At 48.0% G+C, this 71,064-nt stretch overlaps 2 protein-coding genes across 3 annotated transcripts; one reads left to right on the forward strand and one right to left on the reverse strand.

The window, feature by feature from the left end:
- Positions 1-267: 267 nt before the first annotated feature.
- ZNF341 (zinc finger protein 341) lies at positions 268-43,369 on the reverse strand. Of its 2 annotated transcripts, XM_060031045.1 has the most exons (15): positions 43,333-43,369; positions 37,677-37,787; positions 35,735-35,931; positions 32,767-32,916; positions 28,222-28,473; positions 24,324-24,519; positions 22,644-22,734; positions 20,816-21,009; positions 19,892-20,082; positions 15,100-15,308; positions 8,534-8,630; positions 6,790-6,922; positions 3,893-4,004; positions 3,568-3,638; positions 268-1,784 (listed from the first exon to the last, which is right to left on the reverse strand). In XM_060031045.1, exons 1-15 carry the CDS (start codon positions 43,361-43,363, stop codon positions 1,255-1,257), a joined length of 2,565 nt encoding a protein of 854 aa, XP_059887028.1. In that variant the 5' UTR covers positions 43,364-43,369; the 3' UTR covers positions 268-1,254. The 2 variants fall into 2 exon arrangements, with proteins under 2 accessions (XP_059887028.1, XP_059887029.1); XM_060031046.1 differs by lacking the exons at positions 35,735-35,931; positions 43,333-43,369 and having other exon boundaries at positions 269-1,784; positions 37,677-37,760.
- Positions 43,370-56,421: 13,052 nt separating this feature from the next.
- PXMP4 (peroxisomal membrane protein 4) lies at positions 56,422-69,410 on the forward strand. Its single transcript, XM_060031047.1, has 4 exons — positions 56,422-56,642; positions 60,556-60,618; positions 64,644-64,842; positions 68,392-69,410. The coding sequence occupies exons 1-4, from the start codon at positions 56,530-56,532 to the stop codon at positions 68,653-68,655; spliced, it is 639 nt and encodes a 212-aa protein (XP_059887030.1). The 5' UTR covers positions 56,422-56,529; the 3' UTR covers positions 68,656-69,410.
- Positions 69,411-71,064: the final 1,654 nt, after the last annotated feature.

A 71,064-nucleotide genomic window follows, 5' to 3' on the forward strand; every position in this document is an offset into this window, starting at 1 on the left:
CCTTCAGGGAAACTCAGTGATCAAATTGAGTCCGACAGTCCTCCCACATCCTGCCCTGTTCCATCTCAGCCTCAGAGTCCTCTCCTGTAACTGAGGCAATGTGGCCCAGCAGGGTGGTGGTGAAGACAAATAAGAAAGCACAGGTGAAGGCCCCTTCCCTCCCTCCTTGTCTCCCAGGCAGCCTAGTTTGCTTCCCCCCTGGACTAGCTGGAGATGCGGAAGGGAATGCTGGATGTGGGGGCACCTATGGCCATCCAGAAGGCTGCTCAAAATGGTCCTCTGACTCTGGTTAGAGTTTCTGATTCCCAAGGGTTTTACGGCAAGGCCCAGGACCCTGCATTTTCAAAAGTGAGTTATAAACCCCTTCCTCCAGGGGCTTCCATGGGACATATTCTGAAATAACTGTTCTGGATGCACCAAACCTCCCTATGGCAATCGGGGCAGCGTAGCTGTGTGAGGAGCCAAGTGACTCCTCAGCCCGCGCAAGCTTTGGTGGGGGGAATGCTGCCACCTAGGGGCTAAGAAGGAAACTGCCAAAGCTAGGGCCTGAGCCATGTTGATAAAAACATTTATTGAGCACTTTTTGAGTGCCGGGCACTATGCCAAACTCTATGCCAAACTCTTTGTACATTTCATCATACTGTATCCCAATGACAGCCCTATGAGGTAGTACTGTCATAAGCCCCATTGTACAGATGAGGAATGTGGGGCTCAAAGAGGTGAAGTGACTTACCCAAGGTCACACAGCAAGTAAGTGTCAGCGCTTGGATCTGAATCCAGATCTGGCTCACAGCTGAACTCTAACCACAACACTCGAGTGCCTCCTATATGCCTACATCAGAGTCGTCTGGGGATGCTGGGAGAACTGCATGTGAAAAGGTTTAACAGGTAAGGGCTCCAACCATATCAGGTCCCTGAAGAGCAGCTTAACTAGAGACTGCCCCTAGGCAGCCTGGAGGAGGGGTGGGTGGGACTCCCCTGTCTTCTCTCTCAGGCAGCCTGACCACCAGCCTGGACCAGCCAGACCCTGGGCCATTCAGGCTCAGCTGCCTCAGATCCCAGAATGCTGCAGGGCTTCCCAGCAGGACAGGGGGCCCAGCGAGGCGACCTTGGGCCAGGGTTTACAGAGCATGTTCCAAAAGGATTTTGACCAATGGCTCACTTCCACTGGGAAGGATCTCTAGTCTGCTCCTAGAGGCCCCGGACCCAAAGGTGAGCATCAGGCAGGATGCGGGAGCAAACACAATGGGTCCATCACTCCGAGGCCTGGATGTAGACAGGCACAGCAAGCATGGCACACGGGCCCTCGGCCCCTGCCTGCAGCTCCGCCAGGGCCAGGTTGGAGCCCAGGCCCTCGGCATGCCCGGGCACCACCAGCTCAGGTTCACCCCCCACTGTCCCACCCACTACGATGGACAGCACGGCATCTGGCTCCGAGAAGGGTGGCTTGCCTGGGGCGGCCTCGGGCACTGGCCCAGGCCCTGTGTCCTTCAGCTCCTCCAGCCCCAGTGGGTCAGGCAGGGGGGTCACCACCTTGCGGCCACCAGTGCTGCCGCTGCGGGGGGCTGCCCTCCTCCGGGGGGGCCGCCGGGCTTGCAGGTCCTTGTCCTTTTGGGGGCCGAGGCGGCAGCGGTGGTCCTTGAGGTACTTGTGGCGGGAAAAGCCCTTGGCGCAGCCGGCACAGCGGAACTTGTAGTTGCCTGTGTGGGCGCGCTGGTGCTCGGCGAGGTGGGCACGGCGACTGAAGGACTTGCTGCACAGGGCGCACTTGTGGAGCTTCATGCCTGGGGAGCGAGGGGAAGGCAGTGAGAGGCACCCAGACCCTTCACCCTGCAATGCTGCCCTGGCACTTGGAACAAAGCCCAGTTCCTCAGCTTGCCCTGCGAGCATGGGTGTGATCTGGGCCCTGCTCCCTCCACTCTCATCTCCCACCTTCTCCCAGCCACTTACCCTGTGCCAGCCTCCTGCCTCTGGGCCTTTGCTTGTGCTGTTTCCCCTCTGCCTGGAACAGCAAGCTCAGCCCCTAACCTTGACTAACTTTACCAGGTCACCATCATCTCTCTCCTCTCTGGTCTGCCTGCCTCACCCTGGCCGCCTCAGACCATTCCCCACAGGGCAGCTAGAGAGGTCTTGGTAAAACCTCTCCATGACACTCCCTGCTCCAAACCCTCCAGTGATTCCCCAAATTTCCCACAGAGCCGCCTGCAGCTGGCCACCCCCTTCACCTCTCAGACACATCCCCTTCCTCTCCCCTCTCTTGTTCTCTGAGCTCCAGGCCTCCCGCCCGCCTTTCCTTGTCTCAAACACCCGCCAGTCTCTTCCCTGCCTGAAGGCTTCACACTTGCTGCTCCCTCACTCTGGAAGCCATTTCCGGCTCTTCTCCTCCCTCAGACTCAGCTTTCGTGTCACCTCCTCCGGGAAGCCCACCCTGATACCCACTTCTCTTCTTTCTCTGCCCGCTCACTCTACTTATTTCCATCTTTGCCCTCAGCATATTTTACTGTAACATACTTACTTGTTTGCTGTTCATTTTCGATCTCTGCCACTAAATGCTAAGCTTCCCCAGGAGGGCAGGGTGGGCTTCTGCCTGATTCCCCCATGGCACCCCCAGTGCCTGACACATGGTATTCTCGCTATAGTCACTCACTGGATGAATCACTAGTGCCTCCATATCCACCATGAAGTCAACTCCGTCCCACACACAGATTGTGCCATGGCCTCCTCAGCCTCCCTGGGATGACAGCTCAGAGAGGGGGCAGTGACTTGCCCGAGGCCACCCAGCAGGACAGTGGTAGTGCCAAGAATCAAGCCCAGGCCCTCTGTCTCCAAGTCCTCAATCTACTCTTAGTTTTCACACATTCTTTAGCCACTAGATCCTGTTTATAAACCAGTGGTTGTTAATCGGGGTGACTTTATTCCCCAAGGATCTTTTGGCTTGTCCCCGGAGACGTATTTGGTTGTCATAACCATGGGGTAGAGGCCAGGGATGCTGCTGAACATCGTACAGTGCACAGGGCAGCCGCCCACAACAAAGAATTATCCAGCCCAAAATATCAACAGTGCCGATATTGAGAAACCTTGTTCTATAGACCAAGTGGTATGTGGAAAGCCAGCCAAGCTGCTCTGGGGAAGCAGCAGCCCCAGGAGAAGCTCTGCGGAGCCACCGGGAAACTGAGTGGTGTGGAGACCCCCTACTCCACACCCCAGCTTCCTCGCTCTGCCGAGTGGGCCAAGGAACCTCCCTGGCCTTATCCTGGACCCGCTCAGAACTGGATCTCCCTCCACACCTGACCCCACCTCTGTCACACTGGGTGCCTCTCTGGTATAGTCATCTCCTCCTGAGTCAGCTTCCTCCTCAGCCTGGGGGACTGTGGCTGACTCACCTCCGTACACCCTGAGGACCCAAACACAGGCCAGGCTCATGGCTCACAGGAGCAAAAGTCTATTGGCTGGAAGGTACCAGGCAGGGAAAATAAGCCTCACAGGATGTGTCTGCTCTTTCTGGGGCTCCTGCCCAGGGGGCTTGAGCTGAACCAGACCCTCCTGGCACGTTCAGGAGCCACTTACCGGAGTGGGAAAGGATATGAGCCTTCAGCTTGTCTGGCCGGTTGAACTCCTTACTGCAGCCCGTGTGTGTCCTAGGATCCAAAACGCTGGTCAGAGGAGCTCACTAAGCACAGGACTCTCTTGCTGGCCCCCCTGCTAGCCCTGGGCAGGATGGACTCGCTCATCCACCCTAAGGGCTGGGCAGGGAAGCAGCATGGGGGGTGAAGCAGCCAGGCAGGACCCAGGGCAGGACAAAAGGAGAGAGGGCCTGCAGCCCTCGGCCCTGACCCCCTTCTATCCCACAGCTGGGTAAACCTGCCCCCTCCCACCCACCGTCTCTACTCACGAGAAGGGGCATTTGTATTTCTTGAATGGCTCATGGATCAACATGTGTCTCTTCAGTTTGTCCTTGCGGTTGAACGCGGACTCACACACTGAGCACTTGTAGGGCTTCTCACCTGCAGGAGGAAACACAGATGGGGGACCAAGGGTGCCGTGAGAGGGAGTCTGAATATGGGCGCAGGGGTCTCCATTAGAGGACAGCAACTCCTCTAGGGAGGTGGCCTGGGGGAATATTGCCTCTCCCTTTCCTCGGACTTTGCTTTGCCAAGGAGAAGAGGAGCCTGTTTCAGTTAGGATGGGCAGGAAGGGCCTCTCTGACGAGGCAACACCTGAGGTGGTGAGGGAGCGAGCCATGCAGGAATGTGGAAGTGAGGGTCCCAGGCAGGAGGAGAGGTGGGGCACTGCATGTGTCTGAGGAACAATGGGGAGGCCCATGTGGCCGGGTTGGAGCAGGGGAGGGAGAATGAGGCAGAAGAGGAGGTGGGCAAGGCAGCCAGGCCCAAAAGGGAGGGCTTGGGAGGCCAAGGTGTTTACTCTGAGCCAGATGAGAAGCCACCAGAGGGGCTGAGCAGAGGAGGGACAGGATCTGACTCGAGAGTCTCACAGGCTCCCTCTGGCTGGCTGGGTGTAGAGAACAGATTGAGGGCGTGAGGGTGGAGGCAGGAAGGAGGCTGGTACAAGAAATGGGAAGTGGCCAGGTACGGGTGATGTTCAGAAAGCAGAATCGGCAGCCCTTGCTAACGGACTGGCTGTGCGGCGTGAGAGAATCTAAGGCGTGGGCTGGGTGGATGGCCGTGACATTTACTGAAATGGGGTCCACCAAAGGGGAGGGGGGAATTACACCTTATCTGGTTGAATCCTTGCAACAAACCATAAGGTAAGTCCTAGACGAGAAAACTTAGGTTCCCGGTCTACACATAGTGTTTGGGGAAAGTAAGATTCCAGCCCAGCAGTGTGACCCAGAGTCCACCTGAGTTGCCCCAGATCGTCTGCTGCAGAACCCATGCGTGGGGCTGGGGCTGAGGGGTGGCATGGAGAGCAGCTCTCACCTAACAGGGGTCAGGGGTCAGAAACTGCCCTTTGGAAAAGGGCTATTACTGGGTTGCTTTACTTCCTGCCATTATTTCCTCTCTGTTCTCCTCTCTGGGATGAATAAAGTACTTTTGAAAAATGCCGACCCAATGATTGAGGAAATTCTGGTCCTTACAATGGAATGTTCTGCAGTCATTAAAAAGATTAAGGTCGATCTGTGTTTCCTGATCTGGAAAGATCTCCTGGCGATATTGCTAGGGGGAAAAGAAAAGTGTAGGACAAGCTTAATACAGTCTCATTTTTGTTAGAAAAAAATACAATCCCCATACTCCAAAAAAGCCCTGGCCATATGGGTTTGTATCGACACAGAATATGCAGGGAGAAAGGTAGGGGAGGGTACACACCAAACTGTCAGTAGCAATTAAGATCTGAAGGGGGAATTTAACATTTTACTTTAGGTACTTCCATACTGCTTCCATTCTTACAAAAAGTATGTATTACTTTTGAATAATAATAATTACTTTTAAAACCATAAAGAAAGCAATTTGGTAATATCTATCAAAATTGCCAATGAAGTTAGTTTTGTTTTCTTCTTTTATCATAAATATGAAATATATGTAACAGAAAATTTACCATTTTAACCATCTTTAAGTGTACACTTCAGGGGCATTAACTACATTCTTACTGTCGTGCTACCATCACCACTATCCATCCCCAGAACTTTTTCATCATCCCAAACTAAAACTCGGTACTGCATATACATTTTAACCTAGCATTTTTTCCACTGCTAGGAATGTACACTACAGATGTATTCCCAAAAGCTTGTCAAGAGACCCACACAGCATTGTGTATACAAACTAACAGCTGAAAAAATAATTTAAGTGTCCATCCACAGGGGACTGGTTAAATCAAAGATGGTAAATGCAGGAGAATACTATGCAGCTGAGAAAAAGAAGGAGCCATTAGGAACATCTTCAAGGTACCTTGATAAGTGAAGAAAATGGCACATAATAGAGTTATAACATGTGCCTGTTTGTGTAAAAGTAAGCACATGTTTTGTATACATGTAAAATGAAACTAGAATGTCCCAGATGAGACCACTAACAGTGGTCACCTTTGGGGAGGGGAATTAGGATCACTCTGCAAACTGCAAACTCCAAGTCACAAACTGATGGTGGTTATTTTAACAACTAAAACTGTACAGATAGAAAATATTGTTTTGTGAAACTTCTGTTGCAGTATATTCTGTGTGTAAGTATGTGTTTCCCGGGTTGCATATAAAATGTATTTTTTACCATAGGCCATAGTAAAAAAAAAAAAAAAAAAAAAAAAAAAGGATTGTCCATCTGAGGAGAGATGCTTTTGTATTATCAAGGATTTTTTCCTCAGGTTTTCTCAATCTTTAGACTGTTTTCAGTATAAAGCAGAACAGAATTTTTTAACTAATAAAAAACATTTTAAAGCTTAAAAGAAAATAAAGTGTCAATGTATCTCAGCTGGGGAACTAAGGAGAGAGGGTTCTATCCAGGTTTGGGAGGGAATTTTGCATCGAGCACAACGCCCCCACCCCCAGGGGCTCAGAATGACCTCAGGGGCAGAGCCAAGAGTCCCCCCACCCGCCTCCCGAGGCTCATCTCCACTCTAGTGTTGGTGGGAACCCCTTGTTCACTTGAGGGAGCAGGCAGGGGCCAGGAAGGGGATGGGAAGCGGGGATGAAGAGAGGGAGGGGATGGGCAGGAGGGGGCTCAAGAAGAAGGCTGAAGGAGATGGGGAGGAAGGCCAGAGGGGGATGGGAAGGGGAACAGAGAGGGTGCCTGGGGGGAGGGGAAGGGGGACTGAGCAGGAGTTGGTGGGGGACAGGGTACCCACCTGAGTGGATGTGAGCATGCAGTTTGAGGTAGTGCTCCCGGCGGAAGAACTTCTTGCACACCTGGCACTTGAACCTGCCCCCGCTGCCATGGGTGGGCAGGTGACGCCGCAGGTAGCGTTCACAAGGAAACACCTGGCAGAACAGAGGAGTCAGCGTCAGGTCTGACTCACCAGCCCTCGTCACGTTATGAGCTCAAGGGGTCCCTCGTTACCAGCCCTTACAGAAACATCTTCCTTTCTGCCCACTGGGGGTCAAGGCCCACAGTGTCAAGTTCAGCCATTAGAACCTCACGGCTCCCACTACTCACCCATAAGCCCAGTCAAGACACGCGTGCCCTGAGCTTCTGCCCAGGCTGTTGTTTCTACCCAGGGAGCCTTTCTCTTAGCCTGACAAACTCCTACTCATCCTTTAAGACCCAACTCAGGTCACTGCTTCTGTGAAGCCCTCCCTGACTCCTCAATGCCACACCAGGCAAAGCAAATTCCACCCTTGAATGTCCACCCATATTTTTAAAGTCAGCATCTAACTTATTGAAACACAGCCCTTTGCTTGTACGGGATCTCCAAGAGGGCAGAGAGGGGCTTTCATTCCTCAGCACAGGGCCTGAATCAAATGACTGACAAGCAAAGGAATGAATGAAAAATGAACAAATAACTGAAGAAATAAATGGAAAGGTAATAAAAAGCCAGAAAACACAGAAGCCAAAATCTCTTTCCTCCCCAGGCATAGGAAAAGCATTCGTTCGTTTTTTCATTCATCTGATACAGAGAAGTGGTCAAGGACACAGACCCATCAACTTACTAGCCCCATTATTTCCCAGCTGGATGACCTTTCTGTGCCTCGGTTTCCCTGTCTATAAAATGGAGACAGTAATAATTTGCCCACCTCCTAGGGTTAAATGAGTCCGTTCGGACAAAATGCTCAGAATAGCATCTGGCACATGGTTCTTGCTAATTCACGATACCTTTTATTCAGACCACAAATTCCAACCCCCTAAATTAGGCTATATAATTAGAAACATCTACAATGAGGCCGAAGTGAAACCAGGGCTGTCTGTCCTGGAAAATCTGCCTCATAAGGTTGTAAGAAAATGAGTAGAACAAAGAAACCAGTTAAACACACCAGGGGGATGCAATCTGCAAAATCCAGACTTCAGGAAACTCCACAGGACCGATGGCCCAGTTTCTTCAACAAATACATTAAAAGAAAAAAGAAAGGAGCATCGATGGGGGGAATCTGTAGATTAACAGAAACTTTGGTCGTATCAACCAATCACAATATATCGACCTGATTCAAACAAACTTTACAAAAATTATGTTTTTGGGAAAAGTGGAAAATGGAACACTGCCTGGATATTTGATGATATGAAGGGCCAGGCTTTAGTGAGGGCTTCCAGATCCACTGAAAAGAAGAACCAGTAATAATAAGGATGATAAGACATCAGGAAGCTGGAGGCCGCTGTTCAGATGCTGGGCCTGGGCCCAGGAGAGGCCTCACTCCACGTCAGCCCGGCCTGGCCCGCCTGGCCCAGCAGTAGCACTGGGATGGCCACGGGTGGTGTCCAACGGGTGAGACGGGCCAGGCAGAGCTCTCGCTCTTCAAAGGCAAAGTCGTCTGCGGAGACAACCCCAAGCTTGGCCTGCACGTGTGTTGAGGCAGGAGGGGAGAAGGAGACGGTGGGGTCTTCACTCCATCACCTCTCGCCCCTATTTTCGCCCAGCCAGCAAGGGCAGGGTTCCCCACCTTTTGGCAGTGCGGGCAGGGGAAGTTGTGAGTGGCGGTCTGCAGGTGGTGCTCCAGTGCCTCCGGGGTGGAGTACTTGTTGACGCATTTGACACACCTACATGGGGAGGAGCAGAGAAGTGAGAGAGCTGTGTTCGGGGATGGATGCCCCAGCAGGCGTGGGAACCGGCCACTCCCTGCCCCCAACACCAGGAGGCAAAATCCCACATCTGATTCATTCTCGAGCTTGCCACCACCTCCATCCTAAACCAAACCATCTTGCTCGAACGTGTGCAGTAGCCGCCTCCCTGCCCTAATTCATTCTCCACAGGGGAGCCAGCAGGAGCCTTTAAAAATCAAAATCACAGTTTACCCTTCCCCCTCTCCATATCCTCAAGTCCATTCTCTAGTAGGTCTGTGTCTTTATTCACATCTTGCCCCTAGGTTCTTCATGACCTTTTTTTTTTTTTCTTAGATTCCATATATATGTGTTAGCATACAGTATTTGTTTTTCTCTTTCTGACTTACTTCACTCTGTATGACAGATTCTAGGTCCATCCACGTCACTACAAATAACGCAATATTGTTTCTTTTTATGGCTGAGTAATAGTCCATTGTATATATGTGCCACAAAGTGAGAGTGGCATGGACATATATACACTACCAAACGTAAGGTAGATAGCTAGTGGGAAGCAGCCGCATAGCACAGGGAGATCAGCCTGGTGCTTTGTGACCACCTAGAGGGGTGGGATAGGGAGGGTGGCAGGGAGGCAGACGCAAGAGGGAAGAGATATAGCAACATATGTATATGTATAACTGATTCACTTTGTTATAAAGCAGAAACTAGCACACCATTGTAAAGCAATTATACTCCAATAAAGATGTTAATAAAAATAAAAAAATAAAATTATGTGTTTACGACAAAACCTTTTTTTTAAATAAATTTACTTATTTTATTAAAAAAAAAATCAAAATCAGACTATGTCACACCCTTGCTTAAAAATCCCTACCTTGGCTTACAAGGCCCTACTGGCCTGACTCACTCCCAGCTCTCACCTTTCCCCATTGCCCATCTCACACCCTCTGTTCCAGGCCCCCCGGTCTCCTGAATGCACCCAGAGCACACCAAACTCGACCCCACCTCAGGTTCTTTGTACTTGCTGTTCTTATGACCTGGAACACTCTTCCCCCCAGTCCTCCCCTTGGCAGCACCTGCTCAGCCTTCACATCTCAGCTCAAATGTCACCTCCTCAGAGAGTCCCTCCCCGACCACCCCGTCTCAAGGTGCCCCCCAGAGCCCAGCCCCAGCCACTTCCTACTATGCTCTCCAGTTGTATTTTCTTCTTAGCAATTATTATCTGGAATCATTTATTTGCTTACTTCTCTGTCTCCTCCACCAGCAAGTGGGCTCTGGAGGCCAGGACCACATCTGTCTTGTTTGGCTTTTTCATAACCTGCTCTGAGCACCAGGGACAATCTCTTACATGAAACAGTCAGACAAGGACCCACTGTAGAGCACAAGGAACTCTACTCAGTACTCTGTAATGGCCTATATGGGAAAAGAATCTAAAAAGGAGTGGATAGATGTATAACTGATTCACTTTGCTGTACACCTGAAACTAACACAACATTGTAAATCAACTATACTCCAATAAAAATTAAAAAAAAAAAAAAGTCAGACAGACAAGGATCCAGGTCTGGCTCCTTCCCATCTCTGACCCTCAGTTTCCTTATCCATAAAATGAGGTAGGAATTCCAAGTGGACCTGCCTCTCAGTTTTTCTTAAGATCATAACAAGAGTCAAAGGACACACTGGTGCCAAACAGCTCATAAACTGCAAAGCACATAGACATGGTCTTTACTCTAAACATCACTCGCTAACATGTCCACAAAAGAGCAGTTTCAGGCCTCAAGCCGCTCTAAGGAAAAGGTCCCACCGTCCCCCCACCACAGAACATTCACCAGCAAATGGGCCCGTTTACAATGCAGTACCACTGAGGAATGCCAGAGGCAGGTGGGCAATTCATGTTAAAAACAGAACCATGGACCCTGCCATCTGTACACCAGGGCACATGGGAAACCCGCAGTCAGGCTGCACCTGTGGTGGGCCCCGGGGACGCCCCTTCAGGCCACACCCTGAAAACCACAAGCTAAATGCCTCCAGATGGCAAGAAAGAAGGAGCAGGAGAGGTGAGAGCAGAGCTACGAGGAGGGCAGAGACCTGGTGAGCTAGTGGGAGGAAGAAGACAGGAATCGCACAGGCTCTGGCAGCAAGGATGCAGTTTCGCAGCACCATTAAATGAAAACTCCCTGCCAGAAACGCCACCCTAACTATGTCACCCAAAGTAACATCCCCAGCACCAGGCCAAACCAGAGTCATGTGTCTCCTGATACAGCACGCTGAGAAAGACACAGCGTCGCTTTGTGATACTCCTGCCAAAAGTGCCAATCCTGGCTCCACCCTGAGGTCAAATCAGACAAACCCAAACTGAGGGCATTTTACAAAATTACTGGCTTATACTCTTCCAAAATATTAAGGTCATGAAAGACAAAGACAGAATGAGAACTGTTCCAGCTTAAAGGGGACTAAAGAGACACAACAACCAAATACAATCTGGGATCCTGGATTGGATCCTGAGCCAGAAAAAACATGTTTTTTTCTTTGTCTGTAAAGGATGTTATTGGAACAATTAGAAATTTTTGAATAGGGTACATTAGGTAACAGAACTGTATTGATTTAACTTCCTGATCTTGATAACTACACTGTGCTTATGTAAGAGGTTATCCTCATTTTTAGAAAATACACACTAAAGAGAAAGGGTAAAGGAGCATCATGTCTGCAAATTATTCCCAAAAAGCTCAGAATGTGATAAAGTAAGTGTGTAAGGATTGTAATATCGGGGAAATCTGGATGAAGGGTGTATGTGGGAATTCTCTGTACTATTCCTTTAACTTTTCTAGAAGTCTAAAATTATGTCAAAATAAGTTTAAAAAGAACACTTCCTGAAACAGATTGCCTATGGGATGAGGGAGCGGGTCAGGGTGGATAGGGAATTCCTTTTCACTCTATGCCCTCCTGTAGTTTTTCAATATTGCATTGTAGGCACATAGCAATTATTTTTTTCAAGTAGGTAATTAATCTTTTTTAAACCCCTCTGTGATCTTTGACCTGCAAAATCACTTCTAGGAACTTATTTACAAATGAGCAAAGATATATGTCCAAAGTTGTTCCTGTAGTGTTGTTTATAATAATGACAAACTGGAAATAACCCAATTAACCTGCAATAAGGAATGAGTTAAATAAATTACAGCCCATCCACATACAATGGAATACTAAGTAGCTGTTTAAAAAACTGAGGCAGGTCTGTTTGTGCTGAGGTGCAAAGATATAAACATTGCAGTTTTAAGTGGTAACGCCAAGTACACGGAATGATCCTATTAAATTTTAGACTGTTTGTCGGAAGTTGTGCAACAGGAAGATGGTGTGATGAATTTTCACCCGATTCAATAACTGTGTTTGGGATAACCTAACTCAAATACAGACTGTGATATTTACAGCTATAAATATGCTTATTACAGATATATACCAAAGGACATGTACCAAGAGGTTAACAGGGTTTTGTTTTTTGTCTTCTTGTGGGTTTTTCTAAAAATCCATTTCTGTGCATTGAACATGGATGACTTTTGTAACTAGAAAAAAAAATACATCTTATTTTTAAAAGGAAAAAGTAAACATACAGCATATATATAGTGACATGTATGAAATTCACTTGAGGGAGTTGGGGAGGCTCCACAGGCAGGCCAAGGCAATGTGGCCCAAAGCAGGCAGAGCAGCCGGACTGACAGGACCTGCCCGCGTGAAAATGGAATGAAACCACCACACCCACTTAAATGCCACCATGAGAGAGAAATAAACTCTCACCTTGTTAAAGCCACTGTTATTTTGGGTCCCTGTTACAAGCAACCAAACCTAGATTTAAATTATATAATTAATAAACATTGCAGCAATAATATTTATTGAGTACCTATTATGTTCCAGGCACCATGTCTAACTGCTTCGTACTCATCTTACTTGATCCTTGTAAATAAACCAATAGGGTAGGCACTATCGTATCGCCATTTCACATGTGAGGAGACTGAAGTTCAGAGTGGCTGAATATCTTGTTGAGGTCATCCATCAGGTTTGCAGCTGAGCTCAGATTTGAGCACAGGGAGGTGGCTCCAGAGCTCTTATCATTACCCACTACAGCATTCCACCCTTGGGCCATCCAGGTGGTGTCCTGCCTCCCCGCACCTTACTCTGGGGCCAGAAGCTCCAATGGCTACAAAGGGCCTCTGACACTCTAAGCTTGGCAAGAGAACCTGGGAGAAGTGATCTACTGCAGGCACAGGGCCATCATGGGGCTCAATTCTCAGCCTGTGAACTCCAAAACCAGAGCTATGAGGCTTCCACAGTCCAAGACAAGAGTCTGAATCCCAGCTCTGTACTGACGTTGTTACTCTGGTGGGCAGGTCACTTCTCCTCTCTGAGCCTCAATGTCCTCATCTTCAAAATGGGGAGAACACCACAGCTATGGACTGAACGGTGTCCCTCCAAAATCTGCATGTTGAAGTCCTGACCCTCAATGTAATGGTATTTGCAGATGGAGCCTTTGGGTAGTGATTAGGTTTAGATGAGATCATGAGTGTGGGATCCTCCAGGTAAGGTTAGTGCCCTTATAAGAAAAGACCAGACAGAAAGGATGCCCTCTCTCTCTCATGTGTCTATAATATTTTGTTATAGCCACCTCAGCTGACTGATACAACCTACCTCCCAGGATTGCGGGGATCAATGTCCCTAAGTCAGGCCAAGGCACCTAGTAGTTGCTCCCTTCCTTTTACTTGGCATCTCACTCTAGAGAGACACACAGCTACAGGGACTTACAGAATATCCACAGATTGGAATGGCAAAAGCAAAAGAAAATGCCCTCTGAGAACAAATGAGAATTACTCATCATTATCCAGAAATCTCTACCCCTTAGCTGGTCAGAGCTTCACCTGGTTTTCCTGCCTCTTTGGCCCCATTTCCTAATCTCCCTCAGGGTCAGTTGCCCTACATCCCATTTCTCAAGCCCCAGTCCCCCTGCCAACTTCTCAAAGCTCTTGTGACTTCTAAAAGGTCCTCATGCCCTGGCCCCACTTTCTCTCCCAGGCCCCATCTAAACATCTCCTCCCCCTTCCATTCTACAGAACAGTCATTCTAAACCACATGCTATTTTATTTTATATCGCTACACCTGCTGTTCCTCCTGCTAGGAATGCACTTCCCACTACCCACTGTCTACCTGGCAAACTCCTACCCATCCTTCAAAACCCAGTTCAGATATCATTGTTCCTGGGACACCTTTGCTGCCCTACCTCCCACTTTGCGTAATATGTCTATGATAGCATTTTATCACAGTATATCCTAAGAATATATACACTCCTGTCTCCCTAAGCAGCCCATGCATTCTAAACTCAAGGTCTGTATTTACTTATTTTTGAACCCCAGAAGCCTCACCCAGGAGTTAGAGGGGGGCCCCATTAACAGAGGTCATCAGCTAAGTCTGTGCAGATACAAGTTTGTACAGAGAAGCAAAAGCCATTCTAACATGAAAATATTCACTAGTGGACTAGAAGAAGTCCCTAGACAAACACTCCAATTTTTTTTTCACTATCCCACGCACTATGTGCTGGGTTTTGTGAGGCAGCGGCTCCCAAGAGACATAAGGGAAATGCGCGGCGAAATGAATGCAGAGCAAAAATGAGGGGTTCCACCAAGTCATGAAAGTGATGCTGGATGACACCATCGGCATATGAGAGTCTAGAAGAGGGACCAGAAAGCAATCGAGGAAGAGAAACTCTACAAGGATGATCACAGGATCGATGGCTCCAAAGAGAATGATCTGAAGATCTAAGGACTAAAAGCATGAGGCAAAACGGAGGGAGCCCTTCATCATTTCTGCCAAAGGGACCTTCTTTATGACTGAAACAGAAAACTACAACAATGTAAAGGGTTGTCAGAAAACTACCCCCAATGAAATCTACATTTGATTCATTCCTTGTCCATTCTAAGAATCAGCATATAGCTTCAACTTTAACCTAAATTTTACAGATTATAAAACAAATGAATCTTATTTTTATGATTTTTGCTTTCAGATTTTGCTTTCAGACTTGTTCATTTTTTCATTTAAGAATCAGCGTACCATTCCAACTGTAACCTAAATTGTGTAGACTATCAGACGGAATACTATTTTCATAATATTTTACTTTAGGAAAAAAACAAATCTTTTTTCCATTATGAACAAGGAAAGAACATTGGCTTCCCTTTTTTAAGATTTTTTTTCTTTTTTTTTTAGGATAACTGTCTGCCAAGTTGAAGAATGATATAAGGCGGGCCAGCATCTCTTGCCCCCTTCAGTGCCAAGACACAGAACCCTCTCTGCCAGGCTGGACCCTGGAGCCTCAGATTCCCCTTTGAGATGTCCCACTGGTCCTGAGCAGTCAGAACCACCAAAGGACCAGACCCCTGGGCTCCCTGCAGGGAGAGGGAAAAGGGAGGGCACGTACTTGTAGACGGCACTGTCCTTCTTGGGGCTGTGCTGGGGCAGGAGGCTGTGTGAGTACTGATGCACACCCAGGTCGTACAGCGAGGGGAAGTCCTTGCCACAGAGGTGGCAACGGTAGCTCAGCTCCTCCTGGTGGCTCTTGATGTGCTCCAGAAAAGTGTCGAGCTTTGGGAATGTCTGCGCGCAGCTTTTGACCACACACTTGTACACCTTGAGGGAAGAGGCAGGGTCAGTGAGGAAAGGCAGGAGAGCTGCTCCACTGCCGCCCCCTGCCCTGTGGCATCCACCTCGAACACTGCTTGTGGAAGACCCAACCGCTGTTTCCCTGCTCCCCTGCTGCTGCAGCCTTGGTCTTATTTTGATTAGAGGGTCCCCTCCTCTCAGCCAGTCACAATGGCCCCATTACCCTCCCTGCAGGCTCTGTGTGGTCGGGGTATGCTTAAGAAAAAATATCCAAAACCTGGAATGATAACATCTTGAAAAGATGTGAAAAGATGACATGACGTCCTTCCAATGTCATGCTAGAATAGTGGCTCTCCAACTTGAGCCTGCATCACGATAACAGATTATGCTACTCCCAGCGAATCGATTCAGCAGGTCTGGGTGGCCTGAATATGTGCATTCCTACCAAGTGCCCAGGTGATGCTGAAGCTGCTGGGCCAGGGACCTCAGTTTGAGAACTGCTGTCTGGCAGGCAGTTAGGTAAAGGCAGTTAAGCCACTGAGGGTCATCTCACCCTCTGGGTGATGTGACTTGTTTTGACTGTTTACTACTGATTAGGACCCAGACTCTAAAGTTAAATGTCAACTTGTAGAAAACTGATCCAATGTAAATGATTTTTCTCATGTAGAAAAGATAACTCCAAAGGTTTCGGTGCCCTGAAGACATTAACCAGATTTGTATCTAACTTAGTAATCTTATTTCAGGATTCCTTTTTTTCACTGACATAGTTATATAAGGGTATAGATATCAGTGTTTCATATCCTCTTTTGACTGGCTTTGTCATCCTCCCAGTTCCCTCATTAATGAGTTAAGTAAAATTCTGACTCATGTTCAGTATGTTATTTGTATGAGAATGATGTTTCTTAACATTTTGAAAATTATACTTTGACAAGTAGTACACACTCCTCATAGGGCTGCATGACACACTCAGATACAATTCCACATGCCCTTTCTTCCTAACAAAGTGAACCCTGATTTGTTCAGAGTGGCAAGATGCCAAATCAAGTTAAAACATTTGATCCCCTGGCTCCCTTACATCGAGTGTCAGCCATGTGACTCCTTTCTTGCCAATGATAAGTAGGCAGTAGTCTTTGGGGAAGGAATCACTCCCAGAACAAAAAGGCAAAAGCTTCCTAGGAGAAGTCCCCTCTGTTTTTTGCATTTGTCCTGACTGGAATATAGATGTGATGACTGGAGGTATAGCAGCCATCCTGCTACCTTGAGGATGAAAGCCACATGCTAAAGATGGCAGAGCAGAAAGCCAAGAGAACCCTGCTATATAAGCCCAATTCTACCTACTTATGGACCTCTTGTGATGTGAGAGGAAAAAAACCCTAACCAGTAAGCCAGTTATCTATTATTTGCAGCATGACAATGCACTCCTAAATGACAGAGCATATGCACTGGCTCTGACCAATGAGAGGTCTACAGAAGGCTTCTGGGAAAGGTTTCCTTGCTCCTAAAGAAGACACAGAAAATACAACCCCTTTATGCTCACGGATAATACTGTGTTTGATCTTCTGCCTAGGAAGAGTGACTACCATCACAGGACCACAGGCAAACCACCAGCAGGGGACAAGGCCACACCCTGAGATAGTGGAGACAAGAGCTAGAAAGACACAGGGTCCTTGATGTTGGGTTGAGTCAACTGACTGTCTCAGGCCCAGAGCTGCCCTATCTTGGGTTTCCTTGTTATGTGAGACAACAAACTTCCTAACTGTTTAAGCTAGTTTGAGTCAAAGTTTTCTGTGATTTTCCCCCAAAGATATCCTAACTTAACTCCATCAATCTCCCTGCTAAGAATCTATCATAAGGGGACTTCCCTGGTGATGCAGTGGTTAAGAATCCTCCTGCCAATGCAGGGGACACGGGTTCGATCCCTGGTCTGGGAAGATCCCACATGCCACAGAGCAACTAAGCCTGTGCGCCACAACTACTGAGCCTGCGCACCACAACTACTGAAGCCCGCGCTCCCTAGAGCCCATGCTCCGCAACAAGAGAAGCCACCGCAGTGAGAAGCCCACGCACCGCAACGAAGAGTAACCCCTGCTCGCTGCAACTAGAGAAAGCCCATGCTCAGCAGCGAAGACCCAACGCAGCCAAAAGAAAAAAAAAAAAAAAAGAATCTATCATAAGGAAGAAGTCAGAGATGTGGACAAAGATTTGATTACAACAATGTTCACAACAGTTTTGTTTATAATAGCAAAACTCAGGAAGTAACCTAAATGTTCAACAATAGGGAATTTTAAAAAATGTAGCCATTGGGAATTCCCTGGTGGTCCAGTGGTTGGGACTCCACTGCTTCCACTGCAGCGGGTACAGGTTCGATCCTTGGTCAGGGAACTAAGATCCCTCGTGCCACATGGCATGGCCAAAAAAAAAAAAATGTAGCTGTTAAAAATTATGTTTTGTTTTGTTTTTTTAAATAGTGACATGGAGATTTCCCTGGTGGTCCAGTGGTTAAGAATCTGCCTTCCAATGCAGGGGACACGGGTTTGATCCCTGGTCAGGGAACTAACATCCCACACGTGGCGGGGCAACTAAGCCCGCGCACTACAACTACTGAGCATACAAGCCACAGCTAGAGAGCCTGTGTGCTGCAACTACAGAGCCCACGCACTCTGGAGCCCAAGCGCCACAACTAGAGAGAGAAAACCCGCACACCACAGAGAAAAGCCCGCTAGAGAGAAGCCACGCGCCGCCACTAAGACCTGACACAGCCAAAAATTAATTAAATAAATATTTTTTAAAAATAGTGACACGAGTAAATGCTCAGAATATAAAATTAGATTCAAAAACAAAAAGCACAAGAAAATTTACACCGAGTGAAAAAAGTCAGTCTCAGAAGGCCACATACTTGACGATTCCACATATACAACATTCTCAAAATGCCGAACTTATAAGGACGGAGAACAGATTAATTTTAGTGGTTTCCAGAGGCCAGGGATGTTGATGAGGAGCGTGGGTGTGACTACAAAAACCCAGCACAAGGGAGTCTCTGTGGTGATGGAATCCTTCTGTATCGTGATTGCAGTGGTGACTACTCAAATCTACACAGGTGATAAAATGACATAGAACTATACATACACTTTATATCAAAGTCAGTTTCCTATTTGTGTGATACTGTGCTCTGGTTATGTAAGAAGTAACCATTGAGGGGAACTGACTGAAGGGTATGAGGGACCTCTCTATACCATCTTTGCAACTTCCTGAGAACCTACAATTCTTTAAAAAGTCTTTTAAAAAGCTATCTCAGAAAAAAAGCATACTTCAAAATTATATATGTGTACAGATCCCAATTATAATTTAAAAAAAAAAGAAAATCTACAAAACATACTGCATTTTGGGCTGCATTCATGGGAGGACACATTGCAAGGTGGTTAATGACATGGGGTTTGGAGTCAAATCAACCTGGCTTTAAAGCCTGACTCCGTCACTTACTGGCAGTGTGACTTAGGATGGGTCACTTCACCTCTCTGTGCTTCAGTTTCTTCACCTGGATATACTGAAAATGCCTATCTCTAAGGTTGTTATGAGAAGTAAATAAAGTATTGAATGTAAGGCACTTAGCAGAATACCCAGCATATAATAAATAGTAAATATTAACCTAAACATTCTTCAGACTTTTCTGAATTTTCTAATCTTACATTGGGTATATGATACTTTTATAAGGAGAAAAATAACTAATAAAGATTATTTAAAAAAAATAAAGACTGGAATAGAGTTACCATATAACCCAGCAATTCCACTCCTAGGTTTATACCCAAGAGAATTGAAAACATATGTTCATACAAAAACTTGTACACAAATGTCCACAAAAGTATTAGTCATAAAAGCCAAAAAGTAGAAACAACCTAAATGTCTATCAACTGATAAAAGGATATTCAAAATGTGCTATGTCCATACAACAGAATATTATTCGGCAATAAAAAGGAATGAAGTACTGATACATGTTACAACACAAACGAAAACACTATCTCAAAAGACCACGTACTATATGATTCCATTATTAAATGTCCAGAACAGGTAAATCCATAGAGTCAGAAAACGGATCAGTGGTTGCCTGGGGCTGGGAGTAGGGGGGTGTGACTACTAGCAGGTATAAAGTTTCCAGGGTGATAAAAATGTTCTAGAATTAGTGTGGTGATGGCTGCGTAACATTATGAATAGATTAAAAACTATTAAAGTGTACACTTTAAAAGGGTGAATTTTATGGTGTATGAATTATGCCTCAATGGAAAAAAAAAAAGGCTGTAGTCTTAAATCCCCATAGGTAGGTTTTTAGACCCTAGATCTTCTCAGAGGAGTAAGGATGCTTCCTGTGTCTGGTCCCTTCATTATACGACCCTTGAGAGGTGGGCTTCCTCCCCTGGGCAAGCACCATAACCGCCCAGTAAGCTGGCCCCACCCAGGCAGAACGGACGAGGAAGCTTGGTCCATCATGGTCACATGGCAGCTCAGAGCAGCCGAGGCCCACTCCTGTCCCTTTCTAGGCAGCACCAGTCAAGGCTCACGACTAGAGTCGGTGTTGCCCGCCCACCCCAAACCCCTGCTCCCCGCCACCCACTTACCTGCTCATTCTTATGCTGGGTCATGTGGGACTTGAGCTGGAAGTAGGTACTGAACTTGCTGGGGCAGAACTGGCACAGGTAGGAGCTATCGATGAGGACCACCTGCTTGGCCTCCAGCTTGTCCCCCTCCTCCTCGCCTGCTGTGGGCAAGGCCTGGGGCTGCGGGGCACTCGACAGGGTCTGGCCCAACCCTACGGAGAAAGCCAGGGAGGGAAGTCACTGAGAAAGGCAGAGGGAGAGCCAGGACAGAGCCACGCCCCTCGGGAAGGACTCCCAGGGCACCTCCTGCGGGCTCCCCTGCATTCACCCCGCCACCTACCACGAGCTCGGGGTTGGATGCTGTACCCGAGGCCCTGCACTCACACTCAGCTAGTGCACACGGACACAGCCATTCCAGGGGCCAACGTACTGAATACTTACATTCCAGAAGAGCTATGCCTCAAGTCTCCCCTCGCAGGCCTTCCCCTTGGACACTCTAGACCTCTCCGTGGTTGTTAACAACACTGACTGCCACCCCCAGCTGTACTCACAATGCCTCCCAGCTCCTTGTTCCAATTACAAGCATTTGTTTAGTTGTCCTTCCCTCACTCTCCCTGAGGACGGGGGCCTCTGACCTCATGTCCGTAGGCCCAGTGGCCTGGCACACAGTAGGCCTCCCTCCAAATGTTTGCTCAATGGTAGCCCCTCTGGTGCCAGGCACTGTAGGAGTTTTGAAAGAAATGGTTTCTTCTCTAGAGCTCACAAGAACTCAGAGGGCACACACAGAATGGCTAAACAACACAGTAGGGTAGTTCCCACTGGCAGGTCACGTAAAAGTGGGCATATGTTGCTTGCACATTAGCTGCCTGTGGCTGGCGCTGCTCACCCCCAGGGCTGCATAGGGAGGCTCCAGCCAGACACAGCCCAATGGCCACTTCTACCCACCTGTGCTATCCTCATCCTCCTGCCTGCTGGGGTTCAGGGCCATGACCTGTACAGTCACAGAGTTGCGAGAAACGGTGCCACCGCTGCGTCCTGGAGGCCACACCTTGTGGGTCTGCATGTGTTTCTTGACATTAGACTTCTGGGCAAAGGCACGGCCACATGCAATGCACTGGAAGGGCTTCTCACCAGTGTGGCTGCAGACACAAGGCTTGTCAGCACCCGCGTGTCGGAACGGGACTGTGGCCTCAGCCCGGGAGCTCACAGCCACCAGGAAGGCCCAGGCAGAGCGTCCAGGTGCTGCTGGCCACCATCCTGACACCATGAGGACAAGCCCTCTTGCTGAGGCAGGCAGACGAGAGACAGACAGACCCTGGGCTCTTGGTGACATTACTGAGCTGCTGAATCAACCAGCCCTGGAGCTGACCTTCTCTGTGGCCATCTCACATTGTGAGATAAAACATTTCCTAATTGTTTAAATAGGGATTTCTGGTTTTTGAAGGAGAAGACATCCTAGCTGTCACAGCACAGCACTTGTACCATTATTTAACATTTTCCTTCAAATCAATGTACTTTTTAAAAACTTAATAATTTAAAATGAAGTTTCCTGTTGTTATTATATATGGAAAACCACTTATAAATACAAAGTAACAAAAAAATGCAATTATTTATAAAACAATATTATTAAGATCTATAGGTGCACCATCCAGTAAGATAGACACAAACCACACGGCACTATTTAAACTTATTAAAATAAAATAAAGTTAAAAACTCAGTTTCTCAGTCATACTAGCTACATTTCAAGTACTCAGTAGCCATATGCTTACTGGCTACCCTATGGACAGTGGTTATTGGGGCCTTTCCTTCTTTGTAGAAAGTTCTATTGACACACACTAGTGTAGACCAGTGGTTTTCAAGAGAGATTGACTTTGCTCTCCCGGGGACATTTGGCAATGTTTGGAGACATTTTTGGTTGTCACAGCTGAGGAGTGAGGGGTGCTACTGGCATCTAATGGCTAGAGGTCAGGGATGCTGCTAAACATTCTACCAAGCCCCAGGCAGCCCCCAGAGAAAAGCATGATGGGATCTAAAACATCTCAGTAGGCTGGTAGACCCTGGTCTAGAGAGAAGCTGCTGCATGCCGTGGTTGGAATCTCAGGCTCTCTCTCTCTCTCTCTGTTATAAAAGATGAACAAGTACGTGAGACGCATTAAAGACAGACTACACCAAACTGAGGCTTTCTCCTTTGCCTGAAAGAAATTGAAAAAATAATTTTCTCACTATGTCTTTCAAGTCTTTTCAACACCAATATCCATAAACCACCTAAAATCATCTCATGTCCCAATGTGCCACTCTGTGGGAAACACTGAACAAGTCCACCCCTCCACTTCACAATGGAAGACCTGAGGCCCAGAGGGGCTCCTTGCAGGTTCTTGGGACAAGGGGTGTCAAGGTTAGTGAGCAGAGAGCTTGTAGAGGCATATTCACACAGCATGGCTGTCCTCGAGGTCAGCCCTTTCTGCAGAAGTGAGACTGAGGCACGCCTCCCACCCACAAAGCCCCTGTCCATTCAAGTAAATTCCTCCCCCACCTCAGCCCACTTGGACCTTCCCCATCACAGCAGGAAGGCCCCACAGATCCTTCCCACTGCTCCTGAGAAAGAAAAGGGAAAAATCATCCTGAGCTGGACTGAAGGTCTGAGAACCATGACAGACCAGATGGGGTCTTGGTCACCACCCAGACCAAGGGGCTGAGAAAGGAGCATCGCTTCCATGTGAATCCCTCAGCCTACCTCCCCCCAGGAAACGCCTGCCACACCGTGCCTGGGTACCTTCGGATGTGCTGCTGCAGGTCGAAGTTTTTGGTGAATGACTTGTCACAATACGAGCACTTGAGTTTCTGAGCCTTTGGCTTCCCTGCAGCTGACAAAAAAAAAAAGACAAAGAGGGAAGAAGGGGATGGTGAGCCTGAGGACAGAACTGAAGGTGCCAAGGGCAGCTTCCAGCCACTCTACCCCCTGGACTTGGGGCCAGACAGCTCAGACCCTGGGAGGTCTACACCCATGGACAGGCAGGGGAAGAAGCACAGGTGAGTCTCTCACAGTGCCTGGGGGAGAAAAGCCCAGGACACGCTCTGGCTGGGAGAGTAGCGCAAACCCCTCAAAGGCTCCCTTCTGCCCTAGGATAAAATTCAACCTCTCTGCTGTGGCCTATGGGGCTCTGCATCCTCTACTTCCTTCCAACCTCATCATTCTTACCATCCAGCTGCAGCGGACTCCTTGCTAACCTTGAAAGACTTTAAACATGGTCCCACCTCAGGGCCTTTGCACCTGCTGTTCCCCCTTCCCTAAAATGCTTGTCCCTCAGATAGTCACAAGACTGTTTCCTTCTCATCCCAGACATATAGGCAGCATCATTTTCCAGCCTCTCCCCAGTACTCTCATAGTACTCTGTTAATCTCCTTCCTAGGGTGACCCATAAATATTTATTTATTCCCTGTCTCTCCCATTAAACTGTGAATAATTAAGGGTAAGGAAATCATGACCCAAGATGCTAGATTTCCAGTTTGTTTGTTTTAATATTTATTTATTTACTTGGCTGCACCAGGTCTTAGGTGTGGCATGCGGGATCTTCTTTGTGGCATTTGGGATCTTTAGGTGCAGAATGCGAACTCGTAGTTTTGACATGTGGGATCTAGTTCCCTGAGCAGGGGTGGAACCCAGTCCCCCTGCATTGGGAGTGTGGAGTCTTAGCCACGGGACCACCAGGCAAGTCCCTAGATTTCCAGTTTTTGACACCAAGCCTAGCACACAGATGCTCAACACGTTTGTGAAAGGAAGGAAGGTTGACTGAAACCCCCTGAAAAATTCTGAATTCCTCTGCCTTTCCCCACTACCACCACTTTTTGACATTGCCCCTAACCCCATGCTTACCATCTCCAAAGGGGTGGCAGACATCACTGCTTGTCTGCCTATTAACCACTCACCCCTTCTTCTTTCTTCATAAATCCCCTACATAATGGGAACATCAATGTTCCTAGCAAAAGAGACATTTCCCAGCTTCCTTTGCAACTAGATATGGTCAAGTGACTAAGTGTTGACCAATGAGATGTAAGCAAAAGCATCATGCAGAACGTCTGGGAGTGGGAGATGCCTCTTTTATCCTTCTTACTTCCTGGAATATGAAATTGATGACTGGATCTCCAGCAGCCATTTTACATGATGAGGCACCCTGAGAACAAAACCCCTGTTCTAGGGATGGCAGAGCAGAAAGATAGAAGAAATGTGGGTACATGGTAATTATATAGGCACACGATCTCCAGATTGCCTGCCTCTGGACTTAGTTCGCACAGAACAACAAAATTGTATCATTTTGAAGTCACTCTTATTTTGGATTTTCCATTACATGCAACCAAACTTAATCCTAACTATCACAAAAGGGAAGACTGGAACTAAGCAGCCTGTGGATAGGCCCACGCTGAGGAAAGATGCCATGGCAGGCTGTGGGCCCACCTTCTGGGAGTCCACTGGAACCTTTGGTCCGTCGGGTCTTCAGCGATGGTGGGGAGTCAAAGGTGGCCACTGCGCCCCTGGTGGCGCTGGTCATGGGGGCAGCAGGGTTTGGTCCTTTCGGTTTGAATCCTTGTTTGCCGGGGCTGTACACCTGGGGGGTGGGGTATACTGGAGCCTCCACACACTGGTTTGGCACCTATAAGTATAGAACAGTCAGGGAGAGTGCCCTGGGAAGGGAGGGGAAGACCTGCCCCAGCCAGTGGGACCCTCACTGTGTCCCTGGCTTATCTTAGCCACCCCCAATCTACATCACCATCCTAACTCTTCCACCTTGCTCAGTCACCCCAGTCACTCCCAAGACCCCTTAGAACTTCATGATGCCAGCAGGCTACAAGGAGCTTTGGAACCAGGCTGCCTGGGTTCAAATCCTGACTCTGCCACTTAACATTTAACTGACCTTGGGCAAGTCTTTTAAACTTCTGTCTCAGCTTCCACATCTGTAAAATGGGGCTAATCATAGCACCCCTCTCACGGGGTTATGAGGATTAAATGAGTTAACAAGTAAACAGCTTAAAACAGTGCCTGGCATATAGTAAGCACCCAATCAACATTAGCTGTTGTGATTGCCATTATTATTAGTAGTAGTAGTTTGCTTGCACAGGAGAACTAGGAAGTCAGAAGGGTCTATGCCCTCACCAGCAACTCCACTTCTTAACCGACTCCACCTGATGCCACACCAGCACACATCCCTCGGCCAAGAATTGACACTGAAGCCACAAGAAAATTACCAAATGAATTCTGAGCCACCCAAACTCAGTGACCACTAAGCTTACATCATGACACTGGGGTGTGAAGAATTCATTTACTCACTCATCTATTCAGCATTCATTGGTCTTCCTGGGCTAGCCTATCCAAAATTCCATTTCCTATCCTTCTCTGCTTTATTCTTCTCCTTAGACATATCATTATCTAATAAATTGTACATTTTACTTACTTATCTTGTCTATTGTCTGCCTACTTTCGTGAAAGCAGGGACTTTTGCTTTGCTTTTGTTTCTTCCTCTATTCCCAGGCCTAGAGAAATGCTTGGCACAGGGTGGGGACTCAATAAATATTTGTTGAATGAATGAATTCATTTACGTACGCACTGGGCATCTAACATGGCACCAGTAGGTGCTTCTGCCGGGTCTTGTCTGTCGGGCCTTGGAACCATTCCTACACCTGCCCATGCTCTCTCCTGAAATGTAAAGGTGGGAAGCTGGGAACCACATTCCCAAGCATCCTTGCCAGCACAGTTCTGAACACAGATTAAGTTCTGCCCATGAGAAGCATCTGCATGAGATTTGGAAGGCAGAAGGGAGGTAGAAACCATTCTCCTCTGGCAGCTGTGCTGGGAGATAGGTGGGTTTGCAGTCATGAGTTTTGGAGTGGCTGGCTGAATCCTACATTCCCCTCCTGACCACTAGCCCCAAGGGCAGCAGCGCAGCTGGAACCTCAGCAACAGAATCCTACAGTTTCCTCACCTCTGGGTACAGCAGCAGTGTCCTGGTTCTAAGGGCCAAGGAACACCAGCGACCCTGAAAATGAGTGGTGCTCAACAACCCTGACTTTTGCTCCTCCAGCCCTTCATCAGCTTTGTAAGCACCCAATTTCCTGTATTAAATCCCTTTGCCAGAAATACCTAGAGTGGTTTCAATTTTCCTGACCAATATGCAACTCAATAAATATTTGTCAGTGAATGAATTCACTCATCGTTCAAGTCATTACTGAGCAATTACATGACTGCCACTGGGTTAGTTCTCATTATCCTAGCAGCTCTGCAAGGGGAGTTCCCATTCTAGAGGAAAGGAAACTGAGGTCAGAGGACCCTATTTCAGATACCTACTGTAGGTACCACAGGCCAGGCACTCTGCCAGGTGCTAAGGATGCAAAATCAAAGATGACTCAGGGGGTTTCCCTGGTGGCGCAGTGGTTGACAGTCCACCTGCCGATGCGGGGGACACGGGTTCGTGCCCCGGTCCAGGAAGATCCCACATGCCGTGGAGCGGCTGGGCCTGTGAGCCATGGCTGCTGAGCCTGCGCGTCCGGAGCCTGTGCTCCGCAACGGGAGAGGCCACAACAGTGAGAGGCCCACGTACCGCAAAAAAAAAAAAAAAAAAAGACTCAGGCTCTGTCCTCAAAGAGCACCCTCGTCTACATGGAAAATAAACAATGGCAGCTACCCCTATGCTGGCCCCCTCTGCCTATGAGACCACCACCGTCCTCTCAGCATCTCACTGACTTAATTTTTTTTTTTTTAATTGAACAAGGTCCTTTTGCGTTATTCTCCCAGGCTAGGGAAAATCCCCCTGCAGGCTCAACATCACATGGCTGGTGGAGGAATTTTCCCACTGGTCTAGTTCTCTTTCCATATAAATGTTTACATGGAATGTCTATATGGCTGGATTCTAGAGTGAGTCTGAGATAATGTGACCTCAAGTGCAGGTAGTCTCTTCCTATCATAACCATGCCCCCCAGCACTGGTGTCTGGCATGGTTCTGAACTCTTAGTGCCTTGACAGTAGACTGCTTGCAGCTCAGAGCTCTTTACCCGGGAATTAATATGGTACATATGGAACAGGCACACCTCGGAGTCATCATGGGTTCAGTTACAGACCACTGCAATAAAGCGAATATCGCAATAAAGCAAGTCACACAAAAATTTTGATTTCCCAGTGCATATAAAAGTTATGCTTACACTATCCTGTGACCTGTTAAGTATGCAACAGCATTATATCTAAAAATATATATATATATATATACCTTAATTTAAAAAATTTTTTGACTTTATTGCTAAAAAATGCTAACCATCACCCGTGTCTTCAGCGAGTCATAGTAATAACATCAAAGATCACAGATCACCATGACAAATATAATAATAATGAAAAAGGTTGAAATATTGCAAGGATTACCAAAATGTGACACAGAGACATGGAGTGAGCAAATGCTGTTGGAAAAATGGCGCTGATAGACTTGCTTGACACAGGGTTGCCACAGATCTTCAATTTGTAAAAAAAAAAGCACAATATCTACAAAGTGCAATAAAACAAGGTATGCCTGTACACTGACTGAATGGCCTCAATTCTTTACCTCTTCTAGTAGCCAGGCCCTTTACAGTGTGACTTGCAGCTTTTCCCATCAAGAGGTGGCACCTATTTCCCTACTTCTTAAATCTAAGCTGGCCTTGTGACCTGCTTTGACCAACGTAAGTGACACTGTATCACCTACAAGCCTAATCCTCAAGAAGTCTTGAGCATTTCTGCTTGCATTACTGCACGTCCACCACTGTGGTGAGGACAGGCCTGGCTAAACTGCTGGAGAATGAAAGATGCATGCAGCAGAGCCGGGTCACCCCACCAGACTTATCCCACACCGGGCCGTTCTAGAGCAGCGGATGCCAGCCAAACTCCAGACATGTGGGAGAACCCAACCAAGATCAGCAGTTGCCAAGCTGAGCACCGCAGACGTGAGAAGAATAAACACTTTTTCCTATATACCACTGAGGTTTGGTGGCTATTTCTTACAAGGCTATAGCTAACCAATATACCTAGCTTGTTAAAAAATATGAGACACTCACATATGTAATTTTTTGGAATCCTTTCCCCAAAAGGCAGGTATTCTCTTGACTGTCCTGAGCATTCCCTGAGGGCAGCTTGTATTTCTGCTACAACCTCTACTTCATTCCAGTTTCTCATGGTTTGCATTTTACATTTACACGTGTAATGGCTCGATCTGGTTTTGCCCTCCATGGTATCTCTAGCAGTGTCTGGCACACAGCTGGTGTTCAGAAAAGGTTCAGGTTACCCATGATGACCATGACCAGTTTCTCCCCCTTCACCCCAAGCCCCAGCGTCTGCTCACCTCCAAGGGTGGGTAGGGCTGCATTCCCAATGCCTGGATCTCCACCGTTCCACTCCCAGTCAGGGGTGCTGTGGCACTATACACCTCCACCACGCCATTCCCGCCGGGGTTGGGACGCCCGGGGGGACCCAGGCTCTGGGATGGGGGTGGTGGAGGCTGGGGGGGTGGAGGTGGAGGCAGTGGTGGAGGGGGTGGAGGAGGAGGTGGAGGCTGGGTGAGGTAGCTCGGCGCGGAATGCATGTTCAGGCTACTCTGAAATCAGAAGAGAAAATTAAAGTGTCACAGCCTCTTGATACCAGCTGTCTGATTTATCAGTGGGGAAGGACATTTGCCTCAGCCAGCCATGTGGAAAGAACAGCCACTCATAGGCAGCTCAGAGGACGGGGCTGAGAGAGGGCATGGAAACAATGTCATGGGAGAGTTCGAGGAGCCATCAGTCTGGCGTTGCTATCCCTTTTCTCCATGACAGTCAGCAAAAATGGCCCAGCTTGTGCAGAAATGAGCTCACAGAGCAGGCCTAATGTTGTTGTCTTTAGAAGGGCTTGCTTGAGAGACTGACTCTGAACTGGCATTTGAGAACGTGCCTTGCAGAAGGTTTCCTATGTTGATAAGGCTATTTTGCCCACCTGGGCACTGACCCTACAACAACCCAGCTAGACTGTTCGCACAAACAGTGTGATTGATGGTGAACCCCTCCTTCCCACATGGGGGTCTGGAATTTTTGTTTGTGGCTGGGTGCCTGCGTGACCGATCCCCAATGAAAGCCCTGGCCTTAGAGTCGCAGGTGTGCTTCCCTGGCAGAAACACTGTGCACGTGTTGCTGCTCTTTTCTGCTGAAGGAAGATGCATGCTGTATGCAGCCCCGCCACTTCCCTGAGAGAGAACACTTTGGAGACTTGGAAGAATGTTAATTTTCTCCAGACTTCAGCTGCTGGGTCTTTTTCCCTTGCTGATCCTGCTGTGTATCCTTTTACCTAATAAACCACAGCCATGAGCACAACCATCCTGAGTTCTGGGAGTCTTTCTAGAGAGTCACCAAATGTGCTGGTGGCATGGATCCCCGAAACACAGCCAATGACTTCTAGAAATTGATTCTACAAAAATAATTATTTTTTCTACAAAAATAACCAAGCAGGTGGGCAAAGATAACCATACGTGGATGGTATTCCAGTAGTTTTTATAACAGCAAAAAATGGCAACGACCTAAATGTCCTTCCATGGAAGCCTGGCTAAACAGAGGATGGTCCATCCACATGGAATGGAACAGAACCCTTTGTGGTTGTTAAAGTGATGGTGCTGGGCTTCCCTGGTGGCGCAGTGGTTGAGAGTCCGCCTACCGATGCAGGGGACATGGGTTCGTGCCCCGGTCCGGGAGGATACCACATGCCGCAGAGCGGCTGCACCCGTGAGCCATGGCCACTGAGCCTGCGCGTCCGGAGCCTGTGCTCTGCAACGGGAGAGGCCACAACAGTGAGAGGCCTGCATACCACAGAAATAAAAATAAAAAAAAGTGATGGTGCTGATCAATATTTCATTAAAGGGTGTCTCTCTTAATTGCTGTTCCTTGGGTTCCATAGTCATATATGTCTAGAGAAAAATTGGGGGTGACAAAATCAAAAGTATTCCTTTACTGCAGGAAGAACCCAGGGACAGTGCAAGGGAAGAGGCAGAATGCCGCCCTCACAGCCTGCTTTGACCAGGGATCCTTTTTCTATTGGAAAATCCCAAGGAGCCACTGTTCTAAGGAACACTTTGGGAATACTGATGTAGGGTTGTAGGCACAGAAAGAGAATGATGTTATACAAAAGGCAAAGTAAGAAAAGCAAGTTCCACAACAGTGCATATAGCCTGACCCATTTATATAGATGTGTGTATATATATAGATATGTACATATTTTTTTAAATTTAATTTTTATTTTTGGCCTCGTTTGGGTCTTTTGTTGCTGTGCACGGGCTTTCTCTAGTTGCGGCAAGTGGGGGCCGCTTTTCGTTGCAGTGCACGGGCTTCTCATTGCAGTGGCTTCTCTTGTTGTGGAGCATGGGCTCTAGGTGCGTGGGCTCAGTAGCTGTGGCACACGGGCTCAGTAGTTGTGGCTCACAGGCTCTAGGGCGCAGGCTCTGCAGTTGTGGCGCATGGGCTTAGTTGATCCACAGCATGTGGAATCTTCCCGGACCAGGGCTCAAACCTGTGTCCCCTGCATTGGCTAGGCAGATCCTTAACCACTGCGCCACCAGGGAAGCCCAGAAATAGCTTTTTTTTTTTTTTCTGGCTGCATTGGGTCTTTGTTGCTGCGCGCAGGCTTTCTCTAGTTGTGGTGAGCAGGGGCTACTCTTCATTGTGGTGCGCGGGCTTCTCATTGCAGTGGCTTCTCTTGTTGCAGAGCATGGGCTCTAGGCGCACAGGCTTCAGTAGTTGTGGCACACGGGCTCAGTAGTTGTAGCTTGCAGGCTCTAGAGAGCAGGCTCAGTAGCTGTGGCATACGGGTTTAGTTGCTCCACAGCATGTGGGATCTTCCCGGACCAGGGCTCGAACCCATGTCCCCTGCATTGTCAGGCGGATTCTTAACCCCTGCACTACCAGGGAAGTCCCAGAAATAGCTTTTTAAATAAATATATTTAAAACATACACATCTGAGTCTTTTCTTTTCTTTTCTTTTAAATATTTATTTATTTGGTTGCACTGTCTTAGTTGTGGCAGGCGGGCTCCTTAGTTGCAGCAGGCAAGTTTCTTAGTTGCAGCTCGAGGGCTTCTTAGTTGTGGGTTGCCAGCTCCTTAGTTGCAGCACATGGGCTCCTTAGCTGTGGCACGCGAACACTTTTATTTATTTATTTGTTTGTTTGTTTATTCTTGACTGCATTGGGTCTTCACTGCTGCACGCGGGCTTTCTCTAGTTGCGGCGAGTGGGGGTCACTCTTCATTGTGGTGCACAGGCTTCTCATTGGGGTGGCTTCTCTTGTTGCAGAGCACTGGCTCTAGGGCGCACGGGATTCAGGAGTTGTGGTGCACAGGCTTAGTTGCTCCGAGGCATGTGGGATCTTCCCAGACCAGGGCTCATACCCACGTCCCCTGCATTGGCAGGCGGATTCTTAACCACTGCACCACCAGAGAATCCCGACATGCGAACTCTTAGTTGCAGCATGCATGTGGGATCTAGTTCCCTGACCAGGAATCAAACCTGGGCCCCCTACATTGGGAGCGTGGAGTCTTATCCACTGGAACGCCAGTGAAGTCCCTCTATGTGCATTCGAAGGTCAGGAAAGCCAGACACCAAAATTTTGGCAGTGTTTTCTTTGGGTAGAGAGAGTAAGGGTGATTGACTGATTGACTGATTTCCCAATTTTTTCTTTTTTTTTTTTGGCAGCACCGTCTGGCTTGTGGGACTTTAGTTCCCCAACCAGGGATTGAACCCGGGCCCTTGGCAGTAGAAACGTGGAGTCCTAACCACTGGACCACCAAGGAATTCCCTGATTTCCCAATTTTAATTCTGTAAAGTTTCAAACCTACAGAAAGGTTGCAAAAAGAATACAATGAACAGTCTTTATACTTCATCTAATTCATCAGTTGCTACCATTTTGCTACAGCTGCAATGTCTGTGTGTGTGTGTGTACACACACATACACATATTTGTGCTTTGTCAAGCCACTTGAAAGTTAGTTACAGACATCACGACACTTTATTCCTTAAAACTGTACTCAGATGCATCTCCTAAGAACAAGGGCATTCTCCTATATAACCACAATTCAATGATCATACACGGGAAATTGAATATTGATATAATACTATTATCTAAAATATTCAGATTCCGGGACTTCCCTGGTGGCGCAGTGGTTAAGACTCTGTGCTCCCAGGGCAGGATGCCTGGGTTCAATCCCTGGTCAGGGAACTAGATCCCACATGCATGCCACAACTAAGAGTTCACATGCCACAACTAAGGAGCCCTCCTGCCACAACTTAGGAGCCCATGAGCTTCAACTAAGGAGCTGGTGAGCCTCAACTAAGGAGCCCACCTGCCGCAACTAAAGACCCAGCACAACCAAATAAATATTTTTTTAATAAATAAAATAAAATATTCAGATTCCTCCAAATTCTAATCTCCCCAAGTGTCCCAATAAGGCCTTTACCGCTTCCCCCACACCCCACCCAATACAGGATCCAGCCAAGAATTGTAAATTCAGTCAGTTGCCATGTCTCTCTACTTTCCAGTTGAGAATAATTTAAAAAAAAAAAAATTTTTTTTTTTACTTTTCTATTGTGTACTTTCTAGTGTTTTTCTAATGCACATGGAACACTTCTGTTAAGAATAAAAATAGGAGTCAAAACAACTGGAGTGTGGCTATGAAACCCCAAAGTCATGTTCTGGGTCCCAGCTGAATGCGGCAGCTTCCCCACCCACAGCAGGGCTGGCCAAGGGGAAGCTGACAGGCCTCCTTAGCTTGAGGGAGAGTTGGGGCCAAGCCCCCTTCTCTCTACAAGATTCTGAATCTGCAGGAGTCAACATGCAGGCCTAGAATCAAGATCCCGTGAGAAACTGGCCACCTTCTTACCTGCACAGGCGGGGGGCCCTGGGGCATGGGCTGGTCCAGGGACGTGAAGGCCGACATGGCAGACATGAGCACGTCATCGCTTACCAAGATGTTCCCCTGCACCAGGGTCTGGATCAGTGGGGATGGGGGCACGGTAATGTACGTGGAGATCTGGACAGTGAGAGAGAGAGAGAGAGAGAGACAGAGAGGAAGGGAGAGGAAGGGAGAGAAAGAACACGCCTGAGACTGTGGAAGGAAGCAGATGGCATGATGCAAAAGATCTGGGTTCTGGAGTCCCACAGACCTGGATTCTATTTCCACTTCTGCTACTGCTCCCTGCCATGTGACCCTGGGAAAGTCACTCCACCTCTCTCAACCTCCATTCCCTCGTCTATCAAACGAGGAGAATAAGTCACACCTCCATGTAAGGCATATACCCTGTGACCCAGCAACAATCCTTCTGGGCCTCTGTCCTAGAGAAACACTCACACCTGTCCACAGGGAGTCCACAGAAAAAGAGTACTCTGCACAGCCTTGTTTCTAATAGTGAAAAACTGGAAATAACCTTGATGTCCATCAGTAGGAGAATAGATCAAAAAATACAATATAGTCATGGATAGAATACTACAGAGAGCAGGTAAGAGGTATTGCATGGAAAATCAAATTATACAATAACATGTACATTATATATCCTCATCTTTAAAAATCTAAAACGATACTACTATGTAATTCCTGTGCGTACTTAAGTAAGTATGTGAAAGTATAATTATATGCTCTCAGGTTAACAGCAAGGATGAAAGGCAGACCTTACAAGAGGGTGTCAAACATGCAGTGACTATTCCTGTCAGCAGATGTAAAGCGTGTTTTGCTTTGTTTATTTGTTGCCTTTCTTTCCTGGCATCTTCCTAAGTCATCTGTCTGGAGGATCCCTGGGGACAGCAGCAACTGGGCCCCTGAACCCAGAGTCCCTGCTCAAACAGGATGTCCTTGCCCTCAACCAAGCAAGGACAACCCAGGCAGTTTAGGGACACACCCCATGTCATGGCCAGGAAAGGCAGTGACATGTATTTTTACAATGTCACATGCATTAGGCTGAGACAAAAAATGGGAAATCAGGGCTTCCCTGGTGGCGCAGTGGTTGAGAGTCCGCCTGCCGATGCAGGGGACACGGATTCGTGCCCCGGTCCGGGAAGATCCCACATGCCGCGGAGCGGCTGGGCCCGTGAGCCATGGCCGCTGAGCCTGCGCTTCCGGAGCCTGTGCTCCGCAACGGGAGAGGCCACAACGGTGAGAGGCCCGCGTACCACAAAAAAAAAAAAAAAAAATGGGAAATCATTTTCACGTCCATCCAACTCACTTAGGCAGAGGGATTCGTGTCTGCCCATTAACAACGGATTGTGTTCTAAAGTTTTTTCCTTGCCCAGGACTGGAAGAATTTTCCTCTCTCCTACTGAAAAAAAAAAAAAAAAAGGGAGTGGGGGGAGAAGGAACATTTTCTACTAACAAAACTCATAATCAAGGAGTGAGAAAACGACTGTTCTGTGTTAGAAGATGTCTATGGTAACTTGAAAATGTACATGTCCTATGGATCTGGAGGTGAACACTTTTATCTTGATGGCAGGAATTATGTCTATACAATGGGTGAAGATAATGTTTTAGAGGAATAAGGAGACAAGAGGAAGCCAGAGGGAAACCTGACCCCGTGACCTGGCATCCTGGGACATGCCCAGCCCCCTATTTTTTTTTTTTTAAAAACATCTTTATTGGGGTATAATTGCTTTACAATGATGTGTTAGTTTCTGCTTTATAACAAAGTGAATCAGTTATACATATACATATGTTCCCATATCTCTTCCCTCTTGCATCTCCCTCCCTCCCACCCTCCCTAGAGGAGTCTTTAATCCCTCTGAGCTCCCACCCACAGTGTCTTTGCTCCAGAACTGTGTTCCTGACTGAGAACTCTGCAAGCTTCTCCAGATACCCACAGCCTGCCCTGTGACCTCCAGACTTGTGTATCTGTCTGCATCTTCACTGCCTCCACTTAAAGGTCCAATGGGCATCTCAAATTCAACATGAGCAGCTGAACTCCTGATACCCCCCCACACACACAAACCTTCTCCTTGTTGTTTTCCCCACTTCGGTTAATGGCAACTCCAACTCTAGTCATCCTTGACTCCTCTTAAGCTCACACCCTACATCCAATCCATCCACAAGCTCTGTCAGCTCCACCTTCTAAATATTTTGAAAATCTCACCCCTTCTCTCCACCTCCACTGCCACTATCCTGGTCAAGCCACCACTACCCACTGCCTGGATTTGTACAGTAGCACCCTAATCAGGCTCCTGGATTTCTCTCTTGACTCCCATCAAAATCTACTGCCTACAGCAGCTACAGTGACCTAGTTAAAGTGTAAATCAGACTATATCCCTCTTCTGCTCAAAACCCTCCAATGGTTCCCATCTCATGCAGAGTAAAAGCCCACAGACCGACACGATTTGCCAGGATCCCCCTATTGCCTCTCTGACCTTATCACCTCTCACCCTCCTCACTCACTCACTCAGCTCTAGCCACTCTCACCTCCTTGCTGTTCCTGGAATAAAGCCAGCACGCTTCCGCCTCAGGACCTTTGCACTTGCTGATCCGGCCCCCTGGAATACTCTTCCCCAAAGTAGCTTCATGACTATTTCTCACCTCCCTAGGTCTCTGCACAAATGTCACCTCTTCACAGAGCTCGTCCCAGAGCCCCACATACAAAAGGGCAAAAGCTCCCATCCCTGTCTTGACATCCCTTATCTCTCTGCACTTATCCTGGGAAAAGTACATCTCTACACATCTGTTTGGGTACTATCTATCTCACTCAATGCCATGAAGGCAGTGACCTGGTCTGTTTGTCCACCCCTGTACCCCCAGTGCCCACACAGTGCCTGACACACAGTGGGTGCTCAAAAAAGACTTGACTAGATAAATGAACAAACGAATGGATAAATACCTGGCGATTGGCAGGAGGCGGGGCCTGCTGGACTGCTGTGGGTGCTGCCGAAGGTGTGTAGATGCTGTTGGTAGCCAGGGAGACTGTGGCCAGGGGTGGAGCACTCCCCTGGCACTGTTCCCGCTTGTGGGTCATAAACGCCGGCAGTGAGTTGAACTGCTTCTTACACTTCCCGCAGAGAAAGACATCCTCATCATCTAGGGGTCATGCCCACAGAGCAGCAGAGGGAGGGAAATAACGAAAAAAAGCAAGAAAAAAGGAGGGGGCATCACAGAGAGAAACGGGAGGCCCGTGGCTGGACCATGAGAAAGGCAAAGTAACGGCATTCCATGACTCAACGCATGAGGGTCAAGCATCAACTCTGTGCTTCCTACGAGCTTTCAAACCATGCTGGCACCTGAAGGAATATCCAGCCAGGTTCGCCCAGGAATCAAAAAATTAGAAATCAGGAAATCGTAAGGTGGGTTCGCTTCAAAAGTTGAGACATTCAGAATCTTTATCCTGCCTGAATTTATTCACCAGTCCCCAAATGGGCTGCATGATCACACTCCTCAGTGCCCTTGCATCCCCTGTCCTCCCTGCCAAGCTGCCTCTCTCAGAACAACTCATTCTGCAAGGTTCAGCTCAGATGTCACTTCCTCCAGGAAGCCCTCCTCAAGCAGTGTTCACAGTTCCTTCCTCTGGGCAAGCCTCTCTTATCACATTTTTCCCATCACCACCATATTTCCTAAGGGAAGGAAATATCTCTTATTTATCACCATAACTAAAATATTTTCTGGGCACATAGGAGGCCTTCAGTGGATGTCTGCTGAATGCATGAGAAACTAAATCAATGATCAGCTACAGTTAACACCATCCATTATTGAAGGCCCACCACAGGTCATGCACTGTGCCAAGCTCTTGATATGTTGTGGCAGAAATGTCTAATTGTCATTCAATATTCACTCTTCCTTCTTAAAATGTAATACAAATTTTAGTGAGAAACACGGCCATCTAGTTAAAGACCATATTTCCCAGACTTTTTTGCAGCTAGACATGTCATGTGACTGAATTCTGACCAATAGGAGAAGAGAAGTATGCTGTCTACACAACTTCCTCCTAAAAGGAAGGGGTATGACTTCTACTTCCTTCTTTCTTCCCTTCCTGTTGGCTGGAGTGTGGAAGTGAAAGTGGGAGGTTGGAGCAGCCATCTTGGACCGCATGATGAGAGCAGCAGAGCCATATGAAAGAAGGGGTCTGAGTCATCAGGACTTACGCAACAAAGAAATAAACTTTAATCTTGTACAAACTACAAGAAACTTGCATTTCTTATTTATAACAGCTAAAACCGAATCCCAAGCACCCTCACAAGATTCCTATGAGGTAGGACTATTATCCCCATTTTACAGATGTGGAAACTGAGGGCACAGAGAGGTTAACTCACTTGCCCAAGGTCACAGAGCCAAACTATGTGAACAAGGATTCAAACTCAGGTGTGTGTCTCTCTGTCCCCAGCATGGTTCCCAAGTACTCAAAAATCTTTGTAGAATGAATGGATGAACACCTAGACTCACACAGGCTCTAAAGGAAGTTCGTTGCCCTCTGTGTGTCGCAAGGGCCTGGGCTGTAAATTGGACAGATTCATGCTTAGCCTCATAGAGGGGAAGCTGAGAAATGACTTTGGGTCAAAGGGACAAGCATTGCTAAGCATCGGGGCTCCTAGTCATTCTCTGTCATGATCCCCACATTCACTAAGTGACTGAAAAAGACTGTCCTCAGAGCTAAGCAGAGAAAAGTCTGAGCCTGAAGATCCAGGCTGGGAGGAAGGGGAGAGGCTTCAGACGTGAGAGGACAACCTGGGAACCACAGTGGGCAGTTCACTCCCACACCCCCTCATCAGCCCCACCTGTTTTCACAGGAAGCTACTTACCCTTCCCACTGGTGAACCTGAGCAGATACTCACCCAGTGGCTGGATAGCAGGGGGTGCATTGACGCTCTGGCCTGTTGGATCAGAAACTGCTCCTTGGCCATCCAACAGTGACTGGACAGCTAGGACAGTCTGATTGTCCATTCCTGAAGAAAGAAAAGCAGGCTTTCTGGAAGGTGGGCCCAGCATCCCGCCCTGACTTCAGCCTTACAAGCCAGACCCATTGCAAGGCCCCCACGGCAAAAATGCCTGTCTGTGCACTGAAATGCTTTCTCTCCAACTTCTATTGCAATAGATCCCAAGATTTTTGGCTGGGAACATGGCCCCAGAATAAAGATTACACCTCCCAGCCACTGTTGCAGCTAGGAATGTCTAAGTTCTGGTCAACGGGAGCTCTGGGGAAGTTTTCTTAAAAGCTGCCTGGCACGTGACCCCCCTTCTCTGTCCGATCCTCCATCCTGTTTCCTAGAATAAGAAGATGATGGTGGGAACTCTAGCCACCATCCCAGATCATGAGGACAAGGGCACTACAGGGCAAAAGACTGGAAAGATTCTGGGTCTCTGAGCACCTTGTAGAACACAGCCACTGTCACAGCTCTAGACTGCCTCTTTCTGGACTCCCACAGGAGAGAAATAAACTTCTAGCCTGTTTAAGCCACTGCTGGGTTGGGCTTCTCTCTTACTCATGGCTGAATCTAATCCGAAATGCAACAAGCCGTCTGGAAATCATGTTACTAAGTCTTCCCCATCCACACCCCACAAATCCCACATATCTGTTTGCACTTGGGCTTCTCTTGTTTTCCAATGTGTGCTTGTTTTTTCAGTTCCTCAATAAACAGCGTAATCTGGATTGTGGTCGGGGGGACTCTTGAGAAGCTGCCTACGTCCACGTTTTCCAACCAGTTGTCACTGTGGAGGTTCTCAGTAGTACACTGTCCAGCCGTGTCACCAGCTGGAAGACAGGCCTCCTCACATCTAAGTGGCCACCAAGGCACACTGCCTCCCTCCCCAATAACCCAGAGGGCGCCTCCTTCTCTCTGTCCTCACAGCCAACCTCTCACCTGGACACCTGCCCCAGCTTCTAACTGAAAGGTAACTAGAACCATTAGCTCCTGCAGCCAAACTGAATGCATACTTTCCCTGGTCACAGTGCAGGTTGTGTGCCTCCTGAGGCCAGCCCTTCTCTCCACCTCCTCCAGCTCCTTCAGAAGCCGTTCTCCGCTAGCTGGCCCATCTCACACTGTGCCCACAACTCTTTCCCAGCAGCGGCTACACACACTCAGGTTTCTCTAGAATGGCCTCCCTCGAACTCATGTTCTCATCTCTCCTCCCTTCAACATCAAGCATCCAATGAGAGTTGGCTACATCCTCCATCTCCTCTGCCCACCTCCCAGTCCTCCTTCAGCCACTCCAGTGGGGCTTAAGCCCCCATCATTCCACCAGAATCACCAAAGACCACCTGGCAGCATCAGACATTCTTTCTTGAAACACTCCCTTCTCGGGCTCCAGGGCGCCACCCTTCCTGGGTCTTCCCCTACCTCTCTGCTCGCTCTTTCCCAGCCTCCTTTACTCTCTTCTCCTGTCCATCCCCTAAATGTTTCTATTTTTGAAGGCTTCCTTCCATCTGGCTCTCTCTCCTCTCCCTCTTACACTCTCCCTGAGAATCCTCACTTGCCCTCATTTAGTTCTCCCTAATATCTGGAGTTTCAAACCTGGGGTTCATGCTCCTCCAGAAGGAGCTTCAGTAAATCTTCTATCATCTAATGCAAAACTGTATGTCAGCATTTGTGTGCAAATCTGTACATGAATGTTCATAGCAGTTTTATTCATAATAGTAAAAAACTGGAAACAAGTCAGATGTCCTTCAGTGGGTGAACAGTTAAACAAACTGCAGTGCATCCATACCACGGAGCGCTGCTCAGCAATAAAAAGGAGCAACCTGTTGATACAAGCAACAACTTGGACGGATCTCCAGGGAATTACAATGAGTGAAAAAAGCCAGTCTCTAAGGTTACATACTTTATGATTCCAATTACATGACATTCTTTTTTATGAATTTATTTATTTATTTTCGGCTGTGTTGGGTCTTCGTTTCTGTGCGAGGGCTTTCTCTAGTTGCGGCGAGCGGGGGCCTCTCACTGTCGCGGCCTCTCTTGTTGCGGAGCACAGGCTCCAGACGCGCAGGCGCAGTAGTTGTGGCTCACGGGCCTAGTTGCTCCGTTTAATGTGGGATCTTCCCAGACCAGGGCTCGAACCCGTGTCCCCTGCATTGGCAGGCAGACTCTCAGCCACTGTGCCACCAGGGAAGCCCTACATGACATTCTTGAAATGATAATATTTTAGAAATGGAAAACAGATTAGTGTGGTTGGCGGACATCAGGGATGGGGAGCAGGGGAAGGAGGTGGGTGGGGCCATAAAAGGGCAACATCTTGTAGTGACAGAACTGTTCTGTATGTCGACTGGTTATAAGACTATAGGATAGTTTTACAAGATGTTACATTGTGGGAAATTAAGTAAAGGATAAATGGAATCTCTCTGTATTATTTCTACAACTGCACGTGAATCTACAGAAAAAAAAGTATTTCAAAATAAAAAGTTTAATTTAAAAAAAATATTGGGGGCTTCCCTGGTGGCGCAGTGGTTAAGAATCCGTCTGCCAATGCATGGGACACGGGTTCGAGCCCTGGTCCGAGAAGATCCCACATGCTGCGGAGCGACTAAGCCCGTGCACCACGACTACTGAGCCTGCGCTCTAGAGCCCACGAGCCCCAACTACTGAAGCCCGCGTGCCTAGAGCTCATGCTCCACAAGAGAAGCCACCGCAATGAGAAGCCTGCGCACCGCAACGAAGAGTAGCCCCCGCTCCCCGCAACTGGAGAAAAAGCCCACACAGCAATGAAGACCCAACACAGCCAAAAATAAATAAATAAAATAAATAAATTTATTTTAAAAAATATATTGGGACTTCCCTGGTGGTCCAGCCTGGGTAGGACTCCACGCTCCCAATGCGGGGGGCCCGGGTTCAATCCCTGGTCGGGGCAGCTAAATCCCACATGCATGCTGCAACTAAGATGCTGCATGCTGCAACTAAAACCCAGTGCAGCCAAAATAAATCAATGACTATTTTTCTTTTAATAAAATAAAAAATACTGCCTGTCAAAACTATGGAGACAATAAAAAGATTAGTGGTTGCCAGGGGTGGGGGGAGGGATGAATAGGCAGAGCACAGAGGATTTTTAGGGCAGTGAAAATACTCTGTACAATAATATTACAATGATGGATATATGTCATTATACAACTGTCCCATAGAATGTACACCACCAAGAGTGAAACAAGATAAATTACGGACTTCGGGTGGTTATGATGTGTCAATGCAGGTTCATCCTTGGTAACAAATGTACCACTCTGATGAGTTATGTTGATTAAAGGGGAGGTCATGAATGTGTAGGATCAAAGGCATACAGAAAGTCTCTGTACCTTCCTCTCAACTGTGCAAACCTAAAACTGCTCTAAAGAAATTGTCTTTGAAAAAAATACTGTCTACGTAAAACTCAAACCAAATGTGTCATTCCCCACCCCTAAGTTTGTTCCTCTCCTAGTAATCCTCATCAATAAGAACAGGGCACCACTGTCCACCCAGCTAAAGCCCCTGGGGCACCCCTTAACCTTAAGGGATTCTTCCCTTAACCTATCTCCCTTCACACCCTGATTTCCGGTCCTTCAGCAAGTCTAGCCTACTCTGTCTCCCAAATATCTCTCAGATCCACTTTTCCTCCGTCCCCACAGCTGTCCCCAGAGCCCAGGCCACCATCAGTTCCCCGCAGGACAGCCGCAGTGGTCTCACCTCCCCTCGGCCACTCTGACCCCTCCTGTCTGTGTCTCAGAGCAGCCAGGGTGAACTTTATAATAAACATACGTTAGCTTGTGCAGCTCCCCTGCTGGAAACCCTTTCTTAGTTCCACACTGATGCCAAGACAAAGTTCAGAAGCCTCATCTCTAGCTGCTCACATGAACTTCTGTGAATCCTAGACCTCTCTCCCCACCAGGGCTTTGCAAATGCAGTCCCCACTGCCTGGGTCACCTCTGGATCCCCACAGTTCTGCTGCCCTTCTCCTAGCCCAGCACGCATCACACAGTCCCGGGAACTGATTTTTCCTTTACCTTCTTCATCACTCAATACAGGAACACATTCTTGTAGTGAAAACTCAAACACTGAGGAAGTCCATGAACCTAGAGAGAAAGCAGGCCTCACACCATCCTGTTGGCCTCCCAGAGGGAGCCACCAATGACCCTGGCCTTCCACATCCATCACCCATCACAGCACTGAACACCAGCTGAGGTTATCTTTACTGTTTACCTTTTCTATAATTCTATAATTTCTACATCCCTTACCAACGAGTATTCCTGAAACTTAACCTTCCCAGATGTGGGGAGGATTACACATTTCGTGGTGAGAGAGCTGATCCTCCAAGATGTTAAGAGACACAGCTGACACCTCCTGGGGAGTTGCAGGACTCAAAGCCTCGGCCACATACCACTAGTCCAGCCTACTTTCAGTTTGCACTCTAATTATGTGTATACTCATCTCATTCCTCCAAGAGCATTCTTGGGTCTGTATCCCCCTAGCATCAACTCTGTGCCATGGCCCTGAATTCTCTGAGGCTTCCTTTCCAACTCCTAGCAAGTGCACATGGAGGCTCTCAGTGTTTGCCTGTCTCCAAAGCTCACAATTCCCAGAGCCTGAGGACCATTCACATCCTAGGATCTCGCAGAGCATGGGACAACCAGTCGGTGCGGTGTTTGCTGGTTTGGGTCTGGTAACTTGGCGTCCCGGCCAACTACACCGTTGGCACCCATCCTTTCTTGGTCTGGGTTTATAATACTCTGCACCCCATAATGGTGCACAAAGTAGTCACCCCGTCTTTGCTGGTTTCGGTCCAAGGCCTGGCCTTGCACACAGGTGGCGCCGATCCTTTCCTGGTCTGAATTGAAGACACTATGTCAGAGCGCGAGGCACACAGTTGGCGCTCAATACAAGTTCTTAATGGTCAGGACCCCTCACTCAGCCCCTCTCCCCCCGCAGCCGCTGCTGCACCACGGTCCCCCTGGATGCAGCCCTCCCCAGCCCTCGCGTCCGCGGTGCAGCCATGCTCGCCTCGCGGTTCCCGTCCTGGCTTGCACACTATCCCCCGGCTGTTCCCTCCAGGAAACTGCCCCCCAGCCCCAACCGCGCGCCGCCCGGGCCCTAGCGGCGGCAGCTGTTCTGGTCCGAGGCTCCCCTCCCGCTGCGCCAGCCGTCTACGGCTGTTCCGCTCTCGGTGCTCTCTCCCAGGGCCTTCTCTCTCCCGCTGTGCTTGTCCGGTTGAACGCACCACCCTACCCCCCCACCCACCCGCCGCCGCAGCCGCCGCCGGGCCTAGGCTCCCGCGGCTGTTCCGGTCCCGAGATGCCCCCACAACCACCACTGAGCCTCAACTCCGCTTCTGTTCAGGCCCCACTGCTCCCCCACCCCTGCCGACCTCCGATTCCCGCGGCTGTTCCCATCCGTGGCCCTCCCGCCCCGCTGGCTGTTCCGGCCCGGCGCCCTCCGCCCCGCAGGCGCCACGCGCCCTGGGCCCCGCGCTGCGAGTTCGCGGCGGGAGGAGGCGCAAGGCGGAACAGCCGCCTCCCCAGTCCCCGCCGCCGCTCACCCTCCAGGGCCTCGAAGATCGTCTGCGCCATTTTGGAGCCGCCGCCGCTGGAGCCCGAAGCCGGGCTGCGCGAGCATTGTGGGAGCCGTGGTGGCGGCGGCGGCGGCGGGGCCGCCAGGGGGCGCCCTCCTTCCTCCTCGGAGCTCCTCCACCATCCCGGAAAACCAGGAATGGCTCGCGGGACCCCCAGCATCCCGGGGCTCTCCCAGCCCCACCTGGATAACCCAGTTATTGGACACGTGGACCCCTATCTCTGCAGCATTTTGATACCAACCAGGGTTCTTGGCTTTCCCCAATGAATGGAAGTTGACTAGAGGCCAGATAAGAAATTCAGGCAAGGCTTTATTGGGGCCCTTGCTGCAGCAGCGGGGAGGGAGAGCAAACGACAGGTTCCCTTGCTTGCTTGCTGAAGGAGGGCAAGCTTGTTCCTTATATGGGGTGAAGGTAGGGGTGTGTCCAGGGGTTAGGTGGAGGGGTGGCTTAGGTGTTTTGTCCACCACTTAGGTGGTATTGTGTGCAAGGGGACATGTGCAGTACCCTGCTTTTGCTCCCAACACCCAGTTTTTGTTCCTGGTTCTTCACAAATGGCAGTTGGGTTTTTTTGTCTTTTTGTATCTTTGGGGTCCAGAATTTGCCCCAACCGTGCATGCACGCACACAGTTATTTTTAGTCCCATATAGTTTCTTTGTATTTTGTTGCTCAGGGAGATGTGTGTCCAGGTGCAAGCATTGCAGCATTGCAGCAAAGGGTCCCAGGTCCCAGCTTGTCTCAATTTGAACCCCTAACTCTGTGCACTGACCCCATCCCTGTTGCACACAGGCACCTCCCAACCCTGTTTTCTGGACCTCCAGCCCCACCACACTGGACCTGACTCCAACTCTGTGATACAGACCTCTGTCCAATTGCCTAGACCCCCAACTCTGCAACAGGGACTGAATATTTCCACTGTACGCAGAGTAACAGGGAAGAGCAAAATCTGACTCCACATTGGATCTGTTTCTTTTACTTTAATCTTTGCTTTTGGATGCTTTTGTTACTATCATCACTAAGAGGATGCTGTCTATAGCTGTAAGCATACATAATGGCTTACCTCAGGGAACCGTGACCCTCTGCCTGAATGTTAAAGTGCCTTTGTTCAGCTCACAGGAAAACATTCAGACCCTACCTATCTGTGAATGGCTGCAGAAAAGAAGAAATTAACACATCCCCTCTCCAGTTCTGGCCAAGCCATGAGATAGTTTGCAAGACTTATGGCCTTTTTACCTTACTTCCTCACCTCCTCCCCCTCTCTGTTCTATAAATGAAACTGGCATACAGACCCCAATAAGATGCTATTCTGGGACGTTAGTGTGGTGGTCCCAGTGCGGGTTGGAAAACAATTTCCAGACACAAGGCAGAATGTAAGGAAGGTAGAGTTTCTTAAAGAGAAGGGTTGCTACAAGAACAGCAGGCTGACTTCCTGGTAGCCAGGGAAAGTCGACAATGAGCATGGGTTGCCTGTCTGTTTTTATAGCCAGGGAACCTGCAAGTCATCTGCTGACTGGACAGAGTATGTGTACCTTCAGTGTGCTGAGCGGGAGAAAAATGGGGCAAATGTCTTTCCTTATACGGGATGGGAAAGGGACATGCTGTTTGGGAGGGCTCTGGGACAGTGCAATGGTCACATTGTGACACAGTGATAGGAGTCCTGTAATTCGTTGTTCCGGCAATATTGGCCCTTTGAGTTTATCTTGTTCTTTGTCCTTGGAGCACACCACATTCCCCCCTCTCTTTATTTATAGGACCAATTTTTTGGCCCTATTGGATATCCTGCTCATGTCTACCTACCTGCCTAGCTCCTTCTCAGGCGATCGGGAACCCTTTTAGTAAGGAGAAGGGGCGACGATCTCTCTGGCTACTTCCTGCTGGGTGGGGGCTTTGTAGGGGCCCTGGGTTCCCGATGCCTGCTCTCTGTCAGGGTGTATTTACGGAGGGAGATGAGAGCCCACGGAATGATAAGGCGGCTTGTTCCAATGTAGTCCGTGTGCCAGTTGGCTGGTACACTTGTTGTAGCACCATCTGGAATTGAATCTTTTGAACCTGTCAGGAGATGAACTTAGATAATGTGTTAATAATGCAGGGGCCAAGCAACAAAACAAAGGCTTCAAGATTAATGGTCCCAACAAGGGCAACAATGTCCATATCTGGATCCCCATAGAGGAGAGGAGGCTGGAAAGCCAGCTGGGGCCCTGTCCTGCTCTCTGTTTTAAACCTTCAATGAATTTGATGTTTTTCTTTAGAATCTGAAGGTCTTCTTCAACCTGGACAGAGGTATTAATATAGAAGCAGCATGTCTCATTTAATAGGGCACAGACACCCCCTGCCTCAGCTGTTATAACATTAAGGGCCCTCCTATTTTGTAAAACCACCTCAACCAAAGAGCCTAGGGCTGACTGCTCTTCCTCAATGGCTGCTACTGTAGCCTTCCAAGATTCCTGGACCATGATGGTGACACAATGTATTATTTTGGGCCAATCAAGAATTGGGTTATCTAAAAAAAAAAAAAAAGGGACTTCCCTGGTGACGCAGTGGTTAAGAATCCACCTGCCAATGCAGGGGACACGGGTTCGAGCCCTGGTCCAGGAAGATCCCACATGCCGCAGAGCAACTAAGCCTGTGCACCACAGCTACTGAGCCTGTGCTCTAGAGCCCACGAGCCACAACTACTGAGCCCACATGCCACAACTACTGAAGCCCACATGCCTCGAGCCCATGCTCCACAGCAAGAGAAGCCACTGCAATGAGAAGCCCGCGCACCACCACAAAGAGTAACCCCTGTTCGCTGCAACTAGAGAAAGCCCGTGCACAGCAACAAAGACCCAACGCAGCCAAAAAAAAAAAAAATTAAAAAAAAAAAAAAAAGAATTGGGTTATCATAAGCTTGTTGCCCCCAATCAGTGGTTCATTTTTGTCTCTCCCGGACAGGTCTTAAGGCCTCCTCGAGGAAGTACCCAAGGTTGGGAATACCTCCTGAGGAAGCTAAATCCTTTATAGTCATAATGGTCATCTCTGGGACCGCAGCAATAATTGTGCAGGAGCCCCTTCAAAGTGTGGGAAGATCCAGATAGACCCTGTTACCTCATAGAAATGAAAATCTGGTGCCCTTCAAGGATACCCCCATTGTGGGTCCCCAGAGCCAGACCTTTTGGGAGTTTTCCTCTAGAAATAAACTGGGGTCCATGGCCTAGGATTATACTGGGAAGGCCAAACTCCGAGGAAGTAATCATCTATACATAAAGGGGAGAATCCGGGCTCTGACTGATTATGAGTGTGACGGGGGGATTGGCATAACAACTTTCTGAATGTTAGCTGAATTATGTTATATTTTAGAGGAGGATCTTGCTGGGAGGTTAAACTAAGTAAGTGTCCGGTGGTCACACCGATCCCCACATATTTAGTTCCCAGGGCTGAGCTGTTTATGGGGATATGGTCTTCATAAATATACTTCTTAGTCGCATTTTCCCTTGAATTTCCCCAGCACAAAGTGAAACTACCTTCATGTACATCATATTTATTTTCGTCTGACCAGGGATTCCACTCCAGGCTAGTCTGATTGAAATTGAGAGTGTAGTTACAAAGAGAGTCATTTAGCCAGCCCAAAATGGGTCACCATCCGTCCAGGCTTTGGAAACAGAATTCTGCCTCGTCTGCCCAAGCTTGGGCTAATGTCCATATCCTGTTTTTGTCTTCATGAGTACAACAAGCGGTCAGAATTACATGAATGTCTTGCCAGGTCAGGTCAAAGGCTATAGTGAGAGCCTGAAATTCCTTAATAAAAGTGGTGGGATCCTGACTGAAGGAACCTAACTTGTTTTGAATTTGGGAAATGTCAGACATGGGAAAGGGAACATGGACTCTAATAGTGCCCATGTCTCCATTTGCTACTTCCCTCAAGGGAAGCATATCAGAATCTGTTTCCTGGCGTTGGGCAGTCCTTGATCTTGTGTGGGGAGGGGGGAGGGGGCTTTTGCCCTTATAAGGGAGTGGCTGTCGGGGAGCTGTGGGTTGAGGTGGGGGGCGGGGGCTGAAGCAAAGGGGGTTGATGGGGTGGGGGACAGGAAAGGTCGAGTAGAGGATCGTCTAGGAGATCTGCTGGAGAGGGAGACAGAGGGGGTCGGGGGGATAAGGCGGCAACAGAAAGACACATGCAGCATGAGTCCCTCAGATCTGGATTCTGACTAAGGGCCATAAAGGTCTGGACATAAGGAACCTCTGAGTCCTTTCCTTGTTTCCGGCAAAAGAGATCAAGTTGGAGGATCGTGTTATAATTTAGTGTGCCATTAAGGGGCCATTGTTCTTGGTCCCCCAGTTTATACTGGGGCCAAGCCATGTTACAAAAGGAAGTGAGCCTCTTCTTTTTGAGATTTTCAGGGTCAAATTTTTTCCAGTTCCTGAGGATACAGCCGAGGGATGAGTCTGAGGGAGGCTCCCGAGACGTACCAGAACCCATTCTTAGCCTATATGCTGTAGAAAGGGGGTACTGAGAGTCACCGGCTGACAGAAAGGCGTCCCCTTTGTCCCAGTGATCTCTCCATGCGACTAATGCACAAAATGGACCGACTGTCCGAACAATCGCGTCCGACCGTGAGAGGTGACCCCTGAGCATGCGACTAAGGCACAAACCCGTGTGACTGAGGCACCGTGTGACTCGGGCAGGGGAAGAAAGAGAGAGAGAGAGAGATTCCCGGGACCCACCGGGTGACTCACTGTTTGGCGATTCCCTGAAACGTGAAAAGGCACTCCTTGGAGGCAACACCTAGGCTCCTTTAAGTCAACCTGGACTGAGAAAAAAGTGAAAGTAACAGAGAAGACAGTCTGAGGAATTCTGCCGGGAAGGTGGCGGCCAAGGGCAGGGAGCTCAGTGTTTTGCTTGAACCAGTATGTGCCTCACGGTGCACATAAGTTGTCTTGCTGGGAGCAGATGCTCTAACAGCCTGATCTGCTCCGTGACCCTCTTATCCTTTCACGGGAGTCTTCAGGTGGCAGGCGCCCTAATGGCTTTTAAATGCCTGATCTGCGCCCGCATAATATCAATTGGCCTAGTCCTCAGCCAGAAGGAAGACAGAGGGACCCTCACCCGTTCTGGGCGGCAGTTACTGGGGTGAAGGGAGTCTTCGGAACACACCAGGGTGTGGCCCTGGCCAGAGTTCCCCTGTTGCTTCCCTGGCAACTTGCCTGTTCACAGAGGGTCCCAAGAAATGGAGAGGAGGTGGAGGAGGAGATCCCCCCAAGAGATATCCCCGTATGGGCCACCAAAATGTCATGGTCCGAGCGCAGGTTGGAATAGAATTTCCAGACCCAAGGCAGAATGTGAGGAAGGTAGAGTTTCTTAAAGAGAAGGGTCGCTGCAAGAACAGCGGGCTGACTTCCTGGTAGCCAGGGAAAGTCGACAATGAGCATGGGTTGCCTGTCTGTTTTTATAGCCAGGGAACCTGCAAGTCATCTGCTGACTGGACAGAGTATGTATACTTTCAGTGTGCTGAGCGGGAGAAAAACGAGGCATTTTATATGGGATGGGAAAGGGACAGGGCATGCGGCTTGGGTGAGCTCTGGGACATTGCAATGGTCGCATTGTGACAGAGTGATAGGAGTCCTGTAACTCTCCGTTCTGGCACTATTGGCCCTTTTAATTTATCTTGTTCTTTGTCCTTGGAGCGCACCACAGTTAGTCCGCCATCTTCTTGGATACCCAGCTTTCTGAATAAAGTCGCTATTCCTTGCCTCAACACCTCGTCTCCCGATCATTGGCCTGTCGTGCGGCGAGCAGACCGAGCTTGGATTCGGTAACAACAGTACCCCCGCCTTTGCAACACCAACCCCCATTCCCATCTCACCTGGACCACCCAACTCGTTCGCAAGGACCGCCATCTCCAGCAGATACAGGACTCCTGCCCCAGCTGTGCAGCATGGATTCCCATCGCTTGTCATAAACTTCTCATTCCCCCTCCCACAGTGACCACCATCTCTCCCTATTGGGAGCCACCAGCCTCTCCTCACATGACTCCCATCTCTGCCTGGTCTTAATCCCCCATCATCTCAGAGATTCCTCTTGGCTGTTAGGTAACCCCCCATTTCCACCCTTTAGGAGCCTCCATTTCCTCTTCCCACAGACCTTCATCCCTGCCTCTCGGGGACCCCATTTCTGTTACATAAACCCCCAATACCCACTTCAGCAACCCCCAGCCCAGCCTCACTGAAAGCCTTTTCAGGTCTCTCAGGGGTCCTCCTGCCCCTCATTTGGATCCTGCATCACACACAGGCCCCTCTGCCATCTTCCTTTACGCTCCATCAGCCACTCATTGAGGACTTGTTATGTACCAAGTCCTATAAGAGCTCCAGGAATACAGTGGTCCTTTCTCATGGAGTTAGGGGTGAGGGGGAGCAAACAGACATTAAATCTTAAAAATTGTGTAATTTCAGGCTTCCCTGGTGGCGCAGTGGTTGGGAGTCCACCTGCCGATGCAGGGGACGCGGGTCCGTGCCCTGGTCCGGGAGTATCCCACATGCCGCGGAGCGGTTGGGCCCGTGAGCCATGGCCGTTGGGCCTGCGTGTCCGGAGCCTGTGCTCCGCAATGGGAGAGGCCACAGCAGTGAGAGGCCCGCGTACCGCAAAAAAAAAAAAAAATTGTGTAATTTCAAGGTGTGATGTAGTTTCAAAGAAGTACATTTGGGCCACAAGGAAGAGTTGGGGTGTGCACGGGAAGGAGAGGGGAACCATGGAGGTGCCAACAATCATGATCTCTCCCACGGGCATAGGCATATCCTCCTACAACTGGACTACCACGTTGACTCTAAACATTCTCATTGTTTTTTTATTTAATAATTATTTTAGCCTCATCCAAAGCAACCATCACAAAAATCACAGTTTTCATTTTCTTATATTCACTACATATATAACTCCTAAAATTAAAAAATGTATACCTGTTCCAATAAGCTCCACTGTCGTTGTAGGACACTGCTAGCCACTGTTCCTGATAAATTGCCTCAAAGACCCTCTGCCTAAAGGTGCATTTCTACCATGAACCCCGCATCCTGTTCTGAACACCACTCCCCGCCGCCACCAGCACCCTTCCCTTTCCTATTCCCCCCCGCCTTGCACAGCTAGCTCTGAGCAAATGTCCCCCAAGGAGAACCCACCCCCTCTCTCAGACTCCATGTCCCACCTCTTTTCCTGGGAACCTTTGAGACCCAGGGCCCACTTCGAGCCCCCCTTCCCATTGCCTCTCTGGCAAGAGTAAGGTCAGGGTTCCCTCCTCCCTGTCTTCTTTTAACGTCCCCATTGATCCAATGGCCACAGATTCTCATCATGTCTTCTCGGCAAGAGTTTCTCAATATAACTTTCTTACGTTTTTCAAATTATTCAAGTAATATATTAATACATTCACATTCATTTCATTAACTTAAAAATAGGTATTGAGGACCTATCGTAGGCTAGACACTGTTCTAGATGCTAGGGATGCAGCCATGAATGAAAAGACAAAAATCCTTGCCTTCATGGAATCATAGTCCAGCAAGTGAGATGGGCTATAAGCAAGGAAAAAAAGGAGACATGTTCTATGACTTTAAGTATTTTTTTCTGGGAGGAGGGGAAGCTACTTTAGGCAGGTCAAGGAAGGCTTCTCTGAGGAGGCGGACCTGAAAAATGAGATGGAATCAGATGGACAAAAGGGAACAAAAAGGCAGAGCTTATTAGCTTTATTATCTTGGGCAAGTGCAAAGGCTCTGAGGCCGAAATGAAAGGAAGCCACGGACTGTAAAGGGGCAACTGAGGATAATAAGCCATGTATGGGTACAGGAGGATGAGGTTGGAGAGATAGACAAGGCCGCTGTGAGGGTGTGGGTTTTGTTTTTTTTTTTAAGGGTTAAAGTATAATTTATTTCTCTGGCTGTAATACTCTCACAAATTTAAGTATGAGTCAAAATGATGTGTCTTTCAGAATTACATTAGGTTACTTGTGAAAACTTTGTAACCACTAAAGAGCTGACATCCAGATATATTCACATTAAGTATAGAGATGTGGGCTTTGATTAAAGTTTCCTGAGTAGAAAGAGAAAATAATTTATGATCCTTTTTTTTGACATTGGTTACTGCTTTTACTTTACATAGTACATGACTGGTCTTGCAGAAATATAACCGTGAAGAGGCCTGGTCTTCATATAGGATACCCGAGCTGTTCTGCATCAAATGTCCTCCAAGAAATTCTCTAATCATTATTCCCCTCCCTTTCAATATGTTGTCTATTATTATGTATTTATTCATCCCTTACTCTGGACTAGACACTGTATCAGAGGGTGTGGGTTTCATTCTGAGGGTGATGGATTAAATGATTCCACTAATCCAGACCTTGGAAGCTTTCCATGTACAGACAGTTCTTGACCTGCAATTGTTCAACTTATGATTTTTTAACTTTACAATGGTTTGACAGTGATATGCATTCAGCAGAAAAACTTTGAATTTTGATCTTTTCCCAGGCTAACTATCTGTAATGATGCTGGGCAGCGGCAGCGAGCCACAGCTCCCAGTCAACCGTGCAGTCACAAGGCTGAACAACCAATACACTTAAAACCATTCTGCTCCCAGACAACCATTCTGCTTTTCACTTTCAGTGCAGTATTCAATAGATTACATGAGACATCCAACACGTTATTATAAAATAGGCTTGGTGTTAGATGATTTTGCCCAACTGTAAACTTACATAAGTGTTCTGAGCACGTTTAAGGTAGGCTACGCTTAGCTATGATATTCATTAGGTTAGGTGTTTCGACTTAATGATATTTTCAGCCATCGATGTGTTTATTCAGGTGTAACCCCATCGTAAGTCCAAGGAAGGGCAGGGTTGTATTTTGATACATCCAGGTGCATATACACATGTTGATTTTTATCTGCTCTTCAGGCCTTTGCACATGCTGTTCTGTCTTACTAAAATGCTGTTCTCCCACCCCTACCCCTATCATGTGATACTCTTCAGCCATTGGAAGTTCCCCTTTTCTCTACCCCCTCAATAGGGAGCCCTCTAAGCGGAAGTGCCTCATCCATTCTGGTTGGATGGAGGCCACCATCAGAGCTTGGCACAGAGGCAACCTGGGAAATGCTTGTCGACTGACTACTTGACGGATGGAACAGCTGAATGAGCTTTCAGGGACATAGACCCTACCTCCAGCAGGCTCTCCAGTCAGGCTGCCCCCTGCTCCAAACTTTCCACTCACCTCCATCTCTTCCTCCACCAAAATCTATCAGTCCTATGTCACATTCCCTTAGGGCCAGCACCTTGGCACTGAACCGAATCCAATCATAGTTTAGAGACTCCTGCGGTAAGGCATGTGGCAATTCCAGGGGTGGAGCCAAGCAGGGAAGAGGGAAAGTCTGGGAAACGCCCAGTGTTCCCATTCACAGTGAGTGCACCAGCCACCCCAGAAAAGTTAACTTCTCCACGGTGAGAGAAGAAATCATGAGCAGCTTCAACTAGACTCCCAGCCTTAAGGGGAAGAAACTAAGGACACACAAAGCAACGCTGGACCCTGACATCTTGTTAGGTTCGTTGGTATAGGTAGGAGGCAGCAAATTGTGGTGGTTGTTATGGGATGAATTGTGCCCCCCACCATTCATATGTTGATATCTTAATCCCTACTACTCAGACTGTGTTTGGAGATAGGGCCTTTAAAGAGGTAATTAAGGTTAAGTGAGGGCACATAGGTGGGCCTTAATCCAATATGACGGGTGTTCTTAAAAGAAGAGGGGATTTGGATGTACACAGAGACTGAGGGGTGACCATGTGAGGACACAGTGAGAAGGCAGCCATCTGCAAGCCAAGGAGAGATGCCTCAAAAGAAACCAAACCTACAGACACCTTGATCTTGGACTTCTAGCCTCCAGAATTGTGAGAAAATAAATGTCTGTCGTTTAAGCCACCCAGTTCATGGTATTTTGTTATGGAGGCCCTAGCAAACAAATACAGTGGATAAGATCAAAGATTCTGGAGCAAGGGGCTGAATTCCAATCCGGGATCCATCACTTATTAGCAAAATCATCTTAAGCAAGTTACTTTGTTTCTCTGCCTTGGTTCCCATCAGTTAAGTGGGCGTAATTATAGTACCTACCGCATACGGTTGCTATGAGAATGAAATGGTTCTCATAGGAAACAACTTAGGAAAACAACAACTTAGGAAACAACTCCTGACATACAATTAATAATCTGTAGGTGCTCATTAAATAAATAAATTCAATTTCACTGGGCAAAGGTGAAGAAATAGGCCAAACCCTGAGGAACTCAGAGTTATGTACCATTAAAAAGGGTCACCAGGGGACTTCCCTGGCGGTCCAGTGGTTAAGACTCCACGCTTCCAATGCCAGGGGTGCGGGTTCAATCCCTGGTCAGGGAATTAAGATCCCACATGCCGTGAGGTGCAGCCAAAAAAGTATTTTAAAAAAGTGGGGAGGGTGCACCAGGCAATGGTAAGTGTTCCTATATGGTGACTCTTTACCCCGGGCTCCCTGAGGGCAGAAATTTCTTAATATCTGTGAGAAAGGTCTTAGCAAAAGAGCGCACTCAGGAAGTACTTGCTGAACCAAATAGTTTCCAAACGCCCTTTCCTAATGCTGGGCCATGTATCAGGGATTGGTAACTGATCCTTCATGGGAGTATCAGGTGATGTTCCTAAGAAATTCTGTTTGGTTCCTTTTCAAAGTTTCCATGTTTTAAAAAAAATAATTTTCTGTTTTCTGTAGCTATTTTCTAACTTTAAATCTTTTTTTTTTTTTTTTTTGTGGTACGCAGGCCTCTCACTGTTGTGGCCTCTCCCGTTGCGGAGCACAGGCTCCGGACGCGCAGGCTCAGCGGCCATGGCTCACGGGCCCAGCCGCTCCGCGGCATGTGGGATCTTCCTGGACCAGAGCACGAACCCGTGTTCCCTGCATCGGCAAGCGGACTCTCAACCACTGCGCCACCAGGGAAGCCCTAACTTTAAATCTTGTATGCACAATTTTTTAAAACCTGTGGCTGTGAATTACAGTACCTGAAGTCTGTGTTTATCTGTTTCTCCCATCTGTTGTATCTATTTTTTCTTCATGAAGGAACCCTTCTTGGGTTCCTAGTTATCTCTGACTGTGTGCTGGTTTCACCTTGAAAAATTATTTGTGGTGGTTCCCTGAAGGCAAAGATATTGATAAAGGTGCCCTCTTCAGAGAGACTTTGCATTTGCTTTTGTCAAAGGTTTGGGGGCACTTCCCGTCACTTCCAATGATAACTAGGGGCAATCCAGTTGTTACTTCAAACTAGGTTCCCAGTTTATGGCTTGAGAATTCTTGGGCTACTGGGCTCTACTCCCTAGAGCACAAAAGGACTCATCAATGGTCACAACTCCCTAAGGAAGGGCTTTAAAATATTCCCCTTTCCTTTTCCTTCAACTGTTCTGCTCAGTATCAAGGCAACCTTTTCTGAACTCCCTTGGGGCTCGTGGTGTGGAGTGTGCAGCTTATATCACATTAAACTCAAGGGTGAGACCCTTGGGCTCTCAGCCTAATGTGAGGAGATTCTTCTATTAGACTCCCCACCTTGGACAGGCCCTGGACTTTCACTTCTCTCCCTCTTGCCCTATGTGGTTGATGAACTGAAGCCCACAGGTTCAATATTAGCAAAAGCCCTCATGTCATAAGTAGCTTTGGTGCTCCAATATTCCAATCTTGTTAAATATCTGGTTACCAGCTTTCACCTAATAATTGGCCTGAGCATTCCCCAGGCTTTTAAGCATTTCAGTGTTTTTCAGAGGATATTCTTATATTTTACCTAAAGTTGCTATTTTCAGAGGGAAGATTAACTGAATAGATTAGTCCACCATTACCCCCCCAAAAAGAAAATCCAGTTGTAATGATAAAATAGGCCCAGCATAATTCCTCCTCACTGACCTCTGACCACATCCTCTGACACTGACCCAGGCAATAATGTCACAGATAAATACCAGATGGCCCGTGTACCAGGCGACACCCTCACAAATCACAGCCACCACTCAGTGTGTAACTGTTATCCAGTAACAACTCCACACAGTGACATCGTACATAAATGTCACCCCTCAGTGTTCTGGGAGATAACCCAGAACTATATTGCTCAACAAGCCTATGTTGGGCACCTGCCATGTGCTAAGTACTGGAGTTACAGCAGAAAATAAGACAAGGTTTCTGCCCTCATGGAATTTACCGTCTGGTAGGGGCAGTGGACAATGAACATGTAGCAAATAAATAATTTCAAAGAGTGTAAAGTTCTATGAAGAAAATAAAAGAGGGTAATGAGTCAGAGTGGACAGTACTACTTTAGATGGGATATCTGGGAAGACCTCTCTGAGGAGGTGGCATTTCAGCTGAAACCTGAAGGTTGAGAAGGAGCCAGCTATCGGAAGAACTTGGGGTGACGCGTACTAGGCAGGGAACTAGAAGTGCAAAGGCGCTGAGGCAGGAGCGTCACGCTCGAGGAACAGCAAGGAGGCTAGTTTTGCTGGAGAGGAGTGACCTAGGAGGCAAGTGATGGGAGGAGGGGAGAGTGGGGGAGTGAGGTTAGAGAGGGAAGCAGGAGCCAGATCATACAGAGTCTTCTCTTGGCGGGCCGTGGGAAGGAGTTTGATTTTTAAGAATAAATGGAAACCCAAAGGGTGCCAAGTCATTTATGGTCTGAGAAGATCGCTATGATCAATGTTAACCAATCAGAACTGTCATGTGTAAAGATAAGGCCTGGCTCCCCGCAGTGCCACCATCCCAGCTGTAGGGAGAGAGGCTCCTCTTTCAGGAAACTTCCTTCCAAGCTCACAGGTGACACACCTCTCTCCAAGCCCGAGAGAAACATACTTTCTGATTGGACAAATCCAGGGGCATGTTTCTAGCCTTCTTTAGGTCGAATCGGGCGGAGCCCGCTGTGACTGATTACAAGCTCTCCCTCTCTTCCAATCAGACCGCTATTCGGGAGTGTGCTTGCGTCCCATTCCCCTGGTGAGATGAGTGAGTCCTGTGATTGGCTCTCCTTGTATGAGTGACAGCAGACGCATCTTATGGACGCAAAGACGCGGCTGCGCTGCCCGGCACTGTCCGGCGCTTGAGGGTTGTGCAGGAGGAACCCGGAGCTGTCAGGGCGGGCGTCCTGCTCGGTGCCCGCCACCCCGCGCGCCGCCCGCGCTATGGCCGCCCCGCCGCAGCTGCGGGCTCTGCTCCTTGCGATCAACGCACTGTTGCGCAAGCGCCGCTACCACGCAGCGTTGTCCATGCTTAAGGGCTTCCGGAACGGGGCTGTGTAAGTCGGGCGGTGGGGCGGGGCAGGGGCTGAGGGATCGATCTGATGGGGTCGGAGAAGCGGGTTCCAGGGCCGGCGCCGCCGCGCTGTGCGCCCCTGAGCAGTCTTAGTGTGTCCCTAGGTCTCTCGGTGTCCAGTATCGGCGCAGTGGGCGCTGGATTTTGGGTTCCGAGCGCCTTCTGAGCCGGGGCTCCCACTACGCTGTTTCTGGGTCTTCCGTGCTTTGCAACCTGGACCTCTTGCCTTGACTGCCTCCCATGCAGCCCCTGTCTCCCTTCATTTGGGCCCAGTTTCCCCTCTCCCGCCGCTGTGTGCCCTTGGGTCTAATGGGAAAGCTGGACTCTGGCCTCTAGCCAGCCGGCGGCCCTGCCTCTCTGTGCTCCCTCCATTAAGCTGCGCGTGGGCTTTCATCCCGCTTCTCAGTTCTCTTTTGTAAGTCCTTTCTGGCACAGGGGACTCCTGATAAGCCTCAGTCGTGATGTAAATGAAGCTGCAAATATTTGCTGAGCAAATTGAAGACCTGCAGAAGAGGTCTTGGGGTCATTTCCCCTGGCTGGTGCCAGGACGGGAGCTCAGCCTCCTTTAAACTTCATGCATAACAGCTTTCATTTATTGAGAGCCTACTGTGCCAGAACTGGGGACGCATCAGAGAACAAACGGAAGATCTGCCTGCTGTTGAAGCTGGCATTTTAGTGGCAGCATGGCATGGTTGTGTGGATGTGACCACCTTGGTTTGACTCCTGGTGCCCCTTACCTGCGTGATCTTGAGCAAGTCTTTTAGCCTCTCTAAGCCTCAATTTCTATAAAATGGGGCTGATAATAGTACTTATACTGTCGGAGGCTTGAGTCAGTATGTGTGAAATGCTTAGCACAGTGCCTGGTATGTATATAACTGTTGGCTGCTGTAATTATTGTTCTATTCACATGGATGTCTGACTGGCTCACTCCTTCACCTTGTTCAGGCCTCTGATTGTCACCTCCTCAATGAAGCCATCCCTGAACTTCCCACCTCCTTCCCTACTGAATTTTTCTCCATAATACTTACCACCATCTGACACTAAGTAGTTCACTTATGTGTCCTGTTTTTCTACTGTCTTTCTCACTGGAAAGTGAGCTTCATGGTGATGTCAAAAAGCTTGGCTCTCTGTGCACCAATGCCAAACAGAAACAGAGACAGAGATTTGGAGGAAAAGAAGAAGCTTTATTCTTTGCCAGGCAAATGGGAAACACAGCCGGCTAGCACCTCAAGAACTGTGCTCCCCGTCTCTGGGGAATAGGGCAAGGTTACATAGCCGGGACTGGTGGTCTGGTAGGTGATAAGGCTCAAAGTAATTAAGGTCTTGCATTTATCTTCTTCTTGCATTACTTCCAAACAGTCACAGCTGGCCTCAGGCAGCCTGGTAATTGGGTCTGTTTGGTAATTGGGTCTGTTGGCCTCTGGGTTGTTGGCCTGCAACCTTCTTTCTGAAATGCAGACATTACAAGGGTTGATTTGCTACAAGGGAGCGCAGGGAGTATAAATACCGGGTGGATAATGTAATTCACACGGGATCAGAGAGTGTTAGGGGCAGGGTGTAATTCACACAGAGTAAGGGAGTGATAGGTACAGGATGTGATTCACATAGTGTCAGAGAAGGTTAGAGGTTAGCTTTGTGAAGGACAAATCTAGTTACAGACATTACAGATTAGTAGCAGTTAAAATAAAACTAGGATTGATTAACTCTTTCAGGCCTGTTTATGCTGTTTCCCCAGGCTGTTCATTGTTACTTTATTTTCCTTGTCTATCAGAAAAGTCTAATTTCTATTTTTGCTGCAACAATGGGGACAGAAAGTTTAATCTATTTTGTTCCTTGCTATATTCCTAGTCCCTGGTACATAGTAGGCCCTCAAATATTTACTGAATGAATGAATGTGCAAGGTAGGAATTGCCATTGTCCCCATTTTCTGGATGAGAAGACTGTGGCTCAGAGAGGAAGATTCATTGCTCATGGTCAAGTCACTTAGTCAGGGTCGGAGCCAGGATTCAAACCCAAGGATACCTGATCTCAATGCCAGGCTCTTGGCTTCCATGGGCGCCCAGAGTCAGGAAGAAGGTGGTTCCCCCTGGGTCTGGCCAGATCATATCAGTCATGCTTTGGTGAGACCAGGGTGGGGTGGGCCCTGAGATGATATCAGTGGGCCCAGGCCCATCTGTAAGGACCTGGAGTCAAAGTGGGGAGACTGATGTTTAAATTACCATGGCAATACCAGATGATCAGGAGTGCTTTACAGAGGAGGTGATGGTGCCGTTTTGAAGGCTGAGCTGGAATTTGCTGGGGATGATAAGGGCATCTCAGGCAGAGGGAATGGTTTGAACAAAGGCCTGGAGGTGGAAAAGAATGTGCTGTTTGTCTTGGATGACTGAGAACTGAGACGTATGAACTGTGTGAAATGTAACTCATTTTGATGCTCCACTCCTAAATATATCAATGTGCATCTCTGAAAATAAGAGTATTTTCCTATATGGCTAGATGATCATGATTACATTTAATAAATTAATCATAATCCTATAACGTTGACTGCTGTCCAGTTGATAGACAAATTGTTCCAGCTGTCCCCCAGATGTCCTCTATAGCAAGTTTGTCTAGACCAGGATCTTCCAGGATATCACACTGTACCTGCATTCCTTTAAATCCTTTTTAATCTGGGCCATCCCATTTTTCAAGATGCAGAGTGACCCTGTGAGTGGTACTAAGTGGCTCCCACCTGAGTTTGAGGAGTTTGGGTAGGGGGCCAAGCAGATGTAGGGAGTTGGGGGCATTGTTCTGCTTGTGTCTGTGGTATAAGGAAGGACCCTTCTAGCCCTGGCCAGCTGGAGGAGGCTGCGGGTCTCTTTATTCAGGGGAAAGGGACATGACTTTGGAGGAGGTGGGGCAGAGAGCTTGCTGGGACCAGGATGAGGGCCCTGCCCACAGCTAGGCATTGTGAAAATAAGCCATTCAGCGTGGCCACCACTTCAGTAACACTGCTGTCACTTGATCACATTTTTTATTTGACTTATTTTTTGAAAATTAGGTAGCATATTCACAAAAGGCATAAAAAGTTAGAACTTTTTAGAAGTTTACACACCTTGCTCTAACCAAGCATAGAGCACGTATAGAGCCACCTCGTTCTTGTACAGCTGTGCGGTATTCATTCCACTGACTGCTGGGTCCATTATTTGTTTACCCAGTACCCCCTGTGGATGGACACATGTTTGCTCCCAGTCTTCTGCTGTTTCAAGCAAGCCTCACAGATACTCATATGAAAACAATATGGGACTCATGACAGTTGTCTCAAGGAGGCTGCCAAAGATTTTTAGACCTTGTAGTCTGGTAAGATTGGGGCCAGACGGCAGGAGAACTTGGTGGGGTGAGGGGAAGTCCAATAAAGAAGAAAAAGAAAGGCAGAGACACTAATATTGGTTGAATTAGGAACTTTTACATGTGCTATGTCCTTAACCGCCAGAAGCAACTCTGAAATGGAGAATACTTTTAACTGATGGCAGAAGGGAGGCTCAGAGATGTTAAATGATTTATCCAAGTGTATACAGCACAACAGGGCAGGGCTTTGGCACCAAATATTATTTCCTTTGTACTACCCACTTTGGTTTGTTTTTTTTTTTTTGGCCACACCGCGTGGCATGCGGGATCTTAGTCCCCCCACCAGGGATCAAACCCGCACTGCCTGCATTGGAAGTGCGGAGTCTTAACCACTGGACTGCCAGGGAAGTCCCTGTACTATCCACTTTGAACCCAGATCTAACTTGAAAGCCAGCATTATTTTTTCCCTCTCCAAATGATGTCAGGATTAGGGAGGGGGAGGGGGCACAGGGAGTCAGAAAGAAACTATGATTCAGTGGTGCTGTAGTAACTGTTTTCTTTTGTTTCTACAGCTATGGAGCCAAAGTCCGGGCCCCTCACGCACTGGTCATGACCTTTCTCTTCCGGAGTGGCAGGTACCCATCACCTCTGCACACCCTTCAAACTGGGAGAGAATGTGGTCACCCCTCAGTGCCAGGACTGTTGCAGTAGCTTCCTAGCTGGGTCTAACCTGTCTGCACCACCACCTCCTAAAGCACAAGTCTGATTCTATTAACCCATCTCGAAAATTCCCCTGGCTCCTCGCTGTCCTCCAGAGAAGCCCAGCTTCCAGGTGTGGCCTTCAAGGACCTCTGCAGCCTGACCTCAGGGACATCCCCCCTACTCCCCCACGTCCACCCTGGGGTGCTCTTGGCACCAAGACTCACTGCCATTCATTCATGTGCCGCATGTGGTTCTACCTCCTTACGTTTCTCACGCAGTACCCCCCGCCAGGAATGCCCTTTCCTCTTCCACCCCACCTTTATTTCCTTCCTAGTAACCCATACCAGTTCTCTGAGGATGACTTTTTCAGGAAAACTGTTCATGACCTACCTTCTGCCCTTGTTCAGACTTCCTGGCCTTCCTCTGATCTCCTATAACTTCCCTCAAGAAACTTCTCAGAAATCACTTTGTGGTCTAGTTTTTAATGTATGTAGCCTCATCTGGAGCTTATAAGAATCACACATGGGGGACTTCCCTAGTGGCTCAGTGGTTAAGAATCCGCCTTCCAATGTAGAGGATGCAGGTTCAGTCTCTGGTCAGGGAACTAGATCCCACGTGCATGCCGCAACTAAGAGTTTGCATGCCACAACTAAGGAGGCTGCAGGCTGCAACTAAGGAGCACACGTGCCACAACTAAGGAGCCAGTGAGCTGCAACTAAGGAGCCTGTGGGCCACAACTAAGGAGCACACATGCTGCAACTAAGGAGCCCGCCTGCCACAGCTAAGACCTGGCACAACCAGAACAACAAAAAAAAAGAATCACACATGGACACCCTACTACTCAATTCCAGCTTGCAAGATTTTTTTCTACTTTTTTTTTTTTTTGGCCGTGCTGCACAGCATGCAGGATTTTAGTTCCCCCGCCAGGGATCAAACCTGCGTCCCCTGCAGTGGAAGCATGGAGTCTTAACCACTGGACCACCAGGGAAGTCCCTGTAAGGGACTTTCTTTATGTATTTTTCCTATTTATTTATTTATTTATATTTATTTATAATTTTTGGCTGTGTTGGGTCTTCGTTGCTGCACACAGGCTTTCTCTAGTTGTGGCGAGTGGGAGCTACTCTTCGTTGCGGCGTGCGCGCTTCTCATCCAGTGGCTTTTCTTGTTGCAGGGTACAGGCTCTAGAGCGGGCAGGCTTCAGTGGATACAGCACGTGGGCTCAGTAGCTGTGGCTCATGGGCTCTAGAGCACAGGCTTAGTAGTTGTGGCGCACAGGCTTAGTTGCTCCACGGCATGTGGGATCTTCCCCGACCAGGGCTCGAACCTGTGTCCCCTGCATTGACAGGCGGATTCTTAACCACTGCGTCACCAGGGAAGCCCTGTATTTTTCCTTTTTTTTTTTTTTTTTTTTTTGCGGTATGCGGGCCTCTCACCGTTGTGGCCTCTCCCACCACAGAGCACAGGCTCTGGACGTGCAGGCTCAGCGGCCATGGCTCACGGGGCCCAGCCGCTCTGCGGCATGTGGGATCTTCCCGGACCGGGGCACGAACCCGTGTCCTCTGCGTCGGCAGGTGGACTCTCAACCACTGCACCACCAGGGAAGCCCTGTATTTTTCCTTTTTTAAATTTATTTTTGTTTTAGTTTTTGTCCTCTGAATCATTTTTTTTGAATCATTTTTTTAATTGAACTCATTCATTCAGTAAATATTTATTGACCATGTGCCAGACACTCAAAGATTATTATTATTCTTTTAATGAATTTATTTATTTTTATTTATTTATTTTTGGCCCCACTGCGTGTGGGCTTTCTCTAGCTGCGGCAAGCAGGGGCTACTCTTCGTTGCGGTGCACAGGCTTCTCATTGCGATGGCTTCTTTTGTGGTGGAGCACAGGCTCTAGGGTGCCCAGGCTTCAGTAGTTTTGGCATGCTGGCTCAGTAGTTGTGGCTCGCGGTCTCTAGAGCACAGATTTGGTAGTTGTGGCACACGGGCTTAGTTGCTCCGCAGCATGTGGGATCTTCCTGGACCAGGGCTGGAACCCATGTCCCCTGCATTGGCAGGCAGATTCTCAACCACTGTGCCACCAGGGAAGCCCCCAGACACTGTTTTTAGGTGCTGGGGATACAGCGGTGAAAAAAAACAGAGAATGATCACTTCCCTTGTAAAGCTTGCATTCTAGCAAGGAATAGCAGAAAATAAACATAATAAGGAAAGTATATGGTATGTTAGAAGATTGTATGGGCTGTGGGAAAGAAATATTAGAGCAGGGAAAGAGGGAAAGGGGATCCAGAGTGCTGGAGGAGGGGCAGGCTGCAGAACTAAATAGGGAAGGCCTCAGTGAGAAAATGACATTCGAGTAAAGACTTGAAGGAGATGGAAGAGTTGGCCAAGTGGGTATCAAGGGAAAGAGTGTTTCAGGCCAAGGGAACAGCCAGTGCAAGGGTCCTGAGGTGGGATCATTCCTGGTGAGTTTGAGGAGGCTGCAGCAGAGGGATTGCAGGGGAGAAAACAAAGAAAGGAAGGTCACAGGGGTAACCTAGGCCCATCCTGTCCAGCTTTAGGTCATAGAGAGGAGTTTGGCTTTTCCTTTAAGTGAAACAGGAAATTGTTGTAAGAATTTGTATAGGGAAATGCCACTCTTTGACTTATCTTTTAATAGTGAGAGAGTGAAGAGTTTGCTGCTAGGGGTCAAGGGCAGAAGTAGGTGTAAAGTAGGAGGCTGTGGCAATAATCCAGTTGAGTAACTGGTGGCCCAGACCTTGATGGTGGCAGTGGAGGTGAGGGGTGTTCAGATTCTAGAAACATTTTGAAGGGAGGATTAGTGCCAACACTTGACAAGTAGGAAATCCGGCTTGCCTTAGAACTGTCAGCGCTGGGCCCATGTTCCTATGGGGTGAGAACCACCTGACTCCTGGCTCTCCCCACTCACCTGGCAGACTTCCACAGGTCCCAGAAGACATACTTCAAGGTCCTTCTCCAGCCTTGAGAGTCCTTGCATTTGCCGGCCCTGAACTGATCTCCCAGAATACACTCTGCTCCTCTCCCTGGTTCTCCTCACTGCCCCCTAGTGATTTTTTAAAGATAAATCAAATCATCTGTCCTACTTAAATGTTGGCTTCTCTCAGGATAAAGACAAAACTTAGCATGGCCCCGCCCCTCCCCCACAGCCTTTGCCCCACACATTTTCTGCTCAGGCCTTAATGGTTTCTCTCTGTTCCTGTACTCCCCATTCTCTGTCCCTCCTCAGGACCTTTGCACGTGCTGATCCACCGCCTGGGATGCAACTCCTCTCCCTTCCTGACCTCACTGACTCCTCATTCTTCACACCCCAGGATCATGTCTTGTCAAGGTCAAAGTTTGACCTTTGTGTTGTGATTATTCATTTCATAATTCCCTCTCCCCTTAGATCATAAACCTCATGAGGGCAGCAAGCAGATCTCTTTTTTCTCAGACTTGTATCCCCAGATCCAGCACATAGTACATACTCACTCGCTCATTCATTTCTTCACATCTTCACTCCAAAAAAATATATTTATTGAGCACCTACTATGTGCCAGGCCTTGTACTGGGGGCTGAGGATGAACAAGCCAGATGTAGACATCACTCTCTGGTAGCTTCCACTGGGATGGGGTGGGAGTGGGGGGAGATAATAAGCAAGTATATAAATGTCAGGTGGTGATAAGAGCTATGAAAGAAAAGAAAAGTTGGGTAAGGGAACAAAATACGATGGGCATTCTTTTATGTAGAGTGGTCAGGGAAGACCTTTCGGAGAAGGTGGCGTGGAGTCAAGGCTGGAATCCAGTGAGGGAGCAGCCCCAAGCACATGGAGCGTAGAGGCCCGGGGTTGAATGAGCATCGGCCCATGAGCTCCTTGCCTGGGTCAGTTTTGCGTGCCAGGTGGGTGAGTGCCCTGGGGGCGGCTGGGCTTGCACTCACCGTGGCTCCCTGTGTTTGTGCAGCCTCCGGGAGAAGCTGTGGGCTATCCTGCAGGCCACGTACACTCACTCCTGGAACCTGGCCAGCTTTGTGTTCACTTACAAGGGACTCTGCGCCCTGCAGTCCCACCTCCAGGGCGACACCTACCAGGTGCACTCATTCGTGGCTGCCTTCCTTGGGGGCATCCTGGTGTTTGGAAACAACAATAACATCAACAGCCAGGTAAAGGCCCTCTCCTGGATGTGGGTTGGGGAGAGGGGTGGAGGTGAAGCGTGGGACAGGATTCAGGTATAGAGTTGGGGATGGGAGTCAAGGAAGACAAGCTCTTGGTTCCCTTCCATGTACGAGGGTCTGTGGTTCACCAGTCCCTGTGTGACCTTGGGAAGGTCACTTCCCCCTCAGTTTCCCACTCTGTTAACCAGGTGCCTTGTTGGAATTCCATGATTCCCAAAATCAGTGTGTGTGCAGCTCTCTGGGGCAAAGATTTAAAAAAACAAAACAAAACCACAAAACACCACTCTGCAGTGACATGAGAAAAAAACATGACCCTGGAGTAAGATTTTCATAAAACAAAACTTACTACATTCAAAGAATTGTCTCTTATTCTGTAACTTGACCTTTTTTCTGGGTTAAAGTTCTGTTTTTTAATGAGGTGATGAAACTAAATGCTAATCGTTGCTGCTGCTCCTGTTTCAGCATCCTTCTTGGGCAATATGAAAGTTGGCAGTCTTTCCAATCTGCCTTCCTCAAATTTCTTAAATATTCTTTTTTTTTTTTTTGCGGTACGCGGGCCTCTCACTGCTGTGGCCTCTCCCGTTGTGGAGCACAGGCTCCGGACGCGCAGGCTCAGCGGCCGTGGCTCACAAGCCCAGCCGCTCCGCGGCACGTGGGATCTTCCCAGACCGGGGCATGAACCCGTGTCCCCTGCATCGGCAGGTGGACTCTCAACTACTGCGCCACCAGGGAAGCCCTTAAATATTCTTAAATTATAAAAATAATATTTTATTTTCACATTTTAAATAATGCAAACTAAGCACCCCCTATGTGCCTGGCACACTTCTGGGTGCTTAGGATACATCATGATAAAATTAGAAAATAAACTGGAAAGAAAGTTCCTGTCCCCCACCAACTGTCCAGCCACTGTCCAGAGGTAGTCACTTTTTTAAAATTAATTTTTATTGGAGTATAGTTGATTTACAATGTTGTGTTAGTTTCTGCTGCACAGCAAAGTGAGTCAGTTATAGGTATACATATAGACAGTCACTTTAACTGTGTATTGTATAGCCTTTCAGAACTTGTCTGTGCTTGTGTCAGTGTACATAGTAGGAGTTTTCCACCAATGAGATCATACTACGTTTTTTTTCATGTAACAGTGTATCTTGGAGGCCTCCCTTGTCAGTCCCTTATCCTTTATAACATCAGTAGAGCCCTCTGCTGATGGGATGGACCAGCCTTGATTTCAGTCTCCTCTGGATGGACATTTAGGGGCTCTTTAGCCTTTGGCCATCACACACACACACTGCAGTCTACATCTTTGTTCAGACATCTTCCTGTACTTATGTTAGTCTGTCCATAAGTTCCTAGACATGGAATTGTGGAATCTAAAGATATGAGCATTTTGTATTTTGGGAAAGTTTCCCCCATTTTGTTTTTTTGATAGAAATTTCACTTGTCTGTGAACTTCCAAAGTCTAGGAATCCTGGACACCCATCTCCTTCCCTCTCCCCTCCTTTCCCTGACCCCTGGCAACAGCTGCTCTGACCTCCATTTCAAAAATATTGTCATTTCAAAAATGTTGTCATTTCAAAAATGTTATATGATAGACATTTCTCCAAAGAAGACAAACAGATGGCCAACAGGCACATGAAAAGCTGCTCAAGCTCACTAATTATTAAAGAAATGCAAGTCAAAACTGTAGTGAGGTATCACTTCACACCAGTCAGAATGGCCATCATCAAAAAGGCTACAAATAACAGATGCTGGAGAGGGTGTGGAGAAAAGGGAACCTTCCTACACTGTTGGTGGAAATGTAAATTGGTGCAGCCACTATGGAGGTCAGTATGGAGTTTCCTTAAAAAACTAAAAATAGAGTTACCATATGATCCAGCAATCCCACTCCCGGGTATATATCTGGAAAAGACGAAAACTCTAATTAGAAAAGATACATTCACCCCAGTGTTCATAGCAGCACTATTTGTAAGACATGGAAGCAACCTAAATGTCTGTCAACAGATGAATGGATAAAGAAGATGTGGTATCTATATATACAATGGAATATTACTTAGCCATAAAAAAGAATGAAATAATGCCATTTGCAGCAAAATGGATGGACCCAGAGGGTATCATACTAAGTGAAATAAGTCAGACAGAGAAAGGCAAATACCATATGATGTCGCTTATATGTGGAATCTAAAAAAATGATACAAATGAACTTATTTACAAAAGAGAAACAGACTCAGAGACATAGAAAACAAACTTATGGTTGCCAAAGGGGAAGGGATGGGGGAGGCATAAATTAGGAGTTTGGGATTAACAGATACACTGTGTATAAAATAGATAAACAACAAGGACCTACTGTATAGCACAGGGAACTCTATTCAATATCTTGTAATGACCTTTAATGGAAAAGAATCTGAAAAAGAATATATATACATATATATGTATGTGTGTGTGTATAGCCGAATCACTTTGCTGTACACCTGAGACAAACACAACATTGTAAATCAACCATACTTCAGTTTACAAAGATGTTATATAAATGGAGTCATTGTAGTAGGTAACCTTTGAGGATTGGCTTTTTTCACTCAGCATCATTTCCTGGCAATTCATCCAAGTTATTGTACGTATTAGCTGTTCATTCCTTTTCGTTGCTGAGTGGTTATGTCATCCACGTTATGGATATACCTGTTGAAGGACATCTGGGTTGTTTCCAGTCTTTGGCTATTAAGCATGCAGCTACTCAGAACATTCTTGTACGTGTTTTTGGTGAACGTAAGTTTTCACTTCTGGGGTAAATACCCAGGAGTGCAATTGCTGGGTCATATGGTCCATACATACTTAGTTTCATAAGAAACTGCTGAAGCATTTCCAGAGTGATTGTACTGTTTTACATTCCTATCAGGAATATATGCGTGATCCAGTTTCTTCACATCCTAGCTGGCATGTGGTTTATTACATTTTAAATTTTAGACATTTTGATAGGTATATAGTGCTATCTCACTGTGGTTTTAATTTGCATGTCCCTGATGCCTAGTGAAATTGAACCTTTTTACATGTGCCTGTTTTCCTTCTGTGTAACCTCTTCAGTGAAATAACTGCTTGTGTCTTTTGCCCATTTTCTAACTGGATTGTTTCTTTTTTCACTGTTGAGTTTTGAGAGTTTCTAAAAATATATTCCAGGTACTAGTTTTTGTCAGATATGTGTTTGTAAATATTTTCTCTCAGTCTAGCTTTTCTTTTCTACCTCTTCACATGGGCTTTCACAGTGGAAAACTTCTGAGTTTTGATGAAGTCCAGTTTATTAATTTTTTTCTTTTATGGATTGCATTTTTTGTTGTTGAGCTACCTTTTAGTTTCGAGCCATGTAAATATATTCGTTTTTCAGATTTTTTAATGAAAAAGAATAATAAAGCCATAAACAGTCACATTTAAATGCCCGCTACGTAACCGTTTCAAGTCACCCGGCGCGCAGGCGGCGCCCCAGGGTGGCAGAAGGTTCCCGGTGGCTGGGCCCACCTGTAACCCCCACCTCCCTGTCATTCGCTCTCTCAGATCAACATGTACCTGATGTCACGCCTCCTGTTTGCCCTGTGCCGCCTGGGCGTGGGGAAGGGCTACATCCCTGAGCCCAGGTGGGACCCGTTCCCGTTGTTCACCGGGATAATGTGGGGGCTGATGCTGTGGCTCTTCGAGTACCACCGGCCCACGCTGCAGCCCTCTCTGCAGTCCTCCATGACCTACCTGTACGAGGACAGCAACGTGTGGCACGACCTCTCGGACTTCCTCATCTACAGCAAGAGGCGCCCCTCCGAGTAACTTGGCCCCAAGGTGCTCATGGAGGCTCCCGCACCCAAGTCACCATCAGCGGGCTCAGCTCGAGGTTGGCTCCGTCAGCGAATCATCCCAGGGGATCTGGCCTTTTCAAGACCCGGGGTCTCAGACTCTAACTTTTATTAGCCCGGGGTTCCATCTGCCTAAGCGAAAGCACTGGTTTTCAGACCCCATTAGGTACTCCTGAATGGTGGAACGAGCCGCCAGATCAGGCTGAGGAGCCTTGGGCGCGGTGACAGCTGTGCTGCTGACTCTGTGAGACCAGGGAAGGTCACACCCCACCCTGGGCCTCAGGGGTCATCGCACTCAGAGGAGGGCACTGAAGTCTCTTTCTGGTGGGTATGTTTTCCGACCCTTCTTCTGGAACAGAGGGCTCCTGGCTGGTGGGCAGTGGGTTGCAAACGCGTTTTTAGAAAATATGCAGTTCCTCATCTTAGGTGTTCTACTGGAGAAGCTCTAGCGTTTCCACTGTCCAATAGAAACACGATGTGAGTCATATACGTGATTGAAATTTTTTTAGTAGCCACATACCAGTGGTTAGGACTCCGAGCTTTCACTGCCGAGGGCACGGGTTCAATCCCTAGTTGGGGAACTAAGATCCCACAAGTCGTGGGGTGTGGCCAAAAAAAAAAAGTGGGGGGGCAAGAAGCAGGTGAGATTAACCTTAATCATATCTTTTAACCCAGTATTTCTAAAATATTATCATTTTAACATGTAATAAATGTAAAAGTTATGAGATATTTTACATTCTTTTTTCTTGTAGTAAGTCATCAAAATCAGGTGTGTGTTTTACACTTACAGCATTTCTCAATTTCAACCAACCGCATTTCAAGTGCTTATTAGTAGCCACATGTGGCTAGTGGCTACTGTTTTGGATAGCACAGATATAGGATGCTCTACCCTTGCAGAAAATTCTAGTGGACAGTGCAGATATAGAGCTAGAAGACATGGGTTTGAGTCCCCACTCCACCACTGTGTAACCTTGGGGAAGGTTCTTAACTTCTCAGAGGCTCAGTTTCTAGTAAAGTGAGGATAATCATAGTAATACCTGGTGTCCACATTGGACTTGTGTGACTACAGCGGCTGCTTCTACTAATTACATCCATGTAGTGAGCTCCTACTTCCTCTTGGGTGCTTTGCACTAATTACTTTTAACCCATTCAAAGACCTTGCAGGTATGTATTTGGATCTCCATTTCACAGATGTGGAAACTGAGGATCAGAGAAGAGAAGTAACTTGCCCAAGGTAATACAACTAATAGTATGACAGCCAAACCAGGGTTTGAACCCAGATCTATGCGATTTCAAAGCACATGTTTTTTTCAGTGCCTTACTTTAAATTTAGAAACCTAAACTATGCTATGCAAATGTTAGCTAGTTATAGGGGTGCAAACTCAAATGCCTATAGGGGCCTGGCAAGTGGTATAAATGATAATGTTCTGGGTGCTATGCAGTTGGGAGTGACAGGGATGTGGGGAACTGGAGACTCGTGTGCCAGACTGAGTTTTGAAAACCACCAAGCTGGACAGATCAAACAGGTCTCCAGGGGACTTGGTCCATGGACCACCAATTTGAATAGGCATACTTCAATCTCTTTTTATATTTTGAAAATTACGGACTTCCCTGGTGGCACAGTGGTTAAGAATCCGCCTGCCAACGCAGGAGACACGGGTTCGAGCCCTGGTCCGGGAAGATCCCACATGCAGCAGAGCAGCTAAGCCCGTGTGCCACAACTACTGAGCCTGTGCTCCAGAGCCCGTGAGCCACAGCTACCGAGACCGGGCGCCACAACTACTGAAACCCGCATGCCTAGAGCTCGTGCTCCACAACAAGAGAAGCCACCGCCATGAGAAGCCCGCGCACCGCAACTAGAGAAAGCCCTCGTGCAGCAATGAAGACCCAACGCAGCCAAAAATTAATTAGTTAATTAATTTTAAAGAAAGGAAATTACTAGTAGAAATATCCACATGAGTCACTGACCTTATTAAAATGCAGATTCTGATTCAGTGGGGTCGGGGCGGGCCCTGAGATTTCTGTGTTTCTCACCGGCTCCTGGATGATCGCTGCTGCTGCTGTTCTGAGCTACACCTTGAGCAACAAGGTGGTAGGGAATGATATGGGGCCAACAAGTAGCCCATGTGACAAAGGAAGAAACTAAGTCACAGACCTGTTCGGTCATCGAGGTGGGATTTGGTCTGATTCTAACTGCGTGTTCTCAGGCACAGTGTTGTACTGCAGGCCTGGAGGAGGGGATCTTGAAGTTTCCCTAGTTCACTCCGTGGAGGCTGAATGAGATCCCAAGGTTATGGGGAGGGGAAAGGGTGGCTGTCAGCAAGTGGGCTTTGTTGCAGATGCTGCAGTGCCCCACCCATATCCTGTCTAACTTACCACTTCA

Source organism: Delphinus delphis, chromosome 15, assembly GCF_949987515.2.
Source record: "Delphinus delphis chromosome 15, mDelDel1.2, whole genome shotgun sequence".
Taxonomy (NCBI): Eukaryota; Metazoa; Chordata; class Mammalia; order Artiodactyla; family Delphinidae; genus Delphinus; species Delphinus delphis.

Coding starts and splice junctions, on each gene's coding strand:
- ZNF341 (XM_060031045.1), bottom strand. CDS start 43,363: ATGGCGCAGACGATCTTCGAGGCCCTGGAGG. Junction 32,917..35,734: donor CGCCTCCTGCCAATCGCCAG/GTATTTATCCAT, acceptor CTCACTGTCCAG/ATCTCCACGTACATTACCGT. Junction 21,010..22,643: donor CTGCAGCAGCACATCCGAAG/GTACCCAGGCAC, acceptor TTGTGTCTGCAG/CCACACTGGTGAGAAGCCCT.
- PXMP4 (XM_060031047.1), top strand. CDS start 56,530: ATGGCCGCCCCGCCGCAGCTGCGGGCTCTGCTCCTTGCGATCAACGCA. Junction 56,643..60,555: donor GGCTTCCGGAACGGGGCTGT/GTAAGTCGGGCG, acceptor TTGTTTCTACAG/CTATGGAGCCAAAGTCCGGG. Junction 64,843..68,391: donor ACAATAACATCAACAGCCAG/GTAAAGGCCCTC, acceptor TCGCTCTCTCAG/ATCAACATGTACCTGATGTC.